This window comes from Ammospiza nelsoni, chromosome 15 (genome assembly GCF_027579445.1).
Source record: "Ammospiza nelsoni isolate bAmmNel1 chromosome 15, bAmmNel1.pri, whole genome shotgun sequence".
Taxonomy (NCBI): Eukaryota; Metazoa; Chordata; class Aves; order Passeriformes; family Passerellidae; genus Ammospiza; species Ammospiza nelsoni.
In genome coordinates, this window is record NC_080647.1 from 4411845 (window position 1) to 4483303 (window position 71459).

Consider the following 71459-nt stretch of genomic DNA (forward strand, 5'->3'; position numbering starts at 1 on the left):
AAAAAGCTCAGTTTCTCTCTTTCCTGATGATTTATTCAGGTTCATTCTCTGTTGCAAAGATCAGTGCACATGGCCCTGGTTTGTCACGCATCATTCCAACCCCAGGGAAATGTTCCTTCATCCATTCCCAGAGGTGTGTTCAGTGTGATGGTTCTATCTGGGGATTTCTTCTGCTTCTTCTTTTGTTGTTTCCAGAAAGATTTACTCCTCACACCCATGGGAATGTCACAAGAACATGGCAAGATCAGGAGAGGGGCCTGTGGCAGGCCATGGCACTCAGTGATGGATCCAGCTGAGCACCAGAAAGGCCAAATGGAGCCCAGACTATTTCTGGAGCCACGGTTCAAGTCAGCTCAGAGCACTTTTTGACACCGGCAGGTTGTCTTGATCCAGGCAGGTTGTCACTCTGCTGTCTGAGGTAATGACTCTGGAATGAGAAATCATGGAATTCACCCCTGCACTGAGCTGTCACCTCTCCCTGACAGGCTCCATCACCATTCCTGTCAGCCATGGGTCACTGCAGTGGGATCAAGTGGCTCAAGTCACTAAACAAGGAAATTTTAAGAAAAATAGGCAAAACTGTGCAATCCATAAAGCTGTGCCATGTGTTTTTCTGCCTGTTTATTGCAGGGCTTCTGCCTAGATCTATCCCCCACCCTACCTAGCACTGCTTCCTAATGCCAACATAAAAGCAACAATGCATTCCCATGACTGTGTTTTTCTTCCAGGCTGAATGTAGCAAATCAAGAGAAAAAAGATCAAGGAACATCTTTCTCACTATTATTCTATCTAGGTCATGTAAATGAGAAATACTTTCTGACTGAAGTCTGCATAAGCATTGGAGCAAAGGGAGGCATTTGAAAGGGAGAAAGGAAGCAGAGCTTTCACTATGAGGCAGCGTTGTTGTCAAAGGCCTATATAAAATAATCTGGTAATTCCAGCCCATAATCATCGCTGCTGCCTTTGACAGCAAAGGCCTAAGGCTGAACAGACTGGTGGAAAGGTTTGGAGTCCCTCCTCCTTGCCTGCAATAATGCTGAGAGTGCTGTAGCTTTTCAGCACTGCCTGGTATCTCTGGGATTGCTAATTAAACCATCAGTCTCTGTATTTTCATGGTCACTGTGGGAGGCAGTTAAATGTTCTTGTGTATTTCATGGCCAGTGATAACTTTCCAATTAAGGATTATGTTCAAATCTGGTACCACAGCCACTCTAACACTTAGAACAATCATGTATTTCTCGCAGTTTTCATTTGGTAACAATTATTCTCATCTTCTTTGATGAAGAAATAACTTGCATGTTGTGAAATAAGTCCTTTAGGAGAGGGTTAGTTTAATAAAGCCTTGACATGGCATTTGATGTCCATTATGGAAAAACAAGAACATGCAGTTCCAGATTAAATAAGTCATGAATGCCTTGGAAAAGTGGTATGTAATGTTATAACTTAGGACATCTGTAATTTATATTATTAATGGAAAAGTAAGAAAAATCTCCAAGGAAATGACTGTTGAACTCTTGGTTATCACTAAAGCTTTCTATCATGTAACATTCACATATTATACAGCTGCTTTTTATGGAAAAGAACATATTCTTAAAAACCAGAATGGAGCTAAACTGTTTGTTTTGGTCAGTTCTGTTCCAGGCCAGGCTCTGCCTGATGTTGCCTCCAACCCTTGAGACACTTGTTGAGAGATGGCAAGGAAAGTGCCTGTAGTGAAGTTGCATGAGAGCAATAAATGTGCTGGGAGGAACAAAACCCAGCTTAGGTTTGGGATAGGGATTGACAGATTCTCCTATTTAGGGCTAAGCCTCGGCCTTACTTAACCCTGGCTTTCAAACTGAGGGGCTGGGCTCTGCTGTCACAGAGCTGGGGCAGGCTCCTGTGCTTTGAGCAGCCTGGGAATAATTCCACGCATTCAAATTGTCCTTGGATGACAGAAGGGGCCTCCAACTATTATTTTGGAATCAGGACTTCCATTTTCACAATTAGAACGTTCCCACTAGGGGTGGAGGCTGTGAGGAAAGGGTTTGGATCATTCCCAGCTCCCAGAGAGGGTCAGTGGATAGGTTCCCCATGGTCCATCAGTGTTTATTTCAGATCACAGGACATCCTGAGCTGGAAGGGACAAGGATCAAGCCTAACCCTTCAGCGAACATCCAGGGATGGAATCCACACCGTGGTGCTCTCAGCACCACGCTCCAACCAGCAGAGCCAATCTCTTGGGTGGGTTTAGGGTGCATTGCTGTGCCCAGAGCAGCTGTGGCTGCCCATGGACCCCTGGCAGTGCCCCAGGCCAGGCTGGAGAGGGCTTGGAGCAATTTGGGACAGTGCAAGGTGTCCCTGCCATGGCAGGGGTGGCGCTGGATGGGCTTTAAGCTCCCTTCCCACCCAGACCACCCCAGGATCCCGTGATTCCCCAGCACCCCCAGCCGAGGCTCCTTTGCCGAGGTTCCCTGTGCCAGGGAGGCACCAGCCTGGCCTGGGGGGATTCTGGTGGCTGCGGTCGCTGCTGCCCGTGCCCGAGCCCCGGCATGGGCAGGATGCTGTTCCACATTCTGGAGTGCCATCTGCTGGCTCCGCACCCGCCGGCAGCTCCGGCAGTTCCCTCTTAATAAACCCCACTTAATTAATTAATTAATTGCATTTCATTTTCACTGATGTTTTATCAACATAAAGGTTTTTTTCTACAGGAACTCACTGTAGTCTCTGCTTTTCCATCACAGGTATTAATATCCCAGTTTTTACATGGAGCCTCATTAGAAATTTATATATTTTCACGGTCCATTAAATGATAAAACTGCTTTATTAATGTGTGTTAGTCATAATTTATGATACTTTACTCATTAATTGAGTATTAAAACACCCTTAAAATTGTCTGGAAATCAGAGCTAACATTACAAAAATGCAAGAAATACTCAGTTTCTCAGGAATGTAGAGAAATAATTTCATTATCACTTGCTAAAAATGTGATTTGACATGGCTGAGATGGTTTTGTGTGCTGCTTTTTTCTCTGTGTATTTTAGTGCTCACAAAAGCTCCTCCTCTGACCTCTTGGGACTGAAATCCTCTATTTAGCCACAGAACATGAACATCATGAGCAGAGGCACTGCAAACTTCCTCCTGTCTTGCATCACTTTCATCATAACATCACCTTTTTTTTCAGGAGCTGCCCTTTAGCTGTTGCTTCACTTCCTTGACATCAAGAGTCGCTTTTCTATAAAACAGGTTCTCTAGATTACACATCTTGTGGAAAAATAATCACTTTTTGCAGCCTTATCCAGAGTTTTAAATGCAACTGAAGTGTATTAATGCCAAAGATAAAATGTAGAAAAAAATTAACCAAAAATATAATTCTTCTCCAAGAGAAATCCACTGATTTCAGTGAAGACATTATGAAGTTACAATATGGGTCATTTTTTCTCATAGAAGATGAACTTTGTGTTCTTTGACTCAGACTACAAATGAGCAGAGAACACTGAAATATTTTCATGTTAAGGGAAACAGGATCCTCTGTTTTCAGCCTGTTTGTTGATACACCAACATGTTTAATCTCCCAAAGAGCCCCAAATAAGAAGGAATGTTCCCATCTAGGAATACCCAAAACAATCTTCAAAGCAGAGATACAAGTGAATGCTGCCCTAAAACAGAGGCTGGACAGAGTTAAAGAATAAGGCAGGGATTTATTAAAAGGCCTCCATGGATCCACCTTGGGCAGCGCAGAGCCCAGCCAGGGCTGCACCCAAGATGAACCAAAATGGTCCCAAAATGCACGAGTGGTCATGGGCTCTGTCCCTGGGATCAGTTCTGCTCCATTTGCACCTTGCAGTTCATTGTCCCATTCCAGCTTTAGCCCATCCAGTCCCACTCTGCTTGTTTTTCTCTCTCCAGCCCACGGGGTTTGTGCTCCTGGGCTGAGATTTGGGTCATTTGTCCTTGGTGCCCAGCTGGAGCAGGAATTGTTTTGTCTCCCTGCTCTGAGCACAGAGCTCACCATGCCCTGATATGAAGCCCAGACCCACACACTAAAGCAGCACAGAGTGTGAAAAATATAAAATCTAAAACCTGAGGCATCACATGAAGAAAGTCCCTTGAAGCAGTACCAGATGAAGAGGCTTCCACCTTGCCAAGGAAGTCTCCATTTGGGGACTTGTGCCACCACTGTGAGTCACAGCTTCCTCCCCAGATAAACTTCATGAGGACACAGACATTTGGGTGATATTTGGGTAATGTTAACTTTGAGCTGCTGGGAAACACAGGGCACAGGGGCCTCATCTGCTTCACTGATCTCACTTGGCCATCACCAGTTTGGCAAGCAGGGGAAACTGCAGACAGATCCTTTGTTATCGTTTTCCTGCACAGAACTCCTCCAGGAACAGCTAAAAAGCTCTGCTCAGTTCAGAACTGACTACAGGAACTAAATTAAGGAGAAACAGGGAAATATCTCGCAGCAAGTCTCTTTGAGCCTCTCATGCAGCTTCAGAGGGATCCTGTAGCACTGTGCAGGCAATTCCATGCTCGGAATGGATTCACTCTCTTAATTCAGTTTTCCATGACATGGAGCTTACAGCACTGACATTACAGGGTCAGCATGAGAATTTCTGAGGGCAAAACTGGACAATCTCTCCCAAAATAAGTTCCAGCTCAACAGAAATCATCTATGTTATTCCAAATTTATTACATGTGGATCAATGGCCTTTATTTTGTAGATATTATGGAGATCAGACTAAATATTCAGACCTCTCCTTTTTGACCCTAAAGTCATAGGAATTTTAAAATTTGAGTGCTGCTAACTCCAGCCCCTTTTCATTGAGGAAAATAAAATGTCAGAATATTTATTACTACAATATGTTTAATTTCCTGTCAATACATCCATATTCATTTATATGCAATATGATTGGTATTTGCCTTTCCCCTTCCTCTAGTAAATAAATGGAAAATATTTATTTGATAAAAATGGAATAAATGTTCAATGTACTTCCTCTGCAAGAATCACATAACAACTTTTAAGCAATAAACCATCTGCTTCTCACTACATTAGGTAAACAATATTACTTTGGGAAAAAAAAAAGCAGTAATAATGGAAAACTTGACAACAGTAATAAAACTTCCAAACTATTGATACCAGATTCCCTTGCAATTCATTATCTGCTGGCTGGAAAGTTGGCTTTGAAGCACAAGTGCCTGTTGATTTTCCTAAAGCGTTCAGGGAAGCAACTCAGAATATTCTGTGATTCTGTGAAATTTGGGCTGTATATTCTGTGTGACATTTATGGTGTGAAGAAAAGACACAGCACTGTTGGAAATGGATTTGTTTTGCCATTGAGGGACCCTCAGTGTGGTGGGAGAGGAGGGACAAGCTCATACTCAAGTGTCCAGGAGAGCCTGGGTGCACTCTGGGCCATTCCACTGAGAAAAAACCACTTTATTATTTGTGTTCCATCATTATCTCCTTCTCTGCCATCCCACAGCAAAATGTGCCTTACAGAAATGTCTGAGCATGAACTTCAATATTCAAAGAGTCATTTTGCCTTGTAGAGATATCTGATGGGGTGACCCAGGATGTGCTGGCACGGGGAATGTCAGATTCATAAAATTGTGACAATTATTATCATCCCATCTTCATTTTCCCCCGTGATTTTCGGTCCAAGCTTGTCTTTCATGTTGCCAAGTGACTGATGACAGCAAAAGCTTTTCTTCAAGGCATTCTCAAGATGGTTTTTTCTTTATCTTCCCATCTCTGCAAAGCCCTGCTATTATTAGGTCTTCCTAATGCCTTGGTTAAAACCTCAGAGATTATGCTCCTGCTGTATACTCCAGTAGCCTCTTCATTCTCCATGTTTAGTTAGACTCAATATTTGCTTGGAGGACTGGCTGTGACTACAGAGATATTCCCAGTGTGTGACTGGAGCCAGGTTTTGTGTTACCTTAATATTGTAAGTAGAAATAGAGATACAAGAATCTGAAAGGTAGAAAAAGAAAATTCGTGTGAGCCTTGAATACTTGCCAGACTAACCTGACATGAAAACATCTGCTGCAGCCTTCACCAGGGGCACTTCAGAGAATTTAGGATGTGAAGCTTCCTATTCTGCCTTGATACATCTGTGAACGAGGAAACCTCAGCTCTAAGTGCAGAGCTGGAGATTTTTCATCCTTTCTGCAGCCACAGAGTTAAACACTGATCCGAAAGAAGGATGCAGAATAAAAAGGTCTCTTCCCTTCAGCCTGTCTCTCCAAATTAACTTGATTTGCTGTTTAGAGACTGAGGAGATGATGGTGATGTGTCCTGTCGTGTTTTCCTCTGCATCCCAGCAGCATGCCCTTTGCTCTTAACCAGGAGCTTTGCATCAGCAACCAGCTTTCCTCCTGCAATTAATTTCTCAGGGCTCTTCCCCTGCTCTTTCCATTCCAAACAGCTCTGCTCTCTCTTACATGCAACAGTAGTTTTATTTTGAAAGGGCCTGGCAAGCAAACAACATGATGTTTTCCCTTTGGACAACCTGAAGCCATGTTAGATGGTGACAAGACGTGCTCTGATCAAGCCGAGGATGGCACAAACTAATTGCCAAGAGCTGGGGAGCTCTGTAGCTGTGCTTCAGAGCCAGCTTTCATTTCTCTCTCACTTTCCTGCAGTCACAAATTGCACCAGCTCAGCTCCAAAATAAAGGCCTGCCATCCAGAAACCTTGTTTATAGGAAGGGCTGTCAGAGCCATCTGCAGCTCCTGCTCCTTCCTTCCTTCCACACCCCGGCAGCTCTCGGTCCTCCTGTCCCCTGGGAGGCAAGGACAGCATGTTCTGCAGCCACCAAACACCAACCACAGCCCTGCCACAAAAATCCAGGGATAGATCCCTTGGTTTAGGGGTTTTCAACAGCTACTGCAACAACAGTTCTTTAAATGCTCTCTGATTCTGACATATCTGATCCCCTGTGCATTTCCTCAGGATCTTCAAGTCCTTCAGGTCTCCATGAGGAGTCTGTCTTCTCTTTTTCAGCATCTTCACAGTGAGAAAAACCTGCATTTTTATCTCTTCCCTTAGTTGGGCTTGTTTTGCCTGTGAGTATGATTAGAAATGCACATATCAAAATCTCTCACCCTAAACCAAGGAGCCGAGGCTTTTAATGTAGACATAACCATGACCACGCCTTGCCCTTGGAGCCTCCTGCACATCCGCCAGCAATTCCCCAGGTCACTGAGTTTCACCAGCTTTGTTCCTCAAGCTCCTGCTCTTTCCCCAGCTGAATCCAGTCCACAGCCCCAGGACTCAGCTTTTCAAACCTCTCCTGCAGTTTGAGCTGCTGTGGGTTTATTTTTCCGTTCAGTGCAATAGCAGCAGCAGCAATTTTGGGCTACACAGCTTTTCTGCAGGTGTTACTGCTGTGAGCCAGGGCTGGGAAAAGGTGAGACAGGTGAGAAACCTGTTAAGGACTTGCCCCTTATTTGCTGGTCCCTGCAGACAAGGCCCTGTGTCCTCTGCTTGGAAGAGCTCAAGGATTTTAGTGACTATTTCAAATTAAAATGTTTAACTAAAAATCAAAGTCATATATTCCAATATTATCTCCCTCTTCCCCATAATTCCTCCAAGGCTCATCTCAGGATAATAACTTTACATCATGTGAGCTACCCATTTAACATTTTCTTAACTCTTTGGGGAAGGGGTGTAACTGTGCAGCCGTCTTAAATTAATTTGAAAGAGTTAGGGAAAAAATTGGTTCCATTGATCTATCTAAAACCATCCATATTATCTCCATCTATTATTTATAAATTCATTTTGCATTCTAAACTAAACCCCACACCGTCACTTATGTTTAATGCTGCCTGCCCATTTTCCTGATGAAGTGCCACATTTTTGCATCACATCTTTTTAACAAATGTCTAATTTCTGCAATCATGTATCTTGCTAAGAAAGTTCTTCCTCCTTTTGTATAGCTCACCAGTTTTGCTGTATTGCTGCTCTCTCCCAGTACATCATCGTGGAACTTAGCAGGACATTTCTCATGTTAATTGAATGTTCTGCCCATATATACAGATATTTATAATCTCCTGGGGGAAAAACTGTTTTAGTGGCTTTTCATAGCACAATTCATTTTCTTATTTCTACTTATTCACAGAAAATGTTAGGATTAAAAATAGCTTAGGCTGAAAATTTTGTTGAAAGCTTTCTCCCCTAAAATTATAAGTGACATGTTTTCACACTTAAACAAAAATATGTATCATCAGCTGTGAAAAAAGTGACATAAAAAGAGATTAATTTTTAAATATATTAATTTATTGTAAAAAACTTTGTACAATGTTTTTAAATAAATCTCTGATTAACTCTTCTGGTAGAACATCACCCTGGTTGGAATTCCAATATTCAGACTAGAATACAAAGGTTAATTATTTTGCTGTTAAATTGCCACCAGAATCAAAACTTTTCAGGAATTATGACTCACATTTTCCTATCTTTCCAGCTTTGAGTTGCTGCTTCTAGACTGTGACCCTGTAGATTGAAAGAGCATTTTCAAATTTTACTATTTATCACAAATGTACGTCTTGGACACTAAAATCTCCCGCAGGCAAATAAATTTTTTATGCTGAAGATAAGCATTCCCTTTTGTACAATTTTAGCTGTACCAAGTTAATAGCTCTAAAATATGACTTGATTTGAATCTCAATTTCCAAACACTGCTTTGCCAGTGCAGCAGCTAGAAAGTGATACAAAATCAAGGTGAGCTTTCACAGGGATGTGACAAGGAGAGGACTGACATTAGAAAGTAATACAGAATCAAATTCCCATTCCTGGAACTCAGTTCATCACCCTTTGTGGGCCTGTAGGGTCACTCTTGTGATTAAAAGCCAATCATGATTATTTGAATATTCCTTTCCAGTCAGTTGTGTCCCTTCTGTGTCCCAGAAATTTCAGCTGGATCACATTTCTTAGTTGGCTCAGGAAAACAATATCATTCTGTATTAAAAATGATCATAGCAAAGTTACATTTATGCCCATGAAGAAGTGACATTTATGTCCATTTGTTGGCCAGAATAAGAAATCCTTTGGACTCAGAACTTTCCCTTCTCCTACAGACACAAACTGGGGCTGTGGCAATCAGAAAGAATTCATGTATTAAACCACTTAAGCACAGCATAAGGGCCTGCTCTGACTTGGAAAGTGGTTATGTTAATTAGCTTAAATTTGCAAGAATTTGACTAAATAGGAACAACTTGACATTTAGTTTGAAAGGTCTAAATGTTTCTTCAGAGTTCAGACACCAGTACTGCAGGTAAGGTATTGCTTTTTTTTTATCCCTTCCCAAATGAAGCCAGGAATACAAAAAGTTCATTTGCAAATGTTTACCTAACATAAAGGACTTAGAGGGTGCCTATCAAGGAGGCTGACACAGATCCCGATTAAGTCGAATCCCTGGCAATAGACTGTGCCATGAAGTTGGGCTATTTGCTTTTCTTCAATCCTCCCTGGCTTTAGATGCTCTCAAATCTTCCCTAATCCCCGCTGAAGGGCACAGCTAATTAACCTGGGAAGGGGCTGCTCTGCCTTTGCAGCCTCCCTGAGCACCTGCACAACACCCAGGTGATGCCTGCAGATGCCCCAGGAGCAGGGACACATCCAGGGTTGGGGAATGGCACCAGGGCACCTTTCTCACCCCTGTCTGAAGCCCTGCAAAGGACAGAGATCATTTTCTGCTGCTCACTGGGCTGCAGCTCCCATATCCCATTGAGAATGATACATTTATTTCTTCCTTCCCATGTTTCACACTGCCAAAGCCCATCCTGGGTGTTCATTGCCCTGTTTCACTGCCCTCTGTTCCCTCAGCAAACCCAGTGATATCTGGCATCTCCTTTGTCCCCAATTTTCCTGCTGCTGTTGAAATGCTGCTTTGAACCCCGCTCCTCTGAAACTGCACAAGTGACCACAGCTTCCCTCTCTGTTTTTTTAATTCCCAGAGTCAGAAATTGATTAGTTAATGGAGCTTAAGCTCCGTGGCTTGCAGCACCCTGCACCCTTTCATTAGCTGGGAATCCGAGATAAACACAGTGATTTAGGGCTGCTGAGCAAATCCATCAGCTCCATGGCATGACAGCTCACTGCTGCTTTTGCTCTGGGAGCTTTACTCAAATACACTGCTAACAGCTGGGGTTTTTCCCCATATTATATCAAAAAGCTTTTTTTTTTTATAGGATGTGTTAAGGCACAGTGGAAGCAGCAGCTTCCAGGAGTGGGCGCTCCCACAGAGCAGGGTCACAGCCAGGACTGAGGTGGCCCAGGGGGGCTGCAAGGGGGTCCTGGAAGAGTCTGTGGGGTTGGGAGAAGAAAGACCCCAGAAGGACAGTCTGGGGGCAAAATGAAGCAAAAGGTCCATGTGAATGTAAAATATATTATTATTTTATTATAAAATGTATGAAATATATATTTTTCATTGGAAAATGCAGAGATCAAAGTCAGTTATTGATACTGATGAATGCTGAGGAGTAATGTTAATTAAGGTTTCATAACTGGAAATTCCCTGGTCAGCAACACTTTGGTACTGTCTGGAGACTCAAATCCCACAGCCCGTCCTTGGTGCACTAAAACATGATAAATGCAGCATTTCTATCATCTCAAACACTGCCTGCTGGAATTCCAGATGTGGGGATCACTCTGTGTGGGAGTTACTCCTGTGCTCGAACACAAGACACCCACCAAACAGTCAGCCAGGACTAAAAAGGCTTTTGACATGATCCAAGAGATTTGTCCTGAGTTCCTGTGCTCTTACCTTGCATTTAAAAGGAGACAGCTCCATTTGTGCCCCAAATGCTGCCCTAAGTGCCTCCCCAGAGCTCTGCCTTGTGGGGACAGCTGGGTGACACCTGCACCTGAACCAGGCTGGGCATTTGGTCCCACCTCAAAGGAGATTAAAGGCATTTCCTGGGTTTGGCTGTTCCCAAAGAAGCATCCATCAGAACCCCAAAGTACAAACTGCATCACCAGGGATTGGGAAATAACCTTCCCCCCTTCTTACAAAAGCTTCCCTTTAATGTCACATCATTCCATTTTATCTGGGCTGAGATAAAAGAAGATTAAATGGAGAGGAAGTAAAACAGGTTGGAAACAATAATGTAGTGCTACCACAAGTACCACTAATTTCCTTCATTTAAGGAAATTACTTAAACAAATAGTCATTCATACAAAAGCTGTCTTCTTTCATGAAAGAAATAATTTGCATTTAAACAAATTTCTCTGTAGATAAAAGAAAACAAGGTTACAATAAAGGGAAAAATATTTGGCATCAAACCATCAATACTTCAACTTTATTGTTATCTCAAAGACAAAGATGGAAGATTACTTTGTAAATATATTTAACAGGATAACTCTGTAATGAATGATAGCAGTTGGTGATAAGACAAACTTTAAAAGTCTTGTTGTAAAATAAAAGTGGTGTTATGGGACTGAATAAATATTTGGAAATTTTATCTACAAAAGAGAGTGGATCCTTCCCGAGGAGGACACTTCCTCTGACCAGGGTTCTACTGTGAGTCTTTGCCTTCTCTTGAAACCCCAACTGCAAACCGATGGATGGATGGATGAGCCAAGCAGGGATGGGAATTGTCTCATGGGAATTGTCTCAGGGATTTCCCTCCTTGCTGGAATCTGGCACTGCCAGAACTGGCATTTTTAGCGAATCTTGTATTTTTGGGAGGTCCTGTGAGGAGCCTGTTTTCAGCAGGGCACCCAAAGGGGTCAATATTGATTGAGTAGTTCTGTGCTTTCCTTTCAGGAAGTGCTTGTGGTTCACCACTGGTGAAAGGATTTCCCTGGAATCATTCAGATTCTCACCTTTCCTCTTCAACAGGAATGTGGAGCTGTTGAGGACCATCAGGTGCTTTGTACTTCTATTTTATTTGTAAAATTGATTCCAAAGTTTTTGTCTTCATCTCTGCTTTTAAGGCACCATTTCCTTTAGAACTAAACCTACATTTTATTTTATTGTATAATTTCTTTCCCTTACTTTAGCTTGCTGTGACTGAGGAGAAAAATGAGCTTGACTAAATCAAACAAGGTAAGAAAAGCAAGGAGAAACACTTGAAGGAACTGCTGGGTGATGGTTATTTTTATTCCAAAGAATTAAGGACAACCACTACATTAAAGGGAAAAAAATCCCCACTTTTCAGGCTCTTTCAGCCCAGTCAGGGGTATAAGAGAAAAAATAAGGACTGGACTTTATTCCATCTCTTTGGTGGAGATGGAATAAAGTGTGGACCTGCAGGTGGAAGAGAAGGAACAGAGGAATGCTTGATGTTGGGAGACCTGAGCACATGGGAAAAACCATCTTAACCTCTGGAGAAATACAAGTCAAAGAAAAGCAAACTGCTGCCTAAACTAATAAATGCTTTGAAGATTCCAACTCAAAGTTTTCTTGGCTGCTTTTCTAAAAACATCATGGGAAATAAGAATTGCTTGGGCATCACCTTTAGGTCAATCATCTCACCAATTGAATTGGGCTTGTAGGGGAAAAATAAATGACAAAAGGAGAGGTTGTACAGATTTTTTTATTTTAATGATGGTTCTCTCCCTGGTTCTTTACTTCCTCATGCCTGGTTTTGTTTGCATTTTTATTTTAAAAATATTTTAACTTTTTCTTTGTACTATAAAATTTTCTATGCCTGGAATACTAATGGGTGAAAAATAAATATACGGAAATTATTTCCCTCTTTGTAAAAATTTTTGGTGCATTGCAATTTAGATGTTCCTCGAGTTCATAATTTCCCCTGCTCAGTGTGTGAAAAATTATCAAAGGCAATAAAAATGCAAGGAAACAGCATCCCTGATTTTCTTAAAAATATCCCAATAAGATAAAAAGTGGAACAAATCCTTAAAATATCTACCCAGCCAGGCTGTTTTCCATTTTTTCCCATAAGCACCAGCTGTTTTTTCCATACCAGCACAAAGGACATATTTACAGATTCAGTTTATGGGAGCTTTGTTTATGCACTGGGTGAGGATTAACAAGTAATTTTAATTAATATGGCAAAACCAAGTTCAAAGAAGACAGAAAATTTGTAAATCTTGTAAGACCACTAATTCTGGCTGGGCTTTTAGATGCAGAAAATGTGCTGCATGGAATTTTCCATATTAACATTTTTCCTAAGGTTTACACACTGTAATCCTTTCTCCATCACCATTTCTCACAGAACCTCCTGATTTAGTAGATTTTAAATTACACCCTTGCACTCCTCATATTTAGTGGGTCTTTTATAGTATTTCTGTAAAATGAGCATTGCTGTTGTCATTTTGGGTGTTCATTGAGCAGAAAAACTGGGAAAGAGCAGGAACTTAAACCAAGAACTTGATTTTCAGAGCAACTTTTTTCCCTGGAAATCGAATAGCAGCAATAGGAAAAGAAGGATATACATATGTTGGTGAAAAAAAAATTGGATTTTAAAGAATAAATCACTTCAAACTTTCCTTTGTGGCAGAATAAGGAGCCTTGTAGAGACATGAAGCAGTAAATATTACATATCTTGGCTTTAGCAGGGTTTTTGGAATGCTCAGACACATTCTTGGAGGGGACAAAGCCTCAGAACTGCCTGAGGAGCTCCTCAGGGAACTGCTGATACACTTCTCCAACAAAATGAAAGGACCAGTGGGGTTTTCCTGTGGCCACTCTTGAACCTGAAGCTTAATAAATCTCTTACAAGGGTTGAACTTATTGAAGATTCAGGATGAATGATAGCAAGAAGTTCCCAAAAGGAGCTTGGTCAAGCACCAGATCAGCTCCAGGCTTTTCCATATTGGATTCTCCACACATTTTCCCAAGCACAAGTTGGACCTTTGGGGACAAGGGGACAGATTCAATGCAGGTCCCTTTTTGGCTGATGCAATGCAGCCCCATGATTTCATGCCTTGGAGCAGCACCAGAGCCAAATTACTCAGTGGGATAGAGAATTGCAAATACAAAAATTCCAGGTGAAAATGGGCTCTTTTCCACCCTGTTTTCACTCCTTTTTGAAAGGCCTCTGACTTTATAGGTGAGCCCAAGGTCTGGCTTAGAGCTACATCCTTTAAAACATCCCCTAAATAATGGCATAATACGTCTGCATCCCTTAAAACATCCCCTAAATAATGGCATAATAAGTGAATAAAGCTGTCCTGAGACAGGGTTCTGTGGAGTGGGGTGGGTTTGCCCCTGTGCCTGCCTCAGTGTTTTCCAGGCTCCATAAAAAGGCAGAGAAATGGAAATAGCAGCCATTTCTCTAAACTGTGTGACCAAAGCTGTCACACAGCAGCTCCCAAGTCCTTGTCCAGGAATTCTGAGCCATCCCTACAGACTCCTCTCACCTGCTAAAGGTCTGAGAACCCACGAGCTGCTGGAAAAGGGAAAGCTCTGGAACACCGGTGTGATCCTGCAGCTGGGTTCCTGAGGGTGGAATGCAATCCCTGGTGTTCCAGGGAGCCATGCAGATGTTCCCAGCTGTGGCAGGAAGTGCCCACACCCAGCCCCGGCCCCAGGGCAGAACCACACGGGGTCAGTCACTAATGGTGAGCTGGGCTCATCAGTTTAATGAGCTCCTGCACAGGAGCAGCAGCACGGTCTCACTTTGATGCTGACTCCCTCATGGAAGGGCTCCTTTCATGTTCCAGGCTGCTGTTTAAACCACCAGACCGATCTGCCAGCCCCTGGTAATTTAAATCTGTCATTAATGAAGGAGGAAGCACTTAGATCTGGTAGCAGGAGAGGAATATTTGGTTTATTTCATCCTTTCATAGTTTTTTTCCTCAAGGTTTGGCTCCTTAAGAGGCATTACCAGGGAGGGAAATACATAACATGAGACTCTTTATGGAGCTTGTCACTCCTGTGCTGCAAACAGCAGCAGCTTTGTTAACCTGTATGTTCAGCCTCCTACATTGTAAAGAACATTACTGTGATCAATAAATCTTCTTTTGGGGCTGCTAGTCTGCAAACTGGTTTCTTTGACAACTTAAATACACATCTCATGTCTCCTTCAGGAACGATTCTATGAGTTTTTTGATGAAAACTATAGAAAAAGCACCTGTAAGCCCATTGTTAGTCAAATTAGAGCCCTTGAAATATTACTTTCTATTATTCACCATTTTAAAGGAGTTTAATAGGCTGCATTTTATCAAACACCACTGTATTTTTCAAGGGATATCAGAGAGACTGTCTCACCATTTTTGTTTCCCAAGCTGCAGATATTATGAGAACAAAACATACCAAGTTCCTCAGGAATAGTTCCATAGCTAATTCCAAACCAATTATTTTCTATAAAAGCAGTGGTGTAGAAGTTTTGTGGTTGCTGTATTTGATTTTTACAGGGCAAGTGTTGATGGCACACAGAGGAAGGGAACATATCCAGGAGACAAAAAAAGCACAACAGAAGATTTAGGGTTTAAATGTATGGGCCCTCCCTAAAATCCTGTTATTAAATTCAGGATGTTTACTACACCATAGAATTATAGAATGGTTTCAGATGGAAAGACCTTAAAGATCATCTGTTCCCAAGTCCCCAAAGGGACGCCACCACTAGTTCAGATTCCGTGTTAAAATTTTTAAACAATGTAAACAACTTCTTGCAATTTTAAAATAAACATAAACACTGTCTGCTTTTCTCCTCCCTGCCTACAGAGAACCAGCAGCAATTCTTTCATTTCAGTCCTGCAGAAATATTTACTGGAACTTCTGATTAAAGCATCCTACAAAATTAATTGCCTGTTTAATATTTTAACATTGTGACTTTCAGAGGAAACTATTTGGAGTAGGGATGTGGCCTGTCTGGAGGCTTTGGAATGAAAACAGGTCTCAAGTCTGCTTCTGACTTCTCAGAGCTCCTACAGCTGAGCCAATAAACAGGGGTTTCACATGATTTCTACCACAGAATCCATCAGAATGGGCCAGCAGGGTTCTTCCTGTTTCTTTGTTCAGGAGATTTCCATTTGGAGGGGAAATGGAGCCCAAAGCAGGGCTGGCACTGATGCACCTGGCAGTACCTGGATCCTGTAAGGACACAGGAGTGAGGGTGTGAGGTTTGTGCTGTCACCAACTGTGGCCATGGCCCTGAGGAGGTGTCTGGCCCCACCTGCCCTGCACTGTCCACCTGGACACCCCTGGCATTTCCTCCCTTCCCAGACCAAATGTATCCATTCTGAGAAATAAAAGGTTTATTTCTTGAGTGCCATAATATTGATGTAAATCAAGTCCTGGTCCGTCATGGAGCTTTTTGGGTTTCACTGGGGAGTCTCCTCATGACTTGCCCTTTGCCGTGGGGTCACAGGGATCGACACCCACAGCATCACTGGATGGATGGGGTCACAGGGATGGGCACCCACAGAATCACTGGATGGAACAGGGTCACAGGGATCACCACCCACAGAATCACTGGATGGAACAGGGTCACAGGGATGGGCACCCACAGAATCACTGGATGGATGGGGTCACAGGGATGGGCACCCACAGAATCACTGGATGGATGGGGTCACAGGGATGGGCACCCACAGAATCACTGGATGGATGGGGTCACAGGGATGGGCACCCACAGCATCACTGGATGGATGGGGTCACAGGGATGGGCACCCACAGCATCACTGGATGGATGGGGTCACAGGGATGGGCACCCACAGAATCACTGGATGGAACAGGGTCACAGGGATGGGCACCCACAGAATCACTGGATGGATGGGGTCACAGGGATGGGCACCCACAGAATCACTGGATGGATGGGGCTGGAAGGATCTGGAGATCACCCAGTGCAAGGTGGGGTCACCTGGAGCAGGTGGCACAAGAAGGTGTCCGGGTGGGTTTGGGATGTCTCCAGAGACTCCACACCCTCCCAGGGCTGTGCCACCCTCATGGAAGGAAGTTTTTCCTGGTGTTGAAGTGGAACTTCTCGCGTTGTAGTTTATGGGCACTGCCCCTTGTGCTGTCGCTGGGCAGAGCCGGCACCACCCTCTGGGGACATGTACACGGATCGCGGGCTCCTTCCCCGTCTCTGGCCCCAGCTCTCAGGGATGGCTGTACAGGAGCACTCGCAGGGTGCTGCGGGCCGGGCCCGCGGCGCGGGGGCGGTGCGGGGTCCGGGGGCGGTGCGGGGCTCCGAGGCCGCAGCGGGGCCGGCCCTGCGGCCGCCCCGTCCCCTCACGGTGCCGGCGCTCCCATGCGCGCCCCCCCGGCGGGCGGCGGGGGCGGGCGCCGTCCGGGCCGCGCTGATCGCAGCGCGCCATTGGCCGCTGTCTGCGCGCACGTCACGATCATGATGAGAATTAATGATCGGGGCCGCTGATTTCATTGTGTGACGCCGGGACCGACCCAGCCGAGCCCGGCCGAGTCCGGAGCCCCCGCGCCGGCCCCGCGCTACACGGTAAGCGCGGGGGAGTCCTCCCGGGGGGAGAGCGCGGCGGGGCCCCGAGCGGAGGGGCGCGGCGGGAGGGGAGGAGGAGGAGGAGGAAGATGATGATGGTGATGATGATGATGATGGTGATGATGATGCCGGCGATGGCCCCCCCTTCTCCGGGCCCGGCGGTGGGGGTGGGGGGAGGCCCGCACGGGCTCGCGCGCGCGGACCCGCCCGGCGCGCGCAGGCGCTGCTGCACCTCCCGCCCCCCCCCGGCGCGGCCCCGAGCGGGGGGGGCAGCGCCGGGCACGCGCCGGGAGCCGCCGCAGGAACTGCGCGTGCGCGCGCAGCCGCTCAGCGCGCGCCAGGGGGGCACCCGCGCGCCTGCGCTGGCCGGGACCGCTCTACGCGTGCGCGCCGGGCCTGGCAGCGGCCCCTCAGCAGCGGGTGCCTCAGGCACAGAAACACCGCGGGCACAGAAACGTGCCAGTGATAGAAACACCGCGGGCACAGGGGCACGGCAGGGACAGAAACACCGCGGGCATAGGGATAGGCAGTGACAGAAACACCACGGGCAGAGGGACAGTGCAGGGACAGAAACACCGCGGGCACAGGGACATGGCAGTGACAGAAACACCGCGGGCACACGGCCTGGGAAACACCCCGGCATCCCCAGCACATCGCCCGCTGAAGCAGGCACTCAGTGCCATGTCCAGCCTTGCCTTAAACGCTTCAGGGACGGGGACTCTGCCACCTCCGTGGGCAGACCTTTGCAATGTCTGAGCACTCTTTCTGTGCAGGAATTGTTTATAATGTCAATCCTAAACCTCCCCTGGCACAGCTCCTGCCATTGCTAATTTCCTCATTCCCTGGTGGAATCACAGAATCCCAGAATCACTGAGGTTGGGAAAGAACTCTGAGATCACCGAGTCCAACCTCTGCCCATTGCCCACCTTGTCACTGAGTGCCACCTCCATCCTTCCTTGGACACCAGGGATGGGTACTCCAAACCTCCCTGGGCAGCCCCTGCCAATGTCTTCCCGCCTGTTCCATGAAGAATTTCTTCCTAATGTCCAACCTAAACATACCTTGCCAAAACTTAAGACTGTGTTCTCTTGTGTCATGGGTGCCTCAGTCCTTAGTGCCCGGTGTCCCCAGTGGCTCAGTGTGCCTGTGTTGGCTGGGGTGTGGAAGAAGATTAACTTTAAGGTCCCTTCCAACCCAAACCCTTCTGTGATTCCATGATATTGGCCTGCTGTGGTGCCAGGCACAGCCAGTGGTAGTTGGAGAGGGGCCTTGTGCTGCCACGCTTTTGTTCCCCAGGTGTTTGAGGATGAGGAAGAGGAGGATGTGTCCTTGGCTGTGCTGTTCCTGAGGTCTCACCCCTAGAAGTGCCTGTGTAGCATTCACCTGCCTGAGCAGTCCCAGCCCTGTCCCCTGCCCGCTTAGCCCGGGGTTTCTCATTCTGTGGATAACATCACACATAACTCACCTAAAGCTGTGCTGTGTCCTCCCAGCTGCAGTCTTCTTCCAGTCTGCTTCTTCCCTTTTTTCTGACATAGGTCTCACAAACACATACACACTTTATTTAAAACATGTGGCTAATCCAGCTGCAGTCAGGAGTCTCATTTGCATCAATACAGCAGGATGGGATGCATAAACCTGCAGTGTTGTGGTCATGGGTTATTATGTTATTAAGTTACTGAGGGCTGTCTAATTTGTCCCTAATAAAGGTCTGCATTTTATAGGCAGGGCTGTAATACAATCCTGCAAACGCTGTACTTAGAGGAGAGGGAAGCAATTATGCTGCGAGTCACGGATATTTAAAGACAGTTTTACAAGCTGGTGTGTACATTACACTCACCCAAGCGTCAGCCTCATCCCCTGCCCTCAGAGTGAGTGCTTGTAACTGGTTTGGCCTGTGTAGGAAAGAGGCACCAACCTACAAATTCACATTATTAAAGGTTGTTCCTTGATGTGTGTAAGTTGGGGGATTGGTTGGTTGATTGTTTTCTTTCCATTTGGGTTGTGCAAAAAACGGTGAGTTTTTGGCAAAGGTGGAAAGTGGATGAGATGGTTTCAGTTCAAGTTTCTAAAGCTGGAGGAATAGTGTCACTACTGCAGTCTTGTTTTATTTATGTCTATAGTAGTTTTCTTACCATAGTTCCAGTTTTGTCTCACATTTATATTGGCACTAAGATTTGTTATTTTTTGCCACTGGAGATCTGTGGAGGGAACAAAAAATACCCATACATTTGGAGTGTGCCAATTTTCTTGTACCTCTTACAGATGGAGAGACTAAAACAGAAATAGTCTTTGTAAGGTGACTTTTTTCCCAGGAAAATGCATTTTTGGAGCTGAAGTTAAAAAAGAAAACTCTCAGAAACTGATTGTTCCCTTTTATCATTCTGTGTTAATCCCTGACAGTTTTAGAATGTGTTGTACCATAAATATTTTTATATTTAGTTACTTCCTGGTGGCTTGTATTCTTGAGTTGATTTATTTATTATTTATTTGACACCAAGACTAGTTTCTATTTGCTGTTTGAAGTGAGTATAATCATGGGTTTGTTTCCTGTTTTTCAAATAATTAGTATTAGCATAAAGATTTACCTTGTAAATGTTTACTTGATTCAGGAATGCAAACATTTAGGGACTTTTGGAGGCTAAGACCATAGTTCTGTACATTGTAGGCAAAAATTATTTTTCCTTCTTATGCTCGTCCTTTATTTTTTTCTTTATTTTTTCCCCCAAGATCTCTCAAGTAATTCCAGAACAGCTCAGTAACTCCTGAATTATTTGGTTACATTGTTTTTCTCCATTTCCTTATAGTTGTTCTTTTTTGGTGGCACTCCTTGACACTGAGTTGTTTCCATTAGTTGCTAAAAAGGAATGACCTGGCTTTACCAGGTCTCCCTGGAGAGATTGCTGATTTTGGAATGTTGGATGCAGTAAATGGGTTGGAAGGGCTGGATTGTGCACTGAGTCCCTGTTCCATGAGGCAAAGCGCGGCTTCAGGACCAGCTATGCTGGAGCTCTGCACGATCTCCCCTCTCCACTCATTCCCAGAGAAGGGAGGGAAGGGAAATACTGGGGAGAAGTTGCTCAAGCCACTAAAGAAGCCTGAAAAAGTTCAGCTGTAAGAACAAGCCCCATGCCATCTGCTGGGGAGCTGGTGACGGTCACAGGGTGTCCATGGAATTGTCCTTGGGACACACTGAAGGCCACGGAGTTCCCTCTTTGTCCTTTTCAGTCACAGCCTGGGATCTCCCCGTGTCCCCAGTGCCTGACAGCACTTGGGCTCCATTTACACCTCCCAAACCACAACACAGCAGAGGGATCTTACAATCAGCAGATTTTTAAATTAGTGTTCAGTTCAGAAAGGCAGTGAGAAAACATCTTTATATTGTTGAGTTCACAGCAGGCTGAGGGGTGAGCCTATGGGAGTGCAGAGTTACCAGTGATGGCTGGCCTGGGACAAGTAGCAGGAGCAAGGGGAACTTTGGAAACCCTGCTTTTGCAGCTGTCCTGGGTTCTTCTCTGCACTGCCAGAGACACCAACACACTTGGCCAAGGCTGCTTTATTTTATTAGAACAGGCAGATGTTGAATCCTTAAATACAGCTTTGCCACCTCTTTTATTAAAGTGAAAATTCAGCTTACACTCATGGAACTTGTTTGCATAATGCTTTACCTGATTTTTATTAAATTTCACAGAGTTCTTTTCTGTAACAAACTCTCTTTTCAGTGCCAATGTGTTGCCAACCAGCTGGACACCTGGCTTCCCAAAAGCTCACAGGCTTGTTTGCTAAGCTTGGCAAGTCAAGATCAAAATGAAATTATGATAAAAATCCATGTGGATTTCTAACTTGGAGTCTGAGGTTCAAGACAAAGGTGAGAAATCCTGAAGAGACTGGAGTGCTCTGTAGGTGCACAGATTGGGAAAAGGAGTTTACTCCCTTGGAAGTTCCTGAGGTTATTTTGGATAATAGTCTGTGATGGAGGTGAATGACCTGCTCATTCCTTTCATTCTGATGCCTCAATGCTCAGTTAATTTAGCACTTTGCAAGTTACTTCTTGTGTTAAAGAAAATATAAGAGCTCATTTCTTGTTCTAATTATGAAAACTGATGCTGAACATGTAATACTTCCCCAAAAAATAATCAGTGTAATCCTTTGATGAACATATCCTGCATTAATTTGTCTCAGAGACAGTAACATTCTGTTCTCACAGCTGTGTGAATTATCAGTGTAGGTGAATTCCCAGGTGCCACAGGCACAGGCAGTGAGCAGAACTTGTTGCTTGTGCAGGTGGGATGTGCAGAGACAATCCAGCTCTTCCTGGATTAATGGCATGGCTCTGGACTCTGTGGTTTTCTAGGGGAGCTCCCAAACATTTATCAAGTGGTTTTTTAAACAGGGTACTGCTTTAGATACTAAGAATCAGCACTTAGGAACTGCTGATAGTGAACTGATTTCCATCTGCATTTACAGGTGACATAATATTAATCAGACAGCTTTGAACCTGCCAGGGACAGAATATTGCTAGATGTCCTTCACACTGGTGTGAAATCAGTGGTCGTGGTACAGAGCTGTCTCTTGACTGAGGGTTTGATATATCCATGACAGAAAAGCTTTATTAAATCTCACCTGCTTGTTTGAAGGTTTAGATGTTGTAATGTGAACTGCAGTTATGACTCAGTTCATAACTCTGTGGTTGGAGGATCCTGTGATCTGTTTATTCAAATCAGTTTCTAATGGTTTCTGCAGGAAACCTTTGAGTTCTGCTTTACTGGATTCAAGGCAGAGGCTACCAAGGAATCTTACCAGGACTTTGGTTGGCAGGTGTAGTTCCTGAGTGATTAAAATGCAAAACTGTAAAAATGAGTTATTAAAGCAGAGCATGACCTCTCCTGAGCTTAGCTGGGCCAAGCCTGTCATGCAATGCTCAAGGGTTTATCTGAAGTTCAAGTGATTTAATCAAAATGCTCCACCCTGTCTTTATCTAAATTACAGATGTCAAAAATAACAGTGAAAGCATTTTAACACAGAAGTGACCTTGGATACAGAAATCCACATAATTAAAAAACATGTCAAGGACCTGACAGGGGTCTTCCCTCACAGGTCATCAGGTCTGGCTTTAAAAACTCATCTTGCCATTGGAGAGTCTCCAGTGCAGTTGGTGAATTGTTTGGAGAGCGTGGTGTGGTGGGCCTGGGTATGGAAATGCTGGAGCTTGGGGGTGACTTCAGCAGGATCTGGACAGATGAAGTTTCAGAACTGTTTCTGAGGTCATTTGTGGGAACTGAGCTCCACTAAATAAAACAGGAGCGCTGAAACAGGAGTAGACAGGAGTGGAAGCTGGGAGCTGCCAATTGTGCAGGAGGAAAAAGAATCACAAAATTAACTCTTCTGTGTTCTTTCAGAGTGATGTAAATCATTCAGTGGCCTTGTCATTGTGTATCCACATGGGAGATCTGAAGGCAGCTCTCAACATGAGAAAGTGGATTATGATGAACTTTATTGATTTGTTAATGGACTAATAATTGTCTCCTCTGTTGCTTGCTATAAATTTCTTTAAGGAGTAGATTATTCAGAGCAAGAGTCTCCTTTGGCCAGCTCTGGCTGTGACTGAATAAATGTTGGGGGGAGGCAGAACTTGGGCAAACCTGACTTGTAATGCAGCTGGTGCTGTGTTTAATAATGCACTGGATTGAGAGGGGGAATAAGAGTTGAGAACTGAGGTAAAAAATGTAATTGAAAAATCATCTTCTATTTTATCTGTTATTTCAAAGAAACGGCAAATTATACAAATTGGTAATTACTGATTTTTCTATTGCCTGTTGACATAGAGAGGAAAATAAACTCTGAAGTCAAAGCTCTGGCCTACAAACATTTTACTCCAAATTCTAGATATCAATCTTTTTCTTTATACAGGCCTGTTGAACTCTTAACATCCATTACCATTACATAGTATAATCATCTTGGAGAATAAAGTGAAAGCAGTTGGATGTCTGCTTATGCTTTTGAGCCCCTGATAATTTTATTTGCTTTATATTAGGAGCAGCTCTTGTGCAAAGATTCGGTAGATCATCCCTCTCCTTTCCATTCAGAATTTTCAAAACTCCTTGGCTACAAAGGGTTCCCTCATCCCCTTTATTTTCCTGCTGGATGTTGGCAGGTTTCTTCTCCTTTGGTTCATTCCGTGTTCTTGTGATTTATGCACTGCATTAAAATAACTTGGGGCTGGTGACGTTTTTGCTTCCCAAGTCACCATGGTGGATGCAGGCTGTTCCTGGCACTTGCATTGTCTCAGCTGCTGCCCTCCTGTCTGGGACAAAAAAAGGCCCTGCCTTGGAAATCTGTGATGATGAGGCTCTTCTTGTCTGATATCTACCCAGAGGATTGCACTCTTTGCCTGTGTAGATTGTGTAACAAGAGCATCAAGCTCCAGTTTGCTGTTAGGATTCTGCTGTGTGCTTGATAATGTTGATAATATTGGCAATAATGTTTGCCTTTCCCAAGCCAGGGCATGAATTTTCACACATAACAAAGCAATGTCTGGTTTAATGTGTTCATCAAAGTGCTGTCCTGTCCAGGCCAGCTCCTGTGTCCTCACAGTGAAGCTCAGGGGGACCCAGTGCTGGGAACTGACCTGAGGAGTTGCTGCTGGCCCGGGAGGAACCCAGGCCTCTTGTCCTGGTTGACTTCTGAGCACTGTTGTGTAGAGGTAAAACATTATAAAAGAAAGGCCTTGTAAAATCAGCCCTTGCTATTTCAGCTGAATTAACAACTAGCCTGTTAAGTTCCCATGAGAAAGAATCATAAGAATGGGAATCAGTTTGCATAACAGTCTATTCTTGCAAGAAGGCATCTATGAAAAATAAGAAGCCTGCCCCATGAGAATGCACAAAGAAAAGATGTAAACACCTGTGTAAAGAGAGAGCCTTAGCTTGTGCACACACAAGCACCAATGAATTGAGTGGCAAGAAAGTTCTTAACCAATTAGACAGTTCCTAACCAATTAGAATTAAACACGATAACTTGGAAAACAGGATAAAAATAGGCTGTAACATTAAAGTGGGGTTTTTGCTGCTGGAACTTTGAATACCCATCATTATTCACCTCTGCTGTTGTTGCCGAGCACCACTTTGGACAGAGCCAAGGAGCAGAAACACATCCCAAGGTCCTGAAGCCAGCATTGGTTATATCCCAGGAAAACAACCCTTGCATGTTCTTAAACATCCAGATTTCCAGTCTTCATGGGGTGTCACAGCAGAGAGCCTTTCTCAGCCAGGGACATGGGTGTCCCTCCTCTGTTAAACTGGGGTGTTTGTTCAACTGGGTGGGCAGCACCAGGGATCCCCAAAGCCCCTCCTTGGGGGCTTTCCCCCAAGTTGGTCTTTGGTCCTTGATCCTTGTGACTTTGCAGCTGGAGGTGCCAGTACTGACAGCAGAAGGACAGGCTCTTGTGGAGTGCAGGAATTGCTGGAGACAGTGGAAACTTTACTCGTGTCCATCACCTTCATTTTATACCAGATTGTATCTGGTTTTTGTTGTTAGGAGTGGGAAACAGACCTGCCAATATTGGAGCTGCTCATGTTTCTCTGTTTTGCCTAATGCCTTTATTTCATTTACATTTTTAAGGGTGAAACTTTCTCTTTCAAACTAGAGCCTCATGGGCTTAGCAATACCATGTAATATTTATTTATTTGTGCAAAGCAGTCTCTGTTGTTCCAAACATCCAGTTCACTGTTCAGCTTGACACAACTCTGATTGCAAGAGGCTTTCTTGGAAAGTCAGGAAGTGTTGGTAAAAGGTTCTGTAGAGAAAACATGTCAGTCCTCAGTGTTATCACAGGCACAGATGAGAGCTGTGCCTCCTGCTCAGCTCAGTTCCCACCCAGCTTTCAGTGTCTCCTTTTCCTTTCAGATGAATCTGCGCTCTGTGTTTACTGTAGAACAACAAAGGATATTGCAGCGTTACTATGAAAATGGAATGACAAATCAAAGTAAAAATTGCTTTCAGCTCATATTGCAGTGTGCACAAGAAACTAAACTGGATTTCAGCGTGGTCAGGGTAAGTACTGAGGCCTTCCAGATTTGTTAAGCATACACATTTATTGCTTTACATAAAATATAGAGAGGTCTGGAGTCTCTAACTTTATCCTTGTCGTAGATCAGACTTCAGTGCGTGTGTGTGACATTTATTTATACCCAGAGAGCCTATTTAGAGTTTGTTTTCACTGAAATATCTTCACATGACTGTTGAATTTAGCAGGGGCCTGGATTGTACAACGAGTGATTTTTATTGCCTTTTTTTGGGATTTTCAAAGTTACTATTTTTTAAGTTATTATTTATTAAATTATAGGGTGGCTTGCCCTATAGAAACTTTGTATGATACATTATATCAGAGCAAGGTCATGTTATTAAGAAACTATTTTTAAGCTAAATAAGTTTCTATAAATTAATAATTTTGGGGGAAACAATTGTGGAAATATTTCTTTTGATGCACTCTGTCACACTTGTATTCCACATCACAATCATAAATATTGTGATCCTTTGTGGTTATTCACAGTGGGGACATTCTTTTCCTATAAAACAAGAATGTCCCAGTGCTAACAGGAGCTCTTCCAGAGTCTATGAATTCCACAGAAAGGAAAATAATAATCCCTTTGTGAAACACTAGACAACAAAATGGCTGTTGTCCGAGAGGGAGCAGAAATAGAAATCCTGAGGCATTAGATGGAAAAATAACAAAGGGCAGTGGAGCTCCCAGGAGCTGCTGTGACACTGAGGAGGAGCAAGTGGGGCCAGTCTAGGTTGGTTTTTAGCTGATTTAACAGTGGCACATTGACAATAACAACCCTGCTCCTAAATCCTTACTTGGATTCCCCTCTCTCAGAACTCTGGAAACATTAAAAGTTGCTTTCTCAGCTGGAGGTGGTAGAAGCTGTGAAAGTCAGGCAGGGGTTCAGGCTCCTGGGGCAGGCAGGCAGTTGTAACAGGAATCTGGATGCTGATGGTGCAGCCAGGGCTGCTTTGCTATATTTGTGCTGATTGAGTGTCCTAGAGGAGGCAGCCCAGCTCCCCTCTCCTTGCAGTTCTCTCCATCTTCATGTTTCCCTTCCCTCTCCATTTCCCTTCCTGCAATCAAGGATCATTCCTTGTTTTCTTCCTGAGCCCTGATTTGCAGCACTTCAACTTTTTCTTACTTCAGAATGGAAACAGATCCAGTGTCTGTCCTGAATTTGTCACATTTTAGCACGATCTTACCTTTCTCTTCTCTACACCCATCATTTCTGCTTCTCCTAAATGCCCCCTTTTCCCTTTTTTTCTTTTTATCCTATAAAACTCTTGGTCAGTAACGAGTTCTTTGCAAAATGATACTTGAGTTGCAGCTGGCACTTGCAGATAGGATTATGATAGGCACATGAATTCCCTAAGTACAATTGGTCAGGAGAATGGGACTGCAAAGCTGACCAGTAACTGACATTTTACTGCATGTTACAAATTGTGCCTCAAATTAGACATTTTGTAAAATTTGCAAAAAATTAGTGGAGTAGAATTGTGTATGGCAGGGATGGGTTTTTTCCTGTATGAAATTAGTCACAGTGGTGTCAATTAAATAAATCTTGACACTTCAAGACAGGAGGCATCAGGATTTTTGAGAAGCTGGGGTTTTGGAATTGAGGCTGGGCCTGTCCTGTGTATGAGTTGTGGATCCCAAAGAGGAGAGCCTGGATCTCTACCCTGTATTGTTCAGGCCTGTATTTCCACCCTGTCATGTTCACTGCATAATCAGTACATGATTTACATATTTGTAAACTTACATCTCAACTCAAACACTTAACATGTCATCAGACCTGCTTAAAAATGGAATTGCTAATTTTTTTCTGCCTCTTTGACACCCCGTTTTGTGTTTGTTGGCGTTGCTGTCTCGTTTGCAGACGTGGGTTGGCAACAAGCGGCGGAAGATGAGCAGCAAGATCGCCGTGGAATCTGGGGGCACCCCCCCGAGCACTGCCCCCGCCACTCCCTCCGTGCCCCCGGAGGCAGCCGTGAGAAACGTGGTGAATATTGCTCGATCCCAAAGCCAGCAATCCTCTTGGACCTCTTCTAACAATGATGTGATAGTGACCGGGATCTACAGCCCCGCCGGCTCCTCGGGCCGCCCGGGAGCCGCCAAGCACACGAACACCTCCGTGGCGGAGCTGCACAAAACCTCCATCCCACGGCTCCCGGGCAAGAGCGACGCGGACTTCCAGCAGCAGCACATCCCTCTGGGACGGCAGGTGCCCCACTGTAAAAACGCTTCCCTCTTGGTAGGGGAAAAGACCATTATTCTATCCAGGCAAACGAGCGTGCTCAATTCCGCAAACTCCATCTACAGTCACACGAAGAAAAGCTACGGCAGCTCCTCGGTGCAGACGGCGGAGCTGGTGTTACCTCAGAAACCCATGATCTGCCACCGGCCCTGCAGGGCCGAGCCCTTGGCGTGCCAGCGCTTGCACAAGGCCGAGCCCGCGGCCCTGGCGCCGCACGTTCCCCCGGGGCCCAGGGCTCACCCCCGGGAGCCGGGCTGCGGCACCCAGAACCTGGAGATCCGCGAGGTGTTCTCGCTGGCCGTCACGGACCAGCCGCAGCGCCTGGTGCCGGGCAGCGCGGCACAGAAAGCGGCCTCGCTGGAGGGCAGCTGCCTGTCCATCGCCATGGAGACCGGCGACGTGGAGGACGAGTACGCCCGCGAGGAGGAGCTGGCCTCCATGGGGGCGCAGATCCAGAGCTACTCCCGCTACTGTGAGGGCAGCGGCTCCGGCCGCAGCGGGGACAACCAAAGCGCGGCCGGGCCGGGCCGCAGCGGGGGCTGCGGGGCGCAGCTGGGCCCTGCCCGCGACGGGCCCGACAATCTCCTGTACCACAGCAGAGAGTTCCACCTGCCTGCACGGACCTCATTGCACACCGCACCCAGCACGATTTATAACCCTGCCAACGCAGCCAGAAGTACCTTTTCTCCTCATTTTACATCTTCAAGTCAACTGAGGCTGTCACAAAACCAAAATAATTACCAGGTAATCCATCAGTTTCTCTCTGTCTTCAAACCTCAGAGCTGAGGTTGTACATAAATGCTGTTTCAGAGCTGCTGGCACCTTTCTGCAGGCTGTGCTCCTTTTATGCCTTCCAGTAGAGATAATTCCTCCTCAAACCCAGTGCAGGCAGCACTGCAGTGTGGTAGCACTTCTGCCTGTCTAAATGAACCCCTGGTAGCCATATGGTGAAGATCAGTGAGGATTTCATGGATTCCAGGCTAAATTTTGGCTGCAAGAGGGTCATACCCATGAGCTGCTGGTTGTGCTGCCCTGGCTTTCCAGCACATGCCATGGCCATTCCCTGGGTGTTGTCCTGTGGGCACACATCACACGTGGCACAAGAACACATCACGCGTGGCACAGGACGTGGTTTCAGGCTGACATTTGTGCATTTGCTCACCCCATTGATGTCAGCCTAGAATCCTGTACCCCCTGTGCAGGTGGCAGCCTCTGTGTTCTGTCAGGGATTAGGATCCCCTGTGATGGAGTTAACTCAGCTTCCTTTCCCACAGCATCTAATTCAAATAACCAGTTTTACATTCAATCCCTTTATTCCTTTTCCTGTACTAAAATCCCTTTAGTGATACTGAGGGGAAATTAAATGCAGATCATTGAAGAACTAAAAGATGTTTGGGAGAAACTGCAGCACTTGACACATTTTTTTAGTTTTTGGTATTACAAGGGGAGAGATACTTGCAGGAAACATCCAAATTGGTATTTTTCATGGATTTTTACACCATCTGGCATGACATAGCCTGGAGACACTGAGGTAAAAGTCTTTTAAGGCTGACAGAATGTGATTCTGTGTGTGTCACCTGCATGCACTTGCCTGTTATTGCCTTTTTATTTTCTCCTGAAAATAAACCATGTCGACAGCATATCAGCTTTCCCTGCGCTTTGCTCACCAGGGTAGAGAATAAGACTTTGTGAATCATGGTTTGTTTTAGATTTTTTTAGATTTTCTTTTCCTTTTTTCTGGACTTGTTCCTATCTCATGTGACATTTGAAGGAAAACTTCTAAGTCCAAGTCAGTGCCACTTTTCACCTGAGTTATTACTGCTCTGGGTAAAGCAGAGGTTTGATGGACAGAGGGTAAATTCTGGGGAGTAGATGCATGTCAAATGTGCCTTTCTCTCCTTTACTCTCACTCAGTCTCTCAGTGTTTGCTGTTACTTTTATAACTTGGTTATAGAATTCCTGAAATGCTGTTTAGTTTTGCCACCCCAGTTTCACAGGAGAGGAAAAGCTGTAAATGTGCAGATCAGTCCAGTAAAGGGTTGGTGAAAGTGCTTACAATTGAGTTAAAGGCATTTTATAAAGTTTCAGGAAGGGAAATCCATTACTGATACCTCTATCAGCTGTGTGCTCATGGTGCTTTATTTCACTCTTGAAAAAGCATCAGAGAGATTGATTTCATCTATTTTAATTTTTTTTAAGTGAAATTAAGAATAACTTTTTTGGGGGTTTTATGGGGTAGGAACTGAGTCTTTTTGAAGAGCTAGAACAGTTCATGGTAGATGATATTTTACCTGCTTGTGTGGTGTTTTATGGATCAAAATAAGATCTCTGGAATTTTGTTTTGGGGTATTTTTTACTTCCCCCTGTTGTAACAACACACCTGGTTTTCTGATAAGTGAGGAATTCATCTGTACCCCAGCTGACCTCCATGCCTGTCTGACACCCTGCTCTTTGGATTTGGAGTGTGGATGGAGGGAGCTTCTGTCATATCCCTTGTCATTCCAGAGTTTTAAACCTTGGGAAAGCTGAGCAGGAAGCTGTTAATTCCCTTATTGCTGTGAGCTCACACCCTGTGAGCCCCTGAGGTGACATTTCTGGGTATTAGAGACTTCCTAAGGTGCTTGAATCCTTTTAGGCTTGTACAGGATGACATTTCATTTTTTGTAGCCAGTTTATGTTAATTTATTGCCCATGTTTAGCTAATTTATCCATCAGCACAGAGATGAAAATCCTTAAACTTGGGGAAATCTTCTTGAGTTTAAAAATAGATTAAACCTGAGCTAAATGATTATTGGAGTAGTTGAACATCCAAGCAGATGCTTTTTCAAAGTCAGGACTGTGTGATTCATGTTTTGATGAAGCAATTACTGTCATATATTGGTGGGGTATCTAATTAGCAATTAGTTATAGCTTCCTTACTGGTTCAATTAATCAAATTCGTGTTAGTGTAACTTAAGACTAAATTTAATTAAGTGATCAATTTTAATGCCTGAGCAGTTTCAGTAAACAAATTCTTCAGCCTACTTGCTTGTCTTAGTTTGACTTTGAGTGTGTTGGAGTGCAGAGGTTCCTGTGCTGTCCTCCAGGCTGAGGTGGGAGTTAGTCTTGGTTTCTTCCCCCCACCCTAAGGGACAGGAACACTGTTGAGAATCTGTATTTTGATTTACTCTGTTCCCAGGCCCAGCCCTTGACAAGGGCAGCTCAGAGCAGTGCTGTGCCTGCTGTACTCCAGGGAGTTCTCTTGAGATGAACTTGGCAGGGTTTGGCCCTGTCCCTGTCAGAACTGAGTGCATTTGTCTTCCCAGCAACCCTTAATGCTCTGCCAGGTAGATGTTGCTTTATTCCCATAGAAAATCACTTTTTTTTTTTGTAGCCCCCTTTAAATGAGTGAAAAGGAGCTACCTGGGTGATTCCTCAGGGTGCCTTTGCAGGGGATTCTGTGGTGTGAAGCTGTTGGTGGAATACAGGGTTACAATAGACAAAGTGTGTGCAGTGCAGAAATTAATATTTTAGGCTCAAACCCTAATGGTGCTTGAGAGGGGAGGGTGCTCCTTTCATCCCCCTCAACCCTCCTTGTGCTGTCAGGAGAAAGTGTCTGGCTTTGGGTGACCTCCAAGTGCTTCCAGCTACAAGCTTGAAGAATAAAAGTGTTTTATGTACTTGTACAGCAGCCACCTGTAGCAGGGCTGCTGTGCTTGTTGTGCTCGTGCTGCAGGAGCCATCAGTGAGGAACTCTGCAAGTACAGAAACTCTCAGAGCAGTTTGGGTCAGTCAGGAGTGCACAGGTTTTTTCCTCACAGGTGATTGATCTCTCCAGAGCTGTGTTTAGTCTCTCGAGCATTGCTTGTCTGCAGCAGTAGGTGAACATGGAATCTTAAATAAGCCTGAAATATTCCAGGCTATGACACCCCTCAGATGGTCAGGGAAAACACTCTGAGATTTTTATTTAATGAAGTCTGACCTCTGGGAATGATGGAGAAGCAGCAGGAATGGAAGCAGTTCTCCTTTGCCTTCACACCCCTTCTCCTTCCTTCTCCATCCTGAAATCCCTGTAATTTCTGCTGGTACTCAGATCTTTAACATGAGACATTGAACAGCTCAGTGACAAACACAAGAGCATTTTTTTCTGGAAGTTGAAGTGAAGCAATTGGAAAAGATGTGAGGGCAGCTCAGTCCTCAGCCCTTGTCTGACTTCAGTCTGCTCATCCTGCCAGATGGAAAAGGAAACTGCTGTTGCAAAATACAAGTTTTGGGGTACCAAAAGTACAGGAACACCCCAGTTGTCACTGTGCTATCTTGCCCTCACCCAAAGAAACAATGTTTTATTCTTGGCAGTAAAGGTGAGTGGGACTTTGGTTTTCAGTCTTAACCTGTTTACAGACATTGGTGTCAGAATTGAATGCACAGTGCTGAAGTCTCAGTATTGGCTCTCACATCAACCTAAGCTGCTCTTGTTTTCTGTTCTGTTTCCTCCTTCCCCTCTGCAGATTTCAGGAAACCTTACTGTGCCTTGGATTACAGGTTGTTCCAGAAAGAGAGCAGTAAGTACATTTCCATTTAAGTATCTAATGCATCAAGTGAAGCAATGAAAAGTTGATAAAAATGCATTGTGGAAAATGTTAGTTCTATTTACCTTGGGTGGGTTTTTTTCCTTTTTCCTTTGATACAAACATTATCTGCAGGTGCAGTGTTTCAGTTGAGGTGAAGATGATGTCTGTGTTTAAAAGCAGGTCAAGGTTGTAACTCAGTGTGAGGTGATGCCCAGGTAGGAATCATGCTCTTAGCTCTGAATTGATCAGGACTGAGTGGTTGGAGCTCAGATGTGTTTTTTATATTGAAAGTGAAGTGGTTGTTAATTGAAGTAACTGAATGCTTAGGAGAGTAACTCCCTCTGCAGCTTCTCTGCACATGCACAGAATTAGTCAGTGCTGGCTGTAGGAACTTGATCAAGTCTAATTCTATCCACATAAATGTCATTTCACACTAGCAGAATCAGCCAGTTTGGTGTCCTTAATTCACAGACAACTCCAAACCATAACACAAGGTATGAAACAGCTTTTGTCAGGGAAAAAAACCCAAAACCCTGCCCAACTCTTTAGTTAGTCTTCAGCATTTGCAGCTTGTCTTTGAATAGGTGTCAGTTCTGCCTCCTCACCAGCAAACCCAGCCTCAGGTGGGATGGTACAGCCAGGCTCTCCAGGGCTGCTCTGCCACCCCAGCTCTGTCACAAGCAGCAGCTGGGGAAGAGTCTGCCATGGAAACCAAACTCCTCAGTCTGTGGAGCTGGCAATGCCCTGGCAATGCTCTGGCAGTGTCCTGGCAATGCTCTGGCAATGCCCTGGCAATGCTCTGGCAGTGCCCTGGCAGTGTCCTGGCAATGCCCTGGCAATATCCTGGCAGTGCCCTGGCAATGCTTAGGCAGTGTCCTGGCAGTGTCCTGGCAGTGTCCTGGCAATGCCCTGGCAATGTCCTGGCAGTGCTCTGGCAGTGCCCTGGCAGTGCCCTGGCAATGTCCTGGCAGTGCCCTGGCAGTGCCCTGGCAATGTCCTGGCAGTGCCCTGGCAATGTCCTGGCAGTGTCCTGGCAGTGTCTTGGCTGTGACTGCTCTGTTGGAGGTGAGGTCTAGGCAATGGAAGAGCCTTTCCTTGCTTTCTCCTGCTGTATCAGAACTTTTCCTTTATTATTTTCAGTTCTTTAGTCCTCAAAAAGTGAGGCAGTCCTCAAAAAGTGAGTGTGGCAGTGTTTCCTGTGTAAGTAGGAATCTGAGGACCATCAGTTAATGGTGTTTTCTCTCAGACTTTTTCTAGGTCTCAGCTGAAGCACTTCCCATTTCTGCAGGGTTCAGTACAATGAGTTCTTTTTGTACAGAGAGCACTTTATAAGAGCATCTCCCAGAGGAACTGGTACTTTTGTACAAATCCTGTTGTGCTCAATCCATCTTCCTGCTTTCCTAAGTGCTAATTCTCTTGAGGAGGCTTTTTAAAATGCAGCTCTTTTGTGGAAGGCTCATTCCCTCTATCACTTAATGACCTTTCAGAGCATCTCACCAAGGAGCTGGGGAGTGTCCTGGGTAGAGTTTCACAGCTAAATGGGGAGGTTTTAGCCAATACCCAGTTGTAAGGTAATCCAGGTGGGGTGTGTGACCTGGCAGGTACAAATTCTGCTGCTGAGGTTGTTTCTGGAGTTCAGTGCTGCTCTGGGGTCAGGTGTGTGCCAGAGCCAGCTCAGATTTGGCAGTGGGAGCTCAGGGCTGGGACTGGGGTGATTTTGGCCCCTGCCTGCAGCACGGGGGGGTTGTTGGGCATTGTGGTCATGCTGGATACCTGACCCCAGCAGTAGAAGGCATTTCTGGAGTAAATTTAAACATTCAAGGATGTGGAGGGGCCTGTTCATTAATCATAGAGTCCCTGACGTTTGAAAATGCCTTTAAGATCATTGAGTCAGCCCAGCATCAGCATGATCACCACTAAACTGTGTCCCCAAGGGCCACAAACACACTTCCAGGGATGGTGATTCCACCCCTGCCCTGGGCAACCTGTTCCAATGCTTTACAACTTTTTCAGTGATAAAATATTTCCTAATATCCAATATTTCCTGATTCTCCCCTGGCCCATCCTGAGGCCGTTCCCTCTCCTCCTGTCCCTGTTCCCTGAGCAGAGCCTCCCCTGGCTGTCCCCTCCTGTCAGGAGCTGTGCAGAGCCACAAGATCCCCCCTGAGCCTCCTTTGCTCCAGGCTGAGCCCCTTCCCAGCTCCCTCAGCCCCTCCTGGGGCTCCAGACCCTTCCCAAGCTCCATTCCCTTCTCTGTCCCCATCCTCTCAATGTCTTCCCTGCAGTGAGAGACCATTAAGGATGGTAATTAGAGAATTCTTTTTCCTTAGACCTTTACTCATTTGTCTCTTTAATCAATAAAATGCATAAAACCCTTTGGTTAATCCAATCTGTTTGACAACATCTGTGTCCAGATTTGTGGCTGCACTTTCCCAGCCTGAGTGCAGATTCAGCCTCCTTCAGGGGGCAAGTGGAGGACTTGGCACTCTGAAACTGCTGTGTACACACGGGTGAGACAAGCAAAGGAGAAAAAGTTCCTACTTCCTAGAAACTTTGATTTCAACTGTGAAATTCTTCTGAATAAAGAGTGTGAGGGAACAGAAATAGAATGGATGGAGTTGTAGAAGTGCCATTATGGCAATTACTGCCATTCAAACAGGAAAAAGGCTAATCTGTATTTTGGTCAAAATGGAGAAGATTGTCTTTTAGATGCTCTGAATTTTTAATCTTCTGCCTTGATGTTTTGTTTCCCTTGCCCTGTCCTTCAACTGTATCAGGAGAGAAATAAAAGCTGTGCAGTTCTGCAGAAACTCTTGTGTGCTCAGCTCTGCTGTAGGATGATGTAATCCTGATTGTTAATGAATATTAGTCTAGAAATATCACCCTGTCAGTAACTCATGAGAGTGTCTCTGGAATGCCAGAGCTCTGTGTCCTGGTGCATGTGCAGTGGCCTTTATGAATGCATTGATTTTTGGTTTATCACAGGGTGGTGGAAGGATAACAAGGATTCAAAAATAGCACTGAAGGTACCAGTTAAGGAGAACTAAAAGGGAGAAAATATCTTCACTTCTGTTCTTAGGTCTTGAGGGTACTGACTGCGCTTCAGTTCTGTGTCAGCTGGGGTCTGAGCAGGATGGGCTGTGGTTGGGGTAGATTTAAAGGAGAACATTTATCACACAGGTAGTGGCTCTGGGTAAGCTGGGCTTTAGTGGTGAAGCTTCATTTTGGGGGAGAGAGGGGGAGCTTGTCTGCCCTGAGCTTCACTTTGGGGTGTCTGGGCTCTCAGGCTGTTGTATCTGGGGACAGGAAAATACTGAAATGGGTGGAGAGTGCTAGATTTGGATTTTTGTGTCACTGTTTGCACATTGGCTATTTGAATAAAACTCTGTCACAGGAGTGCAGGCACACTTTGGGCAGGTGGAGGGGCTGAGGTGTGACAGCTGCCCCTGCTGTTCTGGGCATGGGAGCACAGCTGGATTTTTGGGGCAGACACATCAGAACAACCCTAAAGAAAGCTCCTCCTTGGCCTGGGGTGTGCAGGGCTCAGGAGAACCAATGTGAGCTGAGAGCAAACACCTCAGAGCAGCTTCAGAGAGCCCTGGCAGGGATTCATTGAACTCCTGCAGTCAGGGCACCTCAGGGTGATTTGTGGCACTGTGCTGGGAGCCTGCAGGCAAGGAATGCATCCTGCCTGAACTGCAGAACTGTCTGGTCCAGTGTGAGGAATACATTGATAGATAGGGCTCAGAGTGTCATTTCTTTGCAAGACTGTTCATTGCATTGATATCTCTTTTTGGTTTTTTAAAATTTTTTTAGTTGAGTTTGATTTAGAAACAGATATTAACAAAATATCTGTAATTTTGGCTGCATGCTGAAGCAGTTACAGCTTTTCTCACAATGGGATGCTATGAAATATTTATCACCTCTGCTTCCATCAGAGCAAACTTCATGCTTACCCAGCCAGTGGGGAGGGATGCAGAAAGTCTCTGCTGCAGGAACCTGGCAGTGTGTGAGCAGGAGGAGTGGAAGGGTGTGAGCAGGAGTGGAAGGCTGCCCTCAGACACCTCTGTGCCTGAGTTTGTGCAGCTGTGTGAGCAGCAGTGTCCAGCCTGAGCTCAGCATGGCTGTCACTGACAGGGGGCAGCTTTGTGGCACTGGTGAAACCTGAAGCTGAAACCTCAGGATGAAGGAATGTGTAATCTGGAACAGCTTTAATGAGGTTAAATATCTTGGTGTGTTAAGGGAAAATGCAGGCCTTCAGAATTTATATGTGGGAAATCAAGAAATGATAAACTGAAAAGCAAGAATGATATTAAATAGCACAGATGGGAAAGGAGAAATGTAGTGGAATGATTCAGAAATCACTGTCAATACATACAAATAAGATCTTGAGATGGGAATTGATAATCTCTGAAGAAAACAGGTATTAATTATTGTCAGGGTTCAGAGAGCTCCATGCTGATGTCACTGGGAAAGGTGAATAAGGCAAAATGAGACTGTGCTTGCACAGATGAATCTGGGATTTGTTCATACCTTGAATACTTTGAGTGCTTCTGATCTTCCCATTCTCCCAAAATATAACAGAGAAGCAGTGACAGGGATCAAAGGCATGGTAAATTTGTTTGTGAGAGGTTTGTTTGCTAAAAATAACCATTACCTCAGCCCAATTCATCAGCAAGTATCAGAACTGAATGTTGATTTAATATGATTTCACTGCAATTGAAATGAACAGCACACACAGTGCTCAGCTGCAGCATAAATGCAAGTTATGTATAAAACCTCAAGTTCTTCCATTTTTTAGCATGTCTTTGATTAATAATCTGAAATTTGTGGATAGCTTTGTGCACGTGGCCTGAAACATTTTCAAGTGCTGCGTGAGAGCCGCTGTGGAAGCGCAGGCTCTGAGCAGAGGCAGGATGAGGACACTCCACTGTGTGCAATTATTCACCCCAATTATAGACACCGGATTTGCACCACAGAAATTGCTGCTCTGTGGGGGATGAGGGGCTGGCAAAGAGCCAGGAATGTCTCTGATAAACTGGGTCATCTCCTCCAAGGATGGTGTTGTTCCACTTGGGAGGTTGGGGATAAGCTGGGTTTAACCCTGCACGGCACAGCTGCTGATTCAATTTGCTTTTCCTTGGGAATGCATAGGCTGGATCCTGCTGGACAAAGCCTCTGCTGCTTCCTAAACTGTGGCCAGCAGAAGTGGGAAATGTAAAGGATTCAGCCAACAGCCAGCACTGTCAAAGCCAAGCCTTGAATTAGCAAGCTGGCTATCTGAAGAGAGGAAATGAGAATTGTATTCAGAGCTTAATGACGTAAAAAACAAGAACTGAGTTACTGGCTTGCCTTCACCTATAAGTATTGTCATAAATATGAAGCTTTCCAACATTATCTTCTGATATTTTCTCCTATAATGATGAATATTATGATATTTGTAGGGGTCTGAGGTTTTGCTCTTGGTCCCTCATTTCCTCTGATGGTATTAAGCATGGGAAGGTTATTAACTAAATTGATGGAAGCTTAGTTACATGCACAATGTAGAAATTCTATCCTTTATTTTCTGACAAAAGTCATTATGTAATTTTTAAGCAGTTTATAATGCAGGAGTCAAACTTGGGTATGATCCATGTCAAGGGGATGATCCTGTAATTGAAGGTAGTTTGTGATTTCCCTAAGGAAGTGCTGATAAGGCCCATAGCACAGCGTGTTACAGAAGGCAGCTAATCTGGAGCTGAGATTTGGCCATGCTCAAGTGTCATTTACATCTGCTGAGCTTAGGAGTGACACTGATCTCATGATGCTGGTGCAGCTATTGAGAGCAGGGTGTGTAAATGATGATCCTTCAGCATCTCTGAGGTCCCACAGAGCTGCTGCTCACTTGGCAGAGCACTGGGGCTCCTCAGTGCTGGCCTTGGGAGAACAAAATGGCTAAAATGAGACAGAGACTCCAAAGCAGAAAATATAAATGACATTAACATCATTATACAGCAGTTATGAGGTGAAAACCATTGAATAGTGATGAGGTGGTGGAACTACAGCCAGGAAAAGCTCTGAGTGCCTGGTGGACACTCAATTAATTCGGGATTCATCAAAGTTGGAAAAGGCCTCCAAGGTCAGCAAGTGCAACCAGATCACATTTGAATTTATCTGGTGCTTCTTTTTACTGGGATTAGTTTAGGAAGAGAAAAGTTTGATGCACCTGTTTTGGGTTCATACATTGAGGAGACTCAAGTGCTTCTAACATTTTGAGAAATAGTAATTTTTAAGAGAGGAAAATTGCAACAATTACAATATTCTGAAGATTAACAAAAGCTAGAACTGGGAACCGTACAAGATTGTCAAATGATCCCAGTTCTGTAAAATTATTTTTTATTCCACTTAAAATTATTTCTTTCTAACTTTTAACGGTGTTTAAATGAGCAAACCCAGAATTCAGCTATTGAAATGATGAACACAATTCAGCTACTGAAATAATGACACATGTGGCACATGGGCTCAAGTTACCAGTGCAGACTTTGTGGTTGATTTTCTGTCCTCTGAATAGCAGGAAAAGTGAACAACATGCGTTGGTGCAATGAAACTGTAGATTTTAGATAAAATTCTGTATGAAAAGCTTTTGTTAAAGCTTGGAAGCTCTACCAGAGAAACACTTTCTGTGCTCACACCAGTTCAAATAGTGGTAAGATGTTTAGGAATTCTTTTTCAGTGTTACTCCTTTTATCACTGATCCACTATCACATGTTTTGATAAACGCAGACAAAGAGTTTGGGAAGTCGAAGATAAACAGTGGAACCAATTTAAACTCAAGCTCACCACATAAACATTAAAGTATTCCCTTTAGGAAGTCAGAATCCTTTGAATTATGCATGTGTTGTAGTTTGCAGTAAGATAAAAGAACTTTTAGGGGGGAGGGTGAGAAACTTGAAAAGCCTTTAAGGAGTAATTTGCATAAATTGGGTGGAGAGAGTAAACAGCACAAGGGGGAAAAAGTTATTTTCAGTAAGACCTTATAGAATGAGATAAAACAAATTACCAAAGAAATCAGGTGGAGTTGAAACAAAGCTGAAGTGCCTCAAACTTTGTGTTAATGCTGCCACTGCCTTTACAGCAAATCCCAGGGAACTCTGAAGTGCCCTGCATAAAAAAAAAAGAAATCAAAAAAACCCCAAATTCTTAAGGGAGACTTAAAAGAGAAGAAGAGCCATGGAGACAGTGGAACGTGTGTGTAACTGTGTGGGAGACCTGTGGACATGAATGCTCAGATAAGCAGATTTTTTTTCAATCTAACAGTATTTTTTTTATCTTGCAGTTACAGGACCGCACACAATTTAGTGACCGAGACTTAGCTACCCTAAAGAAATACTGGGACAATGGCATGACCAGCCTGGGCTCAGTCTGCAGAGAGAAAATTGAAGCTGTGGCTGCAGAATTAAATGTTGACTGTGAAATAGTTCGGGTAAGAAATCCAGAGTCTTCCCTTATCTTGTCGCAGGAGCAAAAATAGGACAGATGAAAGGCTTTAAAAATTTCATGGGGAAGCTTGAAATAGATTTCATGTATTACATAATGAATGACCATGTTGGGAAGTTCTCTCCTGCTCTTTCTGCAGTCTATATTTAGTAAAAGCCCTCAGGTCAGGGTCTTATTGATCAGCAGCAGAAGCAGCACTAGGAGCTGTTTGACATTCTCTTGAGGAAGATTTTAAGTAGACGTGTTACATTTTTGAGGGAGATCCTAGAAGACTGAAAGGTACTATTTACATTGCTAATAAGATACCAAAAAAGGGCTTTTCTAAAGATACAGGGAAAATACTTCTCATTCATGCTTATAGGGAAAATTGTATGAAAGAAAATGCTCCAAAATAGAAAAAAAAATTGTGTTACAAGACTGTCTTGAGGGCAGGTTGAGGTGTGATGGAGGAATTCTGGGTCAGCTCGGTTTGATGGTTGCTGTAGGTGACTGAGGGAGGCCCAGGTGTGCTGGAGATGACCTGGCTCCCAGAATCTGCTCATCATCTCCTCCAGAGGCTGGGGTGTTGTGTCACTGTGTCCTGGATGAGCACACACCCAGCAGCACCTCTGGGGTCTCTGCCCATCCCAGCCTCAGGAAATGTCCCCACTGTTTGCAGTCAGACAAGGACAGGAGCCTTCCTTTCCCTTGTGACAGGTGTGACAATTGGGATTTTTCCTTCCAGGCTTCATCCTCTTTTTGCACCTGTTTGCTGAATCCCTGGCAGTGCTGCAGAAGCAGGGCTGAGCCCTCAGTGAAGCTCTCCTGCTGTGAGACCTCTGCCTTGGTGCATCCACATGGTCCCAAAGCTGCTTTCAGGGCTGACCACCAATCTGGGTATTTCTTTTTGTGGGCACATGAATTCTAAAAATCCCAATTGTACTTTTGGAAGCTGCAGAGAATCATTTTCTCTGCAGAGAGCAAAGCTGCTCCTTGTTTTCCAAGGACTTCCCTTTGCTCTCTGAAGGTGAAGCTGTTTCCCCTGGCAGCACGTCCTGCACAGCACAGTGACACCCTTGGTGTGTTCCCTTGGGGACATCCTTACTGGCACACCAGGGTGTCACTGTGGGGTTCTGTGCAAACCTTTCCTCCTGCTGGAATGTTTCTGTGCCCAGGGCAGGGACCAGGACACCCCAGAAGGTTCTGCCATCACCTGCACCAGAGCAGACCACAAGTGATCCCATCCACTCACAGACCTTGCTGGAAGGGTTTAAGGAGAATATATTTTAGGAATAGAGCTCTCAAGCTGATTTCCCACATGGCAATCCCAGTCTGCTCTTGCCCTCACTGTTTTGCTGTTCCAGAATGTTCTCTGTTCAGCACAGCACACAGGATGTGGAACCTTCTCTTCCCCATTTAATTTGAGACACTATCAAAACATGTTCATCTTCTCTGACATTCTCAGTATGTTGAATGAAAGATTTTCTGCTTTGAAAAGCCTGTGAAAAGATCTGCCTTTCCCAAGTGCCTTCTTTACTAAAAAAGAGATAGATTGAATTTTAAATTTTGTTAGCACTGTTTGGTAAAATCACAAGATGATGGGAAAATTTAAAGAATGGCAATACACTGCTTGGAAAAAAGAGACCTAGATCTCAAAGGGCTGCTTGTGTGGGGGTTTTCTTTATTTTTTTTTTTTCCCCAAACTGTAGGTAATAGAAAAAAAATGATCTAGGTAGTTCTCTGCATACCTGTTGTGCATTCTTCAAATAGGAAAATCAGCAAGCTGGGAAAGCAAATACCAGCCAACAAAACGATTTGCTAAAAATAGTGTTTAGCATGTTATCTTTTAGCTTGTTAGAGATGCAGCTTTAAAAGGCTTCATTTTTTTTTCCAAGGCTGGCACAGCATGAAACTGTGTTTAGTATTTGGGACTGCTGTTAATATTCCTTTACTTTTTCTCTTTGGTAATCAAGGTATTATAAGCAAAAAGTTTTTTATTCAACTTTCTCAGAACCCTAGGAAGAGGAACAAGGCAGGTGTTTCTGAAATAAGGCCAGGGTGATGCTTAGTGTGCCTTTAAAGAAAATCCTGAAATATTTTAATGTCTTGGGTTACTCATTTGGAACAGAGGCCTCATGGAAAGGATGTCAGGATGTTCATTTTGCCATGGCCTGGTCATGTTTCCAAACCCAGGAGCTGCTGCTGTTTCTGGGGCTGTGGGTGGTGGGAAGGGGATGAGAGCCAGCCCCAGGAGAGTGGGAGGAGCAGTTGGTGAAGTGGATTCCTGGCTCTGGGAAGGATTTTTGGTTGCCAGTGGAGGCTGATTTGGTGGAATGCAGGGTCTGGGGTACAGGGGCTGTTGGGCAGAGTTGAGATGAGATGAGAAGTTGAAAAGCCTGAGTGACACAAGGGACAGGAAAGCCTCAGGAGGTGAAGAGTTGCAGACAATTCTTGTTACATCATGTTAAACTCTGAATCTTTAATAATTTTTTGTGTAAATGATTCTTCGTCAGAGAAGGCAAATTAATGACCAGGTGTACAGATCCACTTGGAGAATTTAGCATGTGGGTCTTTTCTTCTTTTTATTTTCTCCTTTGAAATTCAGTTTTATTGATGCAAGATGAACTTAAAGCATCCATCTCCATGCACCATGGGAGGGTTTCCAGGTTCCCTGGGCTGGTTTCATCTCCCAGACTGTTCCCAGTGTGCTCCTCTGCACACACTGCAAACAGCTTTTCCTAAAGCTCTGTTTTACAGCCAAAGGGGACTGAAGGATGAGCTGCTCTGAGCTTTGTCCTTCCAGGTTCCTTTCTGTCCTCCAAGGGAAGTGCTGTGGATCTGTCACCTTGGCCAGCTCCCTCTGTGCTGTAGGAAATCCTAGAACAGGGGACATGTTTGGGTCGTCGGAAGTTGCAGAGTAGGAGAACCCGCATCAAAGATCTTATGTTAAATTTGTTGAATAATTTAGGGGGGCAGAGACCTTACAAAGTCACTTAGTCCTGCTCTTTGTCTGGAGCAGGATTTACTTTGGAATCAAGTCAGGTTTCTCAGGATGTTGTCCATTGAAATGTTGAGTACCTCCAAGGCTGGAGTACCAAGGCTTCTATGGACAAACTGTCCCTCTGAATCACTGTAAAACATTATTTTTTGTTTTATATTCTCAACTCCAATCAGAACTTCCCTTGCTGCCATTTGTGCCTATTGCTTCTTTTCCTTTGCTGTGCACCTTCCTGTTTCCCTTGGAAAGCTGAACCTGGCACAGGATTTGGGGAGCAGCCTCAGGAGGGTGAAACACTGGGGAATACTGAGTTCCCTGAGCTGCTGGCTGCACCCTGGCTCCTGTAGGCCAGAGAGAGGTGCTGATGTCACTTGGTTGGGGGCCTGTTGCTTTTGTCATAGTTTCTGATATCATTCATGTTTATTTCTCTTACAAGACTTGGATTGGGAATCGAAGACGGAAATATCGTTTAATGGGGATTGAGGTCCCACCCCCTAGAGGAGGTCCTGCTGATTTCTCTGATCAATCTGAATTTGTTTCTAAATCAGCACTTAATCCAGGAGAGGAAACTGCTACTGAAGTGGGGGATGATAATGATAGGAATGATGAAGTATCAATCTGCTTATCTGAAGGAAGCTCACAAGGTATTTGGAATGCAGTTACTACTGTGCCTATATTTTCAATTTTGTGCAGTGTGCATGCTTTGGATTCTGTTGTTCACATTCAAAAACGTCTGACAGAGTCACAAGTGCTCCACCCTGCCTGGGCTGAAGGTACTGTTTGGTCTCTTTCTTCTGCCTCTGTGTCTCTGAGTTTTGTTGGGTTTGTTGTACAAGGATTGGAGAAACCTTTGATCATAAGAGCCCCATTTCTGCCAGATTCACCTGAAACGAAGTCAAGAGTTCACGTTCTGCTGGTGCAATTGAGAGCCAGATTTAGAAAATGCTCTCTGCCAACTGCTCAGTTCTCCCCAGCCAGCTGGGATGGCCATTCCATTTGACACCCATCCCTGGAGGTGCCCAAGGCCAGGTTGGACAGGGCTTGGAGCACCCTGGGACAGTGAAGGTGTCCCTGCCATGGCAGGGGTGGCACTGGATGAGCTTTAAGGCCCCTTCCATCCCAACCCATGATTCCACAGTTCATCCTTGTGATCCTGAGCCACCCCAGGCACTGGTGGGGCTGGAGCTGCTGCTGGGACTGTGCATTCCCCTTTCTGCTGGCAGGGAACCCCTCAGCTCGGCTGGAACACAGAGCTGCCCTGGCCCCTGCTGCTCTGTCTGACAGGCAAACACAACCAGCAGATCAAAGCAGGAGCAGGGCACAGCCCAGGAGCCCTGGAGCTGCACACACAGGGGGTGTCCTCAGTAAACTGCAGGATCTGGAGTGGGAAATGCCTCCAGCTGAATTCCCTTTGCCCCCAGGAGCCCATGGGATCGATGTCTCCCTGTCCTCCTGTCCCTGAGCCCAGCACATCCCCACTCACTGATTGCTGCCAGAGCTTGTGCTTAGAGATCAATGGGGCCTTTGCTCTGCAAGATAAAGAGAGTCTGACCTTGGGCTGCTGCTGTGCTCTCAGTGTGCCAGGCTGGTCCTGTCATGTCCTCAGAACATGAAGGGAAGAGCCAGGGGAACAGGGGCAGCTGGGAATGAGTTTGGGAGCTTTGTCACACTCGAGTGTGGAGGGAATAAGATGGTAAAGAAATGGGTCAAGTGATTGAAAGCCAAGTGAGATGAGGAATCTCAGAGTCCTTGATTTGCCTGAGGTGGGGAAGGAGCTGATTTAAGTCAGATCTGCTTCAGAGGAAATGGTGACAGGGAAGAGTCTGAAGTGTCTGCAGATCAAGTGAGGAATAACTCCGTGTTGGCTGAGCCAGGCTTTCACAGGCAAGGTGAGGCTGAACATTTGGGAGCATTATTGGTGCCAAAGCCTAAGGAAGTGCAAAGAAACAACAGGATTTCCCCAGCATCCGGGAATCCCACCTTCAATCCTTTATTCTCCCACTACAATTATTTCTGTTCATTTCTCCAGTTCAAAGGAGGAGGTTCCACTGCTGCAGCTCAGCTGGGTTTGAACTTCCTGGGAAATTTTCCCCCAATAGCCATGGGTTATGTTCAGTCCCAGATAGGGAATTGTTCCAGTGTTTGAGAACTGTAACTTTTGGTCCTAATTTATTAAAAAAACAAAACTACAACAGCAAAAAACCACTCTGAAAGACAGACAAAAGCAATTTTTGGTCACCTAATTAGAGTGATTAAAGTTGATGGCTTCTGCTTTTAAAATGTAGTGCATAAATATAAAAAAATAAGCTCTGCTCTGATGCAAAATGGATCATTAAAGCTCTCATATTGCCTCACCTTTTTTAATTGTGTGTTAATTGAATCCACAGTGTCTAGGTGGAGGCCATTAGGGCTGTGCTGGTTCTGTGAGCTCAGGATGAATATTTAAGGGGTTGGGAATGCTGTAGGGAGCTGCTTCCTTCAGCTGTGGAATGCAGGGGGTGAGTGGCAGGGTGACAGAGTTCCTGTGCCCTGGAATGTCCCTGAGCTGTGACCTCACCCTGGCACCTCCTCCCTTCCTTGCTGCCTGTGATCCCGTGTGCTCCTGGCACAGTCTGTCCTATGGGGCTGTGACTGGTGGCACACTGAGCTCATTTGAAGCAATTCCCAAGCAGATTTGCTCAGTGTAAAGATTTTTAACTTCAAAGTTGTTTAAAACCATGAACTGGCTCTCTATGGTCTGGCCTAAACATTTCCTTGTTTTTTGGTAGTCCCAGGGAAATTCTGTTATCCCAGTGTTTGTGTGGAGGTGACAGACCCTGGAGTCTCCTGAACCTTGCTGCCCCTTCCCTTTTTTCCTCTTTATATTTAATGTGTATCATAGATTTATGTTTTTTAATATGCAGAAGTTAAGTAAATATGCGAAACAAACTTCAATTTTAGGGGCAAATAAAACTTAACTTTCTTTGGGGTTTGTGTTCTCCTTGGCTTTTAAGGTCAGTGGAATCATCTCATGCTTTGTGGTTGAAGCACCAGGATAAAATCTGCTCTGTTTTCAAGTGTTTATACATAAAAAATCCTTTAGGTTTACTGGGGATAAGAATTTGCAATAATCTGATCAGGTTTTTGTTCAAAACCCATCAGTGTCTGCGAAGGGCAAGTGGGATTTAGATATGTACCCCAGAATTTCAGAGAATGCAGGATTTTTCACGTAGGAATTCATTTTCATTTAAACAAACCCAACTTCTGCACATCTCTGATGTGAAACTCTGCATCACCATTGAATATTCCAGCCTGAACCTAAAAAATTGGAAAGTTTTGGTGCAGAGAATAACTGAGAGTTTTGTTGTTGTTTCAGGGGGGAGGTGGTTTGATGTTGGCCTGAAATGCTTGTGACAAGATGTCTTTTTAATAAGGCAGATATTCTGTTTATGATTAGACATTGATACCATGACTTTGCTGTTGGATTTAGCAGCTGTGACATTTAGTGGTAAACACCATTAATGGTCCTTCAGCATAAAATGGGAATGAAACCTGACAAAACCAATTTATTTCTGCAGAAGAGACAAATGAAGCTCTTCAAAATGAAGAAATTGGCCACAAAGATGATGACCAGAATCCAGTTTCCACTGATAATGTGGTATGTTTACCTTTCCTTTTCCACCAATTAATAACTCCTTAATTAATGTTGAGGTTGTTGTTCAGCATTTGTGCTTTTCACTAGGTGACAACTTCAGCTGTGTGTGTTAAAAGTCCTTCCTATTTGAGCTTTAAAGATGTACTAAAAATTCTAAAACATAGCAGGAAAAACCCTGAAACCTTCAGTAGAAATGGTTTGGAGAGATGGTGCCCAAGAGACTCAGCTCCCCAACCTGCCTGAATTTTGTCTTTTGATACAACAATGGAACAAAACCAAGGAAGAGTTTCTGCATACTTTGTTCTGAAACACTGTAACAAAACTTCTTAAAAATGCACTTAAAATTGGACTAAAATACATTGTATTTGCATAAGAGGTTTTCCTATTTGAAATTCTAATCTGTTCCTTCCCCTCCTATTTTAAAAAGTGTGTCTGAGAAGGGGAATATGAATGCTTGGCAGTTATTTAGGGACTCTTTTCCTCAAGCTGAGTCTGAAACCAAAAATATTTGAGTCCCAGTGTTCCTGAGGGTCTGAGGGAGCAGCAGAACTCAGGGACATCAAAGCTCTGGGTGTTGTCACTTCAGCTGGGCTGGCAGACACTGAGCACACAAAATGTGCTTTATCCTCCCTGCCCTCAGCACAGGCTTGGGAGCTGGGTGGGTCCTGCCAGGGAGAGCTGGGAATGCCCCTGGAAGGATTTCAAGGATTTCTCCTCAGTGATTTCAGGGTGTGCAGGCAGGAGGGACCACATGCTGCAGGAAAAACCTGAATTAACACCTCAGGAATGACCCATGGACATGGATCGGGTCAGTGGCGGCCCTTCCATCCTAAAAAACAGGAAAATTGCTGTAACTCATTATGGACAGGTTCATAAATGTTCACAACTGTCAAAACAATTAAAAACAGCAAAAAAACTTGGGATGTATTTCTGAGTCTTAGTGTTAAGCTTGGCCTTAACACTGTGCTTTAGATATCTTTAGAAACCCAGTATAAAAAGCTCCCCAAATTTTTGTGAATTAGGTAAAAATGTCCATATTTATGCATTTGGAAGTGTCCTTTGGATCAGCACCCCTACAGCTGAGGGAATGTGGCCAGGCAGGGTCAGAGGAGAATCCTTGATTTCTTTAGGCAGGAGTAGCTCAGGACTTGCTGGTTTATCCAGAGGTTTATTTCCAAACCCTCCTTTGCAACCACAGAGCAGAGCAGGGGCTGTGAGGGGATAAATGTGGGACTCAAAGTCAGAAAGCTGGGCCAGGGAGCTCCTCCTCTGTAAACAGCCTGAGTCTCCATGGCAGCAGCTCCCACTGGATTCCTGCTGGCTCTCCTGGCTGAGGTGCATGATTGCCATCTAATGGGGCTGCATGGCTCAGAGCTGCTCAGGAGCCAGCACTGAGCTCTCCTTCCTTCCTCCTTCATCCTTCCTCCTTCATTTATCCTTCATGCTTCCTCCTTCATCCTTCCTCCTTCATTTATCCTTCATCCTTTCTCCCTCCTCCCTCCTGCCCCTTTGGGATGTGGGTCCCCGTTTGTTTGTCTCCTCTGTGTGTTGGAATGAACTGTTTGTTTCTGTTTCAGAAAATAGAAATTTTAGATGATGAGGAGAGTGATCTGATCAGCAATTCTGAAGTGGATCAGATGAGTTCTCTTTTGGATTACAAGGTGAGTGGTTGGGCCATGTCAGGGACAGTGGGATAATCCCCAGGGAGTTCAGGGGGTGGAGCTGTCAGGAATTCAGCAAAAGCCTGTGGGATCCTGAGCTGCTCTGCTGTTTTCCCAGTGGCACATCATGCCCTCATCCCACCTCCAGCCACTTTATCCATGTTTCAACCCCAATGGAGGCAGGAAAACCCCATTTCTACAGAGCTGCAGCTCCATCCCCGCGTCCCAGGAAAGGCATTTATGGAGCCACCCCATTGGAATTGTTCTGGGAATGCTGTGACACTTTTCCTGCAGTGTGGTGCTGCCAGCTTGGAAGGGACTGAACAGCTGGAAGGAATCCTCTGCTGGATTGGGGGGATCTGAGGAGAAGGATTCCCCAGGACATGCTGGAAGTGGTGCCTCTGGGAAGGAGGAGAAGCAGCTGGACCCTGCCAGCTCCAGCCCAAGGCTGAGGTTGTGTCTGTGCTGCTTTCCCAGGAGTCACCACAATTCCACCTCTCCTTGAGCTTTTACCTCCAGTGCTGATTTTTCCCCTAAGAAACCAGATCTGTTCTCCTGATAATAATCAATTACCAAAATAAAGAACAGATCATCTCTTCAGAAGAGAAATTCGTCCTTCCAGCAGCGTTTTCCTGGGAAGGGCAGTGCAGAATGAATCAGGAGAGGGAATGACCTTTTCTTAATGTCACCTGTCAGCACAGTGAGAGCCTTGTTGTGACAGTGCCCTGCAGAGCCAGCCCTTTGTTTGACAGCCCTGATTACTCCCTGAGTTTTCTGCCTAAATCTGAATTCTTCCTGGGCTGGGCAAAATCCAGAGCTAAACAGGCAACTGCTAAGTATTCGTAGGGAAGAACTCAGCTGATTTTTTATGGAAACTTCATCTCTCATTCCCAGAGCTGTTATCACCTGGAACAGTGTGGTGAGCAGTGCTTTCACTGAAAAAATGAGAATTTTCTGGGAAAAAACAACGAAAATACAACCATTTTTAAAGGTTTGTTGCAAACCTTCAGAGCATCATGTAGTCACAGCTTTTCATGTCACCTAAAGCTGAATTCCAGCCAGTGTGACCATGAATACCATATTTTTTCATTATTCTCTCATGAGTTGGTGCTATTAAGCAGAGCCCTTCTGTAAAAAATGAGAAATGCCTTTGATCTTGTAACCTAAATAAACAGTTTGATTTTCATGATCTTTGCAAAAGTGAGTAACCAGAGAAAATGAATTTTAGCTCTGCACTAATCAACAGGTTCAACATTTTGATCCAATAAGTTTGAAAGAGAGGAGATACTTGGAATAAATTGAAATAATTAACAAGTCTGAATTTTTAATTAAGAGATTTGCAAGTATAGATTGCGAAAATGCTTTTTAGCCAAAGCACACAAATTATTGATATTTCCTTACTTTGTAATACACTACATTCAGTTCCAGCCACATAAACAACTCTGGAGGTTGGAACTGAATGATCTGTAAGGTCCCTTCCAAACTGTTCTGTCACTCTGAGATATTCCTGTTTATTCTGTAACCCGAGGGATGCTGAGGAGCTTGGTGAGCTGACACTTGATCCACATCAAACCAGCTGCTGGAGGATGTTATCTTTTAATTCGTGGTAGCTTTGAGGAATTTTCAAGTGATTTTCCCTGATTTTGTGTCAAGCCTTCTGCTGTAATAATTGAATTTATTTGCTGTCTCTCCTCACAGCCCCCTGATCACTTCTAGGAAGAGATCTGGGCTTTGGTTGTCATTGTCACTAAAAATAGTTGAGTTTTAACCCAGGGCTGTGCATGTGTGGTTATTCCAGTGCTTTGTCCTGTCCCCATCCCTGGAGGGATTTAACAGACACAAGGATGTGGCACTTGGGGACAAAGCATTGTCCCCAAGTAAGGGGACAGTGGTGGCCTTAGCAGTGCTGGGGGATGGCTGGGCTCAGCCTTAGGGGGCTTTTCCAGCCCGAAGGATTCCTTGGTTCTGAGATCATCCCCAGACTCTCTGGTTTCCCCACAGAATGAAGAAGTCAGGTTCATCGAGAGTCAGCTGGAGAGCCACAAACAGAAATACTTTGAGCTGCAGACGTTCACCCGCAGTTTGATACTTGCAATTAAAGCAGATGATAAGGAACAGCAGCAGGTAAATCCTGGAGCAGGTTTAATATCTGTCTTTAATATCAGAAGATGTTTGTCCTTTTGTGTTGTGTCCTTCTCTTGGGTTTATTCCAGAGGCTCAAATTATGATCGAAAAACTCAAATAATTTTCTCACACTTTGTTTAAATCACTGCTAACACAGAAACCACACCTAAAAGTGTCTATAGCAGATATTAGAAGTGTTTTTCCCTTGTAGGCTCTGCTTTCAGACTTACCTCCTGAGCTGGAAGAGATGGATTTCAACCACACCTCCCCGGAGCCCGACGATACCTCATTCAGCCTCTCGTCGCTGTCGGAGAAGAACGCCTCAGACAGTTTGTGATGCTGTGTCCTGGAGAGCCAGCACAAACCCCAGGGAGGTGCAGAGCAGAGACAGAGACACAGAGAGGCTTTGCTCTGCAGTGTTCTCAGCCGGGCTCCTCACAGCCTTGCAGTGCCCAGGAGTTGGCAGTGCTGGCTTTGGGAAATGGAAGAGGTGAGGGAAGGGTGCACTGGGAGCAGCTTGGCCTCGGGTGGGATTAACTTTGATCTCCAGAACAACTCTGGCTCTGTAGCAAAGTCTTTTTTGAGCAGGGATGCAAGAGTGGGAAACACACCCAGTGAATTCTCCAGCTCCATGTGCTCCCCAGGCCTGTTTATTATATTTTTCCCCATTTTTACTCAGGTAGGTGGACTAAAAATTGGGGATCCAAATAGAATAACGGGCTTTCTCTGAGTTGTGCTTGAAAACCTGAAATTAAACTGAAGTGTTTTTTGTTTTCTGATTTGAGATTCTTAAATCTTCCATTTTTCTGACCAAAATAGCTGAAAAAAACCTTGAAAGGCTAACTGAAAAAGTTGAATTATCATGAATAAATTATTAATGCAAAGAAGCAGTGATAAGTGTTGGAAGAAATGAGGTGGAAATGGGAACCCTGATAGCTGCAGGACACAACTTCCTAATACAGTAGCAATGGGATTGGATGTTTACACTCTTTAGAGTTTAATGATTGTAGTCTCAGTTTTTATTTGTCAAAGCCTGAATGCTAAAGTACTGCTTATTATTTTAATTCTTGGGTATATATTTCTCCACAAACTTTGCTCCAGTTTACCAAGCCTGTCAGAATTGCCCAGCTGTCATCGCACCTTGCAAGGTTTCCCAGTGTTGGAGGTGAGCTCTGCAGATCTGCTTTGAAGCCCTGCCCGGTGCATTTTTTGGCCAATGCCATTTCTAAACTGTGATCTGGATTGCAGGCAGGGGCTGAACTGAATTTTCTTCTTTCCCAGAGCTGTTGGCACTGAATCCCCTCAGTCCTGTGGTGGGATGGCTGAGCAGAGGTGTCCAGGTGGATTCAGGGGGTGTCTTGGGGTGCAGGGAATGCCTGGCCAAGGCAGGGGTGCTGTGCTTGAGCTGACAGGGTGGGGGCCAGTCCAGGCAGGTCAGTCCTGGAGCTCTTCTCCTCCAGGGTGGGTCTGTGGGATGCTGCAGGTGCCTGCCCGTGGCATTGATGCTCCAATTCCAACCTGGATATCCCTCAGCAAGCATTTTTACACACAGATGCTTCAGTCTGGTAAAAAACCCGATCTTCCCATTTTATGCCAAATAGTAATTGACTCTGGGGAATCCTTGTTCATGCAGTGAGTAACTCCCTTAATTTCAGTGGGAGGTCCAAGGTGTAGCTCAGAAAATCCAGAGTGTTGGGGAAGTAACACCTTTTTTTCCTTTAATACTGGGATTAAACTCAGGTTTTAGGGTTTTCTCAGCCTGATCAGTTCCTCCCTAATCACTTGTACAGCTCTTTCTGTTTATTATCAGTAGTGAGCTCTGTTCTTTCAGGTTTTCAGTCTCTCCTCTCCTTGGGCACAGGGAGGTTTTAGCAATACTGTTAAACACCAGCTGCAGAAAGGGCAGGAATGCTTTTAAAAGGTGTGCTGAGAAACCAAAATCTCACAGTTCTGCCCCCTGTACAGTTCAGTAAGTTCCCAGCAGAGCCACCCTCCCACAGGGAAATCCAGAGTTGAGGCCTGTGTGTGAGCTGTGGCATTAAAACTCAGAGTGGGAATGTTTGTGAGCAGAGCTCACAGTGCTGTCCTGCACAGATACACAGGGCTGAGCTGGAATTCTCTGCAAAACTCATTTATAAAGGGTTTTCTATGCCAGGCTGACAATGGTTTTTGTTGCTGTTCTCTTTAGACAGGAAATCTGTGCCACTGACAATGAAACCTCTTGTTTTCTGTGAAATTAACATAAAATAGTGCTGGGAGCTGCCACTGTTTGGACCCTGTTTTTCTGCCTCTTCCACTTGAATTCCCATGACAGAGAGCAGGACACTCTTTAACAGGAGTTCTCAATTTCATGGTCAATTAAATCATCTGCCTTCCTGCAGGAAAAACTTCCAGTGATGATTCCTACTTTGCTGTCTTGCTGCTATTTCATACCCAAACAAATGGAAGGGATGGATTTTGAATGAGCTGTTTGCTAGACACAAGCAATGATGTCAGTCCCTGTTCTCCAGGGAGCTGGGATCCTCTTGGATTGCAGCTGAGGTGAGCTGCACCCAGGGCCCACCCCATCTCTGGGGATGGACTGTGGGGGGACAAAACAGCCTGGCACACTTGGGACACCACAGGACAGCCAGGAAAAAAAAAAAAAAAAAAAAAAAAACAAGAGTATAAATTCTATCCTTGAATAACAGAATCTGGGGAGGGAGATGCTCCACAGCTCCTTGGCTGGTTTTTTTTTTTTTTTGGTAGCAGTGGGTATTTCAAAAATTGAATGACTGTGATCATTAGTGGTGGTTAGATGTTGGTGCAGAGCATGGGGGTGGCTCTGGGGTGCGTTTGGGTTCAGGTTGTTTCCCTGTCTGTAGGATGGACAAACACCTGCAGTAAGTGCAGTTCATCATTCCAGAACCTTCCACAGGAGATGAAGCTCATGCTGTGCTTTTCAGGGTGCCAGAAATCAGCCCCCTGTCTGTCCCAGTGAGTGACTGTAATGTGAATCATCAGGGGCCTCCTGTTGGTGGTGTTATCACCTTTCTGTGGCCAGGTATCAATGTTTCACCATCCTGCAGAGTCTCTTTGTCCATGAACAGTGACTTCCCTGGCATTGTTCATCCCTAAAGCACCCATGGGAGCATCAGTGATGTTTTTCTGAAGGTGGGAAGGCAGCCCAGAGCAGACACTTCACCAGAGGCAGCACAGGCTCTCCCTGGGGTTTGGATGCTGGAAGTTTTGCTCATGGTGAAATTCCCATTTCCTGGAGCTCTGCCTGCTTTCCTCTCCCTGCAGCTGATGCTTCAGTCACATCCACAGGTCTGACAGGAGTAACAATGGCAGGAAATACTCCAATAAAACAATAAATACTCCAGCAGGTGAATTTGGGGCAGGTTTAAAGGCACCTGAGCAGGTGAACTGTATGAGGTCTCTGGAGTCCCCAGCCCTGGAGGCAGCTCTGCACTTTAATCTCTCCAAGTATTTCTTTTCACTAAGGCAATAAAAAGTGTGAAATGAGGAGTTTGGAGCTTTGCAGCCCTGGGAGTGAGGAGAAGAATGTCCTGGTTCTGTCCTCACCTGAGCTGGGCAGCAGCTTTAGAGAGCCTGTTCCCCAGGGGGAGAGGCTGGGGGTGCTGCAGGCTCAGGTGAGTCCTGAACAGACCAGCAGCACCCTGGGCATCCTGCTGGGAATGGGAATGGGGAATGGGAATGGGGAATGGGAATGGGGAATGGGAATGGGGAATGGGAATTGTGCTGCAGATGGATCTGCCCTGTCCTGTGTGTGCCTGCACTGAGCACAGTCCTGCTCTCACTGAGCCCCTGCTGGCCCCAGCCTGTGAGGGGGGACAGGAATGTGCCCCAAGGGAGCAGCACAGCATTCCTGGAGCAATTCACACCCAAAGCTTGATGTCCAACCTCCAGCCCTGCCCAGCTCCCCCAGAGCAGGGGCTGCAGGGCTGGAGCCTGGCCAGGTTCTGCCTTTTCTGCCCCAAATCCTCCAGCTTGGCTGGGCTGGTCAGTGAGCAAATTCCACCTGGCTGCAGAGAGCTGCGTTGTGGTGGTTGGTCCCTTTAGTCAAGAATGTTTTTGCAATGACCAAATGTGAAATCTGAAAAGTTTGGGGGGATAAAAATAGTCAAAGCAGCACTGCAGAATGGGTGTTTTCCATGGAAGAACAGGAGTTTAGAGTGTGAGTGTTTATTGCTCTGAGAAACAGCAGCTGCTTTGGTCAGAAGGCAACAGAAACCGGGCAGAGCCTTGGGCTTGTGGGGCTCTGTTCCCACAAAGGAGCAAATCCTCCTGGCTGAAGGAGCTGTGCAAGGATGTTCTGGAAGGGAAACAGTTCAGGTCAGTGCTTTGGCTCTGGGACAGTTCCCCATGTCACTGAACTAAGTCATGAACTCTTTTCCAGCTCTGTTTTACATTTTACACAATGCTACCTCTGAAACGTGACATCCCTTAAACCTACACAGAAAATGTGAACTTAGGAAATTTTTTTTAACCTTTTATAGGCAATAAATTATTCCCAACATGCATCCTTCAGTTTTTGTTTGGTTTCTGCTGAGTGTGAGCCATTACTTTGCTTTTATTTTAATGCTGTTTTTCTGTATTTGTGCTCATCACAATCTGTGGAGAAGGAAATAATGGAATATTAGGGAGAAAAGCTTAGCACGTGTTAATGGGAGAAAATATTTCTGTTACAGCTGAAGGATGGGGTGGCTGTGCTGGTTTTGGTGCAGTTCCTGTGAGAAATGGGTGAAATCCTTAATTCTGGTATTAATGATTGTTGGAACATTGCTCAGTGCATCAGATGAGTTAATCTGAGAGAACAATCAGTGATCTTAGCACTGTAAGAAAAAGGTTTTACACTTTCTGAGACATCCCAGTTCATAAAAACCTCCACAGATTTTTGTTTCACTTGTTTCCCTTTTTTGTCATAACTTTATAGAGACCTTGTAGAAAGAATTTTGAAGTGTTAAATGAAAATGGGTCAGTAACAAACGGAGGTCAAATGTAGATTTAGACCATGTTTGTATTCAAGTTTCATCTGAAAAGAGTTCCTTGAATTTCCCCCATCACATTTCTCTCCCTGGAGCTCAGGGAAGGGTGGAGGATGCACGAGGGGGATGGAGGGAATGAGGCACAAGGAGGCAGAAATGAAGGTTCTGGGTTTTAATCAGGAAAATTTCAATAAACTAAAAGGTTTCTGTGTTGTGGAAAACAAGAGCTTCTGCTTTATCTGCAGATTTTGTGAAATACAGGTCAAAAAGTCATTGGCAAATCCACTGAGTTGTGCTGGGGGAAAATTGTGTTCTCCAGTAGGAATTTTATCATTTCTGGGGTTATTTCTGGAATTACTGAGCGTGTGTGAACACACAGATGCAGATTTACAATGTGCACAGATACACTGATCACAGTAGCTCTACAAAGGTATTTTAACTTGAAATGTTAATGGAATTCTTCTCAAATATATTTCATTTGCTCTTATTTTTGTGTCTTGCTGCATATCAATTGCATAGTTCTGAAAATTAGTCAAATACACCCATACAAATATGGTTTATTGGTTATGTCCTTGCGACTGGTAACTTTTAGGCTTGGAAATTTATGAAAATGCCCATAATAATGATATTTTTAAGTTATCTTGGCAAATAAACCAACTGCTGTATTTATGAAGAGATAATGATAATTTCTGCTTTATTTTCACTGTAGGAATCCATTTCATTTTAAAAAAATATTCTGAAAATTTAGATATTATTGTATAACTTGGATGCTTTCCTTTGCCTGCAAAACAGAATAATTGATGATTTTAAATCTTTTATCATTTCCTTTTGGGCCAATTCCTTAAGCTTTGTAACCTGAGCATATTCCTAAGTTTCTGTGTGAAAATCACTATTTATATTTCATTTTTCTGATTTGTATCAGAACGTGTAGCAAAGAAACTACTACAAACCTTCAACGGAGATACCTCCACTATGGTCCAGGACTCCTGATCTGGGCATTGCCAGTGCCAGGTGCCCAGAGAAACAGTCCAGACGTTTGTATTGAGTTGCTTTTCTGTATATAAAGGGTATTTATAATCTTGTATTAACAGAGTCATCATTGGAAATGCTGATTTCCTGCTTTAGAAGCCTGCTCAGCTATTTTTATATAAAACGTTGGTCTTCGCCTTAATTTTTGGTTTTTTTTTTGGTGAAAAGTTGTGCCATAGATATTTTAACTTATCCACAGATCCTTTACAGAGTTTGCTTTGACTTCTCTTAATTAATAATTAATTTTTTTTCCTGAAATTGTCCTGATTTGTTTTCTCCTCCAAATGCATCTCAAGGTTGGTTTGCTTTCTTAATTTTTTTTTTTTTTAATTTTTGGAAGATCCCTTCATCTGCATGCTTTGGTAGCTCAAGTTTTTCCTCTGTAGTTTATTGTTTATAGTTTAGAAGAACCTTTTATTGAAACCCCCTGAAGTAATGCTTGTACAAATGTATTTAGGGTGGCCCAGATGGTCAGAGAAAAGGGCTATTTAGCATTGGTAAATTTGTCTACTGACTCAAGGATATTTTTCTACGTCTGTCAAGTTTGGGACTATGGAGAAATGAAATAAAGGTGAACTAACTCCTTTTCCTATATGAACTTCTCTGTTTCTGTCTTTATTAATGGCTTTATAAATGCTCAGTTCTGTTCAGAGCAACAAGAATTAAATACACATCGGGGCTCAGCCTTAATTCTTCTATTCTCGCTATATAAATTATTATTTATGTGGCTTTTTAGGATTGGAATTTTATAGAGACCACTGGAATTTTATAGAGCACTTGGAGCCCTCTGTCCCAGGAGCAGTGAATGTCCCTTCCCAAAATGGGATTTGTTGCTGATGGAGGCGCTGCACACCCAGCGCTGACCCAGCTCAGCTCACCCCAGGGGTTTTTTAAAGCTGTTTTAAAGCTAAACCTGAGCTCTCTGTGCTCTTTTCATCCCATCCCTTGGCATTCCCTAAATTAATAATCTCCAGAGCGAAATCCCATGACCTATAGCCCGTGCCCCAATCCGCGTGGATGGGGCTGGGGAGAGTCCCCGGAGCCGGGGCTGTGCCGGGAACAATTCCAGCCGGGAGCGCTGGGGAAGAGCGGAGGGACCGCACGGGAAGGGCCCGGTGCGGGCAGGGATGGGAGCGAGGTGCAGCCCCCGCATCCCGCAGCTCCCGCATCCCGCAGTTCCCGGGTCCTGCAATTCCCGGGCCCCGCAACTCCCGCATCCCGCAATTCCGGATCCCGCAACTCCCGCATCCCGCAATTCCCATATCCCGCAATTCTCAGGTCCTGCAATTCCCGGGCCCCGCAATTCCCATATCCCGAATTCCGGATCCCGCAAATCCCGGATCCCGCAATTCCCATATCCCGCAATTCCGGATCCCGCAAATCCCGGATCCCGCAATTCCCATATCCCGCAATTCCGGATCCCGCAAATCCCGGATCCCGCAATTCCCATATCCCGCAATTCTCGGGTCCTGCAATTCCCGGGCCCCGCAATTCCCATATCCCGCAATCCCGGATCCCGCAATTCCGGATCCCGCAATTCTCGGGTCCTGCAATTCCCGGGCCCCTCAATTCCCATATCCCGCAAATCCCGGATCCCGCAATTATCGGGTCCCGCAATTCCTGGATTCCGCAGTTCCCGCATCCCGCAGCTCCCACATTCCCCAGTTTCCGGATCCCTCAATTCCCTGAGCACATGCCGCCATCTCCGCATCCCGCAATTCCCGATCCCGCAGCTCCCGGCCGCCCTTGGTGGCAGCAGCTCCCCTGGCTCCTCTCCTCCGCTGCCGATTTCCACAATCCCGATTAATTCATTAAACTCTGAACGCTCCAAAGTCACCCAAACTCCGAGCTCAGCCCACCCAGCTTTGGAATTCCGGCTGCAGAGAGAGGATCAAACCAGAGAGGACATAGATGGAGAGGAGTTAAATCTGCCTGACCCTAAAGATTTATTAACAAACGTTCCTGGGACCCTGAACTCGGGTGTTTTGGGAAAAAACCGAGTCGGGTTTTTGGGAACAAAGCGAGTCGGGTGGTGCTGCAGCTCCATTGCCACCTGGTGGCAAAAACCCCAGGAACTGGAGAAAAATGCCTTGAACTGTCCCCATACTTCATATTTCAGAATGAACAACTATTTTGGTCTCAATGAAAAATCAAATATTGAAATAAATCTGGCATTTAGGAAAGAGGAGACTGAGATCAGACTGAAGGTGCAGCCATAAACCGGGAGCATATTCCAGTTTAATTTCCCCATATGGGTTTAAGTTTGGGAGCACCAAAGCGGCTCCATGGGATGAGGTGATGTGTGAGCAGCAGGGACAGCTGGGGTGGCCCCTCCAGATCCACGTTCCTGCTGCAAGGATTAAGGGAAAGAGCCATGAGAGGAGAAAGAAACTGAGGAAAAAAGGTGTTTTCTGCTTATTTACTTGTAGTTTTTATTTTAGTGGGGAAGGAAGGGGGAGGAAAGGGCAAGAAATGGGAAAATTTTCACATTTCACCTACTATTTGATCTTGCTTTTTGGTTATTCCTTCCTGGAAATCTGGAATAATCTTGGACTGTGTAGAACTTTTTTCACTAGACAAAGCTCATTTGGCTTTCTTTGAAGGAAAAATTCTGCCCAGCCTCAATCTTCCCTGGCAGTCTCATCTTTTCTGTTAAATATGAATTTTTCAATTAAAAGCCTTTTACCCCCTCTTTCTTCTGAAGGTTTTGGGCTCAATCAGAATTCAGGGGAATTTGAAGTGAATTTGAAGGAGTCACCCAACAGGTCCCAGCCCTTAAGGATGGACAGAGCAAGGGGAGCAGCAACCACACCTTTCCAAAATACCACAGCCATTTTGGGAAGGCCAAATCCTTGGAGTGGCACCTGGGCACAGACACCCCATCAGGTCAAGGACCATGGGTTAATTAACCTGAATTGAATGTTCTGTTAATCATTTCACAGTTACAAACCCATTCCCACCAACCCCCCCAGGCTTCATTCCCATAATAGCAATAAATGGCTCACTGTGATCTGAACTATAAACAGATTTCATGAATTCTGCCAGAAATTGAATATTGAATTATTTCTCTATGCCCACATGTCTTTCCTGGTTTGCTTAATTCTGCCAAATATTTAACTCAGCCTTCTCTTCTCTCAGCAGCCCACACTCTCCCAGCTACATCTTCCCATTTTTGGACCATTATTTAAAATTTCAGGCTTTTTACAGAGCCTGGCCAAGGAACCAAAGCTGATCGGGGAGGAAGGGAGCAGCTGCAGGAGTTCAGCTCCTGGGTGGGGATCTGGCTGTGGCTCCTCCTGAGACACCTGCAGGGTTTGCCCCAGCCCAGGCTCCCTGCTTTGGCCCTTTTTGGGAAAAATCCCACTGGAATGGGATTTTGCCTCATCTGGGAACAAGATGGACACATTTTTGCATGTTCTACAACCGCACTTCAGAAATATATGATTTTCCATTCTTTAAAATATTAATTAATTAATCTATTTTTTTTTTTTTTCATACAAAACCCCAGAGTGTGTGGCTGAAAATGCCATTTCTTGCTGCTCTGGGAGGCTGTGAGCTGGCTCAGGGCTGCTCTGATCTGTGCCCTCAGCAAGAAGCAGGACTGGCAATTTTCAGAGTGCTGCTGATGGCCTGGAGACAGATAGAAAATACAAAACAACACCAGCAATTAGCAGTAAACCCCCTTAATTTGTGCAAACATTCCCAAAGAAATGGGAATGTTCCCAAATAAATTCCCAATTTGTGCAAACATTCCCAAATTAAGACTCCTATCTGTGGTGGTGTCACAGGGGTCTCAGGGTGAGGGAAGAGATGAGAATTTTGACTCCGTGTTTCAGAAGGCTGATTTATTATTTTATTATATATACTATATTAAAAGAAAATGCTATACTAAAACTATACTAAAAGAATAGAAGAAAGGATTTCATCAGAAGGCAGGAAAGGAAAGGGAAAGGGAAAGGGAAAGGGAAAGGAAAGGAAAGGAAAGGAAAGGAAAGGAAAGGAAAGGAAAGGAAAGGAAAGGAAAGGAAAGGAAAGGAAAGGGAAAAGGAAAGGGAAAAGGAAAGGGAAAAGGAAAGGGAAAAGGAAAGGGAAAAGGAAAGGGAAAAGGAAAGGGAAAAGGAAAGGGAAAAGGAAAGGGAAAAGGAAAGGGAAAAGGAAAGGGAAAAGGAAAGGGAAAAGGAAAGGGAAAAGGAAAGGGAAAAGGAAAGGGAAAAGGAAAGGGAAAAGGAAAGGGAAAAGGAAAGGGAAAAGGAAAGGGAAAAGGAAAGGGAAAAGGAAAGGGAAAAGGAAAGGGAAAAGGAAAGGGAAAAGGAAAGGGAAAAGGAAAGGGAAAAGGAAAGGGAAAAGGAAAGGGAAAAGGAAAGGGAAAAGGAAAGGGAAAAGGAAAGGGAAAAGGAAAGGGAAAAGGAAAGGAAAAGGAAAGTGAAAAGGAAAGGGAAAAGGAAAGGAAAAGGAATAAAATCTTGTGACTGCTCACAGCCTCAACACAGGTGCCTGTCATTGGCTATCAATTAAAAACAATTCACATGCTGGTTAAACAATCCTCAAAATCACATTGTGGAGAAGATGAAGCTTCCCAGCTTCTCAGGAGAAAAGATCCTGGCCAAAGGGATTTTCATCAAATGTGTCAGTGACACCTGTCACCTTTGCAGATTATTTTCAATGGGTTTTCCCCTCTTTAGTTTAGCAGCTGAGCTGATATGAACCCACAGAGTGCCCTCCCTGCTGGGGACAGGAACAGGGACAGGGACAGGGATGGGGACAAGGATGGGGACAGGAACAGGGCTGGGGACAGGGCTGGGGACAAAACTGGGATGGGGACCGGGCTGGGGACAGGGATGAGGACAGGGACAGGGACAGGATGGGAACATTGATGTGAGGACAGGCTGGGGACAGGGTTGGGGACAGGGATGGGGCTGGAGACAGGGACATGGATGAGGACAGGACTGGGGACAGGGACAGGGCTGGGGACAGGGACAGGCTGGGGACAGGGACAGGCTGGGGACAGGGACAGGGACATGGATGTGAGGACAGGGCTGGGGACAGAGATGAGGACAGGGATGGGCTGGGGACAGGGACAGGGACACGGATGTGAGGACAGGGCTGGGGACAGGGACAGGGACAGGGAGGGGTGGCAGCAGCAGCTGCTCGCTGCTCCCACGCCGCAGCCATGTGTTGATTCACTGTGAAATTGATTTGGGCAGCTCGAGGCAATCGGTTTCCAAGATACCACATCCCTCAGATATTTCCAAGCCCTCTCTCTCCCTGGCAGGGTATTATATTTAAATTTAAATGTCGATGGATGAGCCGGGTGTGTATTTATAGCCAGCTCAGATGGGCTCTGGAAGGGCTGCCCAGGGAAGGGTGTGTGTGTGGCTGGAATTCTGAGGGGGAATTCTGGCAGTGGGGCCCCTCTGAGTCACCAAAAAAGTGGAAATATTGGTGAAATTGGTTGAGCATTATGAGCCCTGGAGCTGCACACACATCTTGTGAGCTCGGGGTTTCAATGCCTGGAAAGAAAAGTTGTGTATGTGCAAGAGGGGACAGCTCTGAGCAGGCAGGAGGGGCAGAGGTGCCCTGGGAGGTGGCTGGGACAGGGACAGGGACAGGGAAGGGACAGGGACAGGGACAGGGACAGGGACACACAGGTCGCCCCATCCTGGGGTGGCTCTGAGCAGCAATGACTGGAAGGGCCTGGAGAGTTCCCAAATTCCTGCTTTGGGCTCCTTCAGCAAGAGGAGCGTTCACCCCAATCCTGAGGCCTGGCATGAGCCCAGCTTGGGCAATGCAGAGCTTTCCTTGTTTTAGCCCAAAACGAGCTGTGAAATACACCAAGAATGGAGATAAAACAAAGGCTTGGATTTGTGGCCTCCCAACTTTGCCACTTGGACTTAGAGGGGGATCCAGGACCCAGGGTCAGCCCAAGGCTGGACTCAATGACTCAGAGCTCTTTTCCAGCCTAGAGGATTCTGTGAAATCTCCCTCTCATCCATCCCTTGGGTGTGTGCAGCCTCAGGAGCCCACAGCAGGAAGAGAACAGGACCAATCCAGCTGGGAACTGCAGGTGACAAAGGTTAAAATGAACCAGAAAGGGCTCCATGGAGAAAGGGGAACGGAGAACAAGGAGGAGAGCTGGGAACGCTCAGAGTGCCCACCATGGACACCTAGAGACTGATGGCAGATTTCCCCTCACAAGTGATTCCAGATTTCCCACCCAGGGGCTGTGACTGGTCCAGCCAGCTGAGGGACATTTTGTCATTGTGTTTGCTGTCCCTGTCCTTCCTCTGGGGGAGAGAGGAGCAGCAGGAATGGGAATGGGAGCAGAGCCCATCAAGGCTGGGGTGGCCCTGGCTGACCCTTCGGAGGGCTCGGAGCTGTCACCTGAGGTGTCACTTGGTGTCACCTGGAGTGTAACCTGAAGTGTCACCTGCAGTGTCCTTGGGCGTCACCTGGAGTGTCCCTCGGTGTCCCTTGGTGTCCCTTGGTGTCACCCTGGGGATGTGTGACGCTGCCAGCGCTGCCGTGGGAGGAGCTGTGGGCTGCCATCACGGGTGGTTTTTAGCTCAACCAGGAAAAAAATAAACCCAACCTGGCTTTTTTTTTTTTTTTTTTTGTTTGCTTCAAGCCTCACTACGAGCTGCATATTGTGGAGTTTTCACTGGGATGTTTCAGGAGCGGAATGCACGCGAGGAAAGGAAGATCTGTGCACAAAATGATGATTTGTATTAAAAGCAGTGTAGTAATAAGCAAAAATTAAAATACAATTCATTAGAAAATCCACTGCTTAAGAGGTTTTAAAAGCTGTTTTTACCTTTAGCTACTAATAATGTTGAGTTACTCTTTTTATTTATATCCTAAAGGCTTTACAATGATGAGTATTTTTGCTGGAAAATGAGAGTCCAGTGTATGAGAGCTTGAACAGATCCTACTCATGCTCTGGATAAACTGAGTCATTCCAGCTTTCTCATGCCAAGCTCTGACCTTTGATAACTTTAATTCATGCTTTTGGGGTGACTCCTTGAACTGCTTCAAGGTGTGTTGTCATTTACAATATAACCAGTGAGGATTATAAACGTGTTCAGGGCTGATCAGCCTGCTGGGCAGTGAGGGGTTAAAGGCACCTGTAAAAGTTCAGACCACGATTTCCAGCTCAAAAACATCTTGAGGGAGGAGGGAATCGGGTCCTTGGGAGGTGTCTGTAGGACAGGTTGGGGTCTATAGGAATAGGTTGGGGTGGGAAGGACCTTAAAGCCCATTCAGTGCCATGGGCAGGGAAAACTTTTACTGTCCCAGGCTGCTCCAAGCCCTGTCCAGCCTGGCCTTGGGCACTGCCAGGGATGGAGCAGCCACAGCTTCTCTGGGCACCAGTGCTATGGCATCACCCCCATCAGAGGGAAGAATTTTTGGCTAATATCCCAGCTTTTGCAAATATCCCAGCTAACCCTGCCCTCTGGCAGTCTGAAGCCTTTCATTCCATTCATTCCCCCTGTCCTGGCACTCCAGGCCCATCCAGTCCCTCTCCATCTTCCCTGGGGGCTCTGGAAGGCCACAATGAGATTTCTCCTCCAGCCTGAGCAGCCCCAGCTCTCCCAAGCTTTCCTCCAGCAGAGCTGCTCCATCCCTCTGACCACGCTGGGATATTTCAGGGCTGTTGAGCTGCAGTTGTTCTGGCAGGAGCTTTTCCCACAGAGCTTTTCCCACAGAGCTTTTCCCAAAGGGCTTTTCCCAGCCCGTGTGAGCTCCTCACCAGGAACGGGAGCAGCAGCCAAGGTGTGTGCATGGAGCTCTCCCTGTTTTCCAGCTGTAAGGAGCAGAATGGAGCACAGGTGTCACTGTGAGGAGCCAGCAGCTCTGAGAAAGCTCCCCCAGAGTCTCCAAGTGAATTTGGAGGAAGCCAGAACAGCGGGGTTGGAGTGAAACACGGGCAGACAAACAGGGAGTGACAATTTTGGGCTCCCCTGAGCTTTGCACAGCTCTCAGCAGATCCATCAGAGTGACACGAGGGGAGTCACAGGGAAATGCTGAGCAATCAGTGTGGCATTTCATGGAGGAAAAATCCTTTGTGGAGAAAATATTTATGGCAAAAGGTTCTGTACAGAAACTTGATACCATGTGTTTATCCCATTAAAATCTTATCTATGGGGTCTGGCGTCTCCTGCTGGTTCTGTGCTCAGGTAATCATCTCCCTCACTCAAAAAATGCCATTAATTGAGTCCATTGGGCCAACTGAGTCCAAAAAACTGCCATTAATTGATATAAAATGGGTTCATAGTTTTATTTGTAGCATTAATACAGATGGAATCATCTCTGAGTGAAAACACCTTCCACCTAGAGCGCTAAAGAACCAATATTAATAGCTAGGTGCAACATAAAACACTTTATAATTGTCTTATTAAAATGCATTAAGCAATGAGGACTTTGTCATAACGGAAGAAATACATTACTTCTGTTGCTGCCAGCTGAATGATTGTGCTTAATCACCCATTGTTTGGTGATTGAAAATCTGGAAAGGTGTTTTAATTTAAGTTTTGAGGCATTCTCAGAGTTCATGTGCTGCTGAAAGGCATTGTTGGAAGGCAGTTGTGGCATTCACAAAGGCTCAGTCTCCCAGTAAATCCAAGTTGCTGCTCCCCCAGCCCTGGCTGCTGAGCTCAGGGACAATTTTAGATATCATTATTTAACAAGGCTGACTCCTTTCTCTGAGTTAATTTGATCTTCAGCCCTTGATCATCTGCCTCTGTTTATGTGCAGTTATCCATCCTTGAAAATTTTCTAAGTAATATTTCGCTGTGAATATTGGAAGTATTTTAATTCTGACTATCTCTTTCAATGGCTCCTGTAATTACAAGGTACGTCATTCATTTGAGATTTAAATCTGCTTCCTTCCCACACAAACCCAGCATTATTTCTTTTTCCTCGAGATTACTGTTAGCAGATTTTTAAAGTGAGGTTTATTAATTTTTTGTGTTAAAATAGCAGATCTTCCTCTTTGGAAGAGTCCTGCCCTGGTGCTTTTTGCTGGCCTGCCTGGGGAGATACTACACTGTGCTTGTTGCAGGAAGAAAAATCAAAGATTGTTCCTCCTCCTTTTACAAGGTAAATATTGATGTTCAGAATTAAATTATTTGAACTTGCTTCAAAACACCCAAAACTGGTGAAATGCAATTAGGCTGGAGCTGGGGTTTTGTAGCTTCATTAGGGAGGTTGAGATGCCCCACTGGAATTATCCTTGCTGCTTACAGGTGATTTCTGCTCATGCTGCTGGGCTGGGCTGTGGCTGAGCCATTCTTTGCAAGTCTGACCTCATCCTGTGAGATGTTTCCTCCACTGAGTGCTCTGCTTCTCACTGAAGCCAATTCACAACATCTACTAAAAACCCTTCCATTAAGGGCGGTGAGGATCTGCCTCTCACAAGGCATGGACTGGATTTTTTCCTGATCCCTGGAAGTCTGCTTGTCTCTCAAATTTTTACCCCTTTCACAGCTCCACCTATGCCTGGGACAGCTCCTCAGTGGCAGGAGAAGCAACTCTTCCAGTGTCAAAGTCAACCTGTAGAAGACTCTTCATAATTGGCTCATCCCTGCAGGTTTTCAGCAAAGGAGGAAATTTGACAAAGAAGTGGCAGTGGTGGAGAGCCCTGTCCCTCCTTGCTCAGCACTCCCCCGTGGCTGCTGCTGGTTATTGAGAACAAGGCAATGACCTGCAAAGTGTTTTGTGGCATTTCCCTGTAGCAAAGACACTGATCAAAGATCCATTGCCTGGAAATTGCTGCCTCAGATTTGTCCTGGATGTGGCTGGGACAGCGTTGACTTTGCTGTGCTGCTGGATAGAGTTGGAGGATGGGCAGTGAACTCCTGCAGAGCAGCACAGGATCCCAAAATCCCTGGGGCTGGGAAGGACCTCTGGGATCATGGAATCCAGCCTGAGACCGATCCAGGGCACTGGGTGCCACATCCAGGCATTCCTGGGACACCTCCAGGGATGGGCACTCCAAACCTCCCTGAGCAGTTCCAAGGCCTGAACATCCTTTCCATGGGGAAATTCCTGCTGATCTCCAACCTGAGCCTCCCCTGGCCCAGCCTGAGGCTGTTCCCTCTCCTCCTGTCCCTGTTCCCTGAGCAGAGCCCCCCATGGCTGTCCCCTCCTGTCAGGAGCTGTGCAGAGCCACAAGGTCCCCCCTGAGCCTCCTTTTCTCGTTCCCAGCTCCCTCAGCCTCTCCTGCTGCTCCAGCCCCTTCCCCAGCTCCATTCCCTTCCCTGGACATGCTCCAGCCCCTCAGTGTCTTTCTGGCGGTGAAATCAGGAGCAGGCTGCAGTTCTGGCATGATGACATTCTGTATTTAATACACCTGACAAGCCCAGCTGAGAGAAACACAACTTGCATCGTTCCTTAATCTTTTCAACAGCCCCATCATGGCTCGAGAGGCTTCTCAGCCTAGTAAAGAGTTTCAAGTTAGTTCTAGTCACTTACCTGCTCATCTGCATATAATACTGTTATTTGTCTAATTGTTTCTATTCTTGTGTGTTTGCTATGTAAAAATGCAGCAAAGCCATTATGCAGGAAAAGAAAAGTGGTTGAGATGATTATTCTGTTATCAGTCATGACTAAGATGAAGAGAGATATACTAGCAAGACATTGTTCCTAAAATAGATATCTTGCAAACAAGAAATGTCAGTCAAATGAGGTTTAAATTAAATTCCTGATAGCAATTACTTACAGAATTATCATGCTCCCATTGAAGTTATTATGAATATTGTCACCAGAGTTAATGGAAAAAGAAGTTGGGCTTAAGAGACTGATTCTGAAACATTCCAGAACGTGCTCAGCTTGTGTCCTGCTGAGCCCAAAGTCACAGGGCCACAAAGAGCATCCCTGGCTGAAGAGTGGCTCCAGCCTCAGAACAGTGGGAAAGGGTGAAACTGAGAGCTGGAAGTATTGAATGGCCACAAACGAGTGACCTCACAGGGAGCAGAACTGATGAAGTGCAGAAATGTGATGTGTGTTCCAAATAAAGAACTGATGAGTCAAGTTGTGCCCCAACTGGAGCAGGAGCAAAGTCAAGGCGGCTGGAAAATAACCTTGATTGTGGTGGAGAAGAGAGAGCAGAGGAGCTGTGGTGACGCCCAGGAGCCCCAGAGCAGCAGGGGCTGGCAAGTGAGAGCTTGGATTTCGTGTCACTGTGGATCTCTGCCCTTCCAGCATGGGACCCTCTCAGCACTCCCTGCTGCTGCAGCAATTACCTGAAGAGCCAAACTGATATCCCTCAAGTGGCATTCAGGGCCTCCTCCCTGCTCCAGCAGTGCTGCTATTACTCATCCAGTCAAGTCCTTTTGTTACACAATAAGGAGAAAACAACTTCTAAATATATAATTTTAAATTGGTATCTTTATACTGCAAGACACAAACAGCTACTGCTGAATTATTTCTGACAGATACTAAGTTCCTATTTAATCTTTCAGGTTGAGGCATTTTTCTAAGCATGGCTCAGTAGGAAGTTAATTATAATCTTCCAAAACGGGAAGAATTTTCACCTGGGATGATTAGGATACTGGTTTGAGGCATGGTATGTGGGCTTCTAGTTAAAGTTAGGCACTGGCAACATCTTTGGCTCTCTCTTGCTGCAGAAGTAACACCTTCTGCTGTCACAAGAACTACCCTGAAGATGGAGATCACGATGATTTTGGATGCAATCAATCCCTTAAGTATTCATCATTGTTGATACATTTGCATATTGGAACACCATGGTGGTTTATTCTGCGCTCCGAGGCGAAATTCGCTCTGAATTCCAGCTGGATTTTTCAGGCTTGGTTTCGGCTTCAAGGATAAATCAGGTTTGGAGAACGATAACGCAGCAAGTTCTAGAAAAAGACAAAAGTATGTGAGATTCAGTTTTTTTAAAAAAGGATCAATTGCTTGTGGTAGATTTGCCATCTGTTGGTGTGTGCACACTGCTGCAGTGACTTATTTCAGTATTCAATGACGTTTTCTGACTGCACTTGGCTCAGCTAACCTTGGGAGTTCCTGTCAGAAATACACTTGGTCATGTTTTTGTCAGTGGCTTTTGGGAAGAGATGAATTACCAAAGAAATTCTTGTTATGAGTCCTTAGGAGGAGCTTGGACAAAGCTGGGCCTTGGGGTTTCACTGAGTCATAGTGGAGGCTGCAGGATTCCTGTGGTGTCTGCTGGGCTTTCCTCTGCTCAGACTCCAGAAGGGCCCACAAAGCTGAGTGTCCATCCCTGCAGTGTGAGTCATGGGTGTAAAACCAGCCCCATAATGGGTGTAAACCAGCCCCCTCATGGGTGTAAAACCAGCCCCATAATGGGGGTAAAACCAGCCCCCTCATGGGTGTAAAACCAGCCCCCTTATGGGGTAAAACTAGCCCCCTCATGGGTGAAAAACTATCCCCATAATGGGTGTAAAACCAGCCCCCTCATGGGGTAAAACCAGCCCCATAATGGGTGTAAAACCAGCCCCCTCATGGGTGTAAACCAGCCCCATAATGGGGGTTAAACCAGCCCCCTCATGGGTGTAAAACCAGCCCCATAACGGGTATAAAAGCAGCCCCATAATGGATGTAAACCCAGCCCCCTCATGGGTGTAAACCAGCCCCTTCATGGGGTAAAACCAGCCAGTGTGGAGACAGGATCCTGCATCTTTAATTTATATTTTTCTTTGAGGAATAGAGAAGACCTGAGATGTGTCAGTTGGCTGGTTTGTAGCATTAACTCAGTTTTGGGGGGAAAATATAAACTGTAGGACATTTTATTTCAAAATGTATTTCAAAATTAAGGAAAGCTAAAAGGTTTTAAGTGAAAAAAAGTATATACAAGCATAAATAATGTCTAGTAAAGTCTTCATTCACTGTGCCTATGTGCAGTTTCCATCTCCTACTGTCAAAGCACTGTGATCAGCAGAGATAAATTCATTGTATTTTCCATATGGCTGAGATATTTCTTGAGCTCATTTTGGACAAATGTGGCAAAATTTGCTGCTAAGTCTGTCCTGTGGTTCCAAAATATCCCCCCAAATATGTTTGTTTTGACGGTGAAAATGGAATAGTAGATCTTTCTTAAGGTGTTGATCAGGGAGCATCATCTCCAAACTGGTTTCCTTTTTTTATCCCTAAGTGAGCTTTTAAAGCCTTGCTACAGCAGCACAGAGATGAGATGGGGAGATGTAATGAAGCTGAGGCAGGGACTCACCAAGGGCCTCTTCCCTCACACTTTGTACTCTGACATAACCACAGCAAAGAGGTTCTGGCTGCTCCTCTTGCCTTCACACTGGGGCAAAGCACACAACAAACTGTTTAACAAGTTCACACTGTTTGTATTTGACACCACATCCCTGTGCATACACATACCTGAGCTTGGCTTAGGTGCATATTGTAAATATCAGAATATGCAGGGTGGGATGGGGACTCTCACATTTCTGTCTCATATTCACACTAACGGAGCACTGACTGAAGATTTTGTCATGATGCTGTTCCACGACTGAATCTGTACAGATGTTTGGTAGTGGGATATCAGTGTCTAAAATGGTGAAAATGTTGCTTTGTTTTTGGAAATTGCTCCTTAGGACCTGAGTGGAGAGGATTTCCACATTTTAGAGCCCACATGAGATCTCCCCAGGCTCTGTGTGGAGCAGTCCCTCCTCTGGAGCAGTGCTGGCAGGGACCCAGGGATACAAGGACACACTTTTATTGCATCAGGACAGTTGTTTTTCCTCTTAGGAGAGTGAGTAGCACGAACAGGACGTGCTTTGTACCCACGAGCATTCATCCCCACACAGGGAAGGGCTGTGCTGCTCTGGCTCTGAAAACGTGCTGAACTCTATTGTACAACAGATCAAAGGTGAAATGATGATAAACGAGAATAAACTCATCCTGAGGAATTAACTGTATCCCCCAAACCAGCCCCACAATCAATCCTAGAGCTCAGCGTGCCTTGAGCTGAATCCCCAAAGCCAGATTTGTTCCTGTTCCCTTCCAGGGGTGTTACCAGAGCTGGAAAAGCAGAATGGAACAAGCAAGGGCAGCATCCTCAAACTTTGCTTTTTGCAGTTTCCTTCCCGAGCTCTTCCAGGGGAGAGCTCTGCTGTCCTTGCTGTGGTTTGGGTTCACGGTCACTAAGCTGGGGAAGAAGGGGAACAAAAGACACTGGCCTGATGATAATATTTTTATTTTTCCTTTCCTGGAAAAGTTGCTGGATGAATGAACACAAAATTTACAGGATTCTTCTGAAATAATCTTGTTTAGGGTAGCTACAGATTACTAGAAAACTGGAGAGGGAACCTCAGTCTGTAATTGGCCTTTCTTGATATGTCCTGCTGGGAATGACATGCAGGAAATGTGCAGGGATTTTAAAAATTCATAAATAAGCTGTTGTTCACATGTTCAAGCATGTCATTGATGATTTTCAGGGAAATTGAATAAATAAAGTAAGTATGGATTCTGTCAGGCGGCTGCAGGTGCATAAAAGGGACAACTGAGTGCTTGGATTTCATGTTACTGATACTGAACAAGCTGAATTTTGGCTGCAGATCCCATTTATTACTATATTATTATTACTTTAATTTTTATTTTTATTTTTATTCCTTTCCTACTAGGCTCAGTAAAACACTACTCTCAGCAACTTTACCATGCTGTAGAAAGATTTTTGAAGTGAATCTATATTAAGGAACTAATTATTTTGAACCCTTCATCTAATCAAAGTCCTCAGAGGTTTTCATGCTGCTCCTGCAAGGACCTGCTGAGGGGTGGAATGGGCAGAACCTGCTGAACAGAGGAAGGTGCTGAGGTGTCAGAAATATTCAGCTTCAAATTGCTCAGCAGGGATGTGATACCCCCAGCTGAAACCTGGGCACCAAATGAGCACCTGGGCACCTGATATCCTTGCAGGCAGATTAGATGCTCTAGAAATAGGAGCATATAATATCCAGGTATATAATATTGAAATATTCATTTGAAACCCAAGACATGGGGCCCTGCTCCTCCTAAAACAGTGATTTGCTAATGTATTTTTGATGGTTTATTTCTCTATAAAAGACCATTTGAGGGGGATCTTGCTGATTTTTACATTTCAGTGACATACTGTTGCTTTTTTTATTGAATGCCTGTTGCTTGTTTGGTTGTGAGACCTAGAGTAACAGAAATTCTGAATTTCCTTTTTCTGATATCTACATACATAATAATTTCCCTTTTCCAGCCTTTGACACAAATAACAATCCTAACTCCTTTAATTATTGCTTTCCTCTGAACTTCTCAAATCCCTGGGGATGCAGAACACTTGTTTGCAGCCTGTTATTATTTGGAGCAATGGGAGAAGTCAGACGCAGGAAAACAGCATCTGCCACAGGAGTTTCAGACACAA

General features: G+C 45.1%; 1 protein-coding gene across 1 annotated transcript; it reads left to right on the forward strand.

The window, feature by feature from the left end:
• Positions 1-17234: 17234 nt before the first annotated feature.
• HDX (highly divergent homeobox) lies at positions 17235-51409 on the forward strand. The gene is made up of 10 exons (XM_059482977.1): positions 17235-17349; positions 25252-25398; positions 27270-28391; positions 32135-32188; positions 39513-39659; positions 43087-43294; positions 46208-46287; positions 47862-47945; positions 49947-50069; positions 50281-51409. The coding sequence occupies exons 2-10, from the start codon at positions 25252-25254 to the stop codon at positions 50404-50406; spliced, it is 2091 nt and encodes a 696-aa protein (XP_059338960.1). The 5' UTR covers positions 17235-17349; the 3' UTR covers positions 50407-51409.
• The last annotated feature ends 20050 nt before the right edge of the window (positions 51410-71459 follow it).

Bases quoted from the DNA above. Each gene is read 5' to 3' on its own strand.
- HDX (XM_059482977.1), top strand. From the start codon at position 25,252: ATGAATCTGCGCTCTGTGTTTACTGTAGAACAACAAAGGATATTGCAG. The intron at 25,399-27,269 runs GTAAGTACTGAG...TCTCGTTTGCAG, and splicing joins TGGATTTCAGCGTGGTCAGG to ACGTGGGTTGGCAACAAGCG. The intron at 43,295-46,207 runs GTATTTGGAATG...TTATTTCTGCAG, and splicing joins ATCTGAAGGAAGCTCACAAG to AAGAGACAAATGAAGCTCTT.